A 72,089-nucleotide genomic window follows, 5' to 3' on the forward strand; every position below is an offset into this window, starting at 1 on the left:
CCTGTTACGTCCGTGTATAATCAGACACAGACTGCGGAGAATGGTACAAACGATGTTTACTCAGCGTGGCTCAGACTGCAACTGAACTGTACAGATTACTACTCAGCGTTATATACGTGTGTGGTCACTGCCGGTATTACAGTATACATGAGCTGTACAAAGTAGTTCCCCCCTTAAAGGTACATACATTACAATTCCTCCCCTTTTAGATTAACAGTACCATAACACTCATTTAACAATTAAATATCAAACTAATTACAATTAACACTTTTAACATGCAACATTAGCTGAAAATAGCCTATTTATATATTCAGTCTTTGGGGAGGCTTCCTGATCCTTTCTGGATAGCGCCTTTCCCAAGTGTCTTGCTCTTGGTGTGGAGGCGATTCTGGCCCCCTGTCGTCGGTTGGTTCATCAGCTTCCGATGCTACTGTTTCTGGGGTAGATGCGACCTGTACGTCGGGTTCATCAACAGGTACGTATGGGCGAGGCATGGGGTTGACTTGTTCCTGTGACTCTAGGATCTGGTCAGCATGGCGTCTCACGATGCTCTCCCCAACGTCCACTGTGTACATTAGTGGGCCCTGCCGTGTGCATATCGTTCCTGGCTGCCATTTTTCTGTTCGGTAGTCGCGGGCCAAGACTGGTTGCCCTACATTGAAGCTCCTTGTTGGCTTCTCATGGATGTGCTGAAATTGCTTACTCTCAACATCTCTTCGTACGTTTGGTCTGAGTAAATCCAGGCGAGATCTTAACCTTCGGTTAAAGAACATCATGGCTGGGGCCTGGTTGGTGACTGCATGTGTCGCATTCCGGTAGGTGAACAGGAAATTGTCCACCTTGTGCTGCAGTGGAATGTTGTCATTGTACATAGCCTTTATTGCCTTCTTAAAGGTTTGTACAAAACTCTCAGCCAATCCATTTGTGGCTGGATGATACGGGGCAGATGTGTAATGCCTTACCCCATTCTTTTTCAAGAACCTCCGGAACTCTTAGGACACAAATTGTGGTCCGTTGTCGGAGCAAATCTGTTCTGGCAAGCCATTCCTGGCAAAAATGGTCCGTAGGACTGCAATAGTTTTCTCCGTGGTGGTGGAGGACATTTTGATGACCTCAGGCCATTTCGAGTGCGCATCCACGGCTATTAAAAACATTGAGTCCATGAATGGACCAGCAAAATCAATATGCACCCGTTGCCATGGAAATGAGGGCCACTCCCATGGGTGTAGAGGGGCCTGTGGTGGTGCATTTTGGACTCTCTGGCATCCTGAGCAGCTCTTGGTCAGGTCCTCAATTTGTTTATCGATTCCCGGCCACCACACATAAGCCCTGGCTGGGCTTTTCATTTTTACCCCTCCCAGATGACCCTCATGAAGCTCATTGAGCACTCTATCCCTTAACTTGGGTGGAATTACCACTCGGGATCCACACATCAAGGTCCCCCGGCACACTGACAGCTGTTCTCTCCTTGTTGAGAATGCTGGCAACAGTGAGTCGCCATGTGCTGGCCATCCCTTCACCGTCAAATCATATACCCGAGACAGTGTCGGGTCATTTCGGGTTTCCGTTCGATACAAGCGTTAGTTACCGGTAGGTATTCAACTATAGTCGAATGGAATATTTCGACAGGATCCACTGCAGGTGCTTCCTCCGCAGTAGGCAGTGGCAGGTGTGATAGCCCATCAGCATTTCCATGCTGTTTCGTGCCCTTATATTCAACCTCATAGTGGTGCGCCCCTAGAAAAAGTGACCATCTTTGTAGTCGTTGCGCAGTCATCACGGGAATGCCCTTCTTCGGATTAAAAATGGAGACAAGAGGCTGGTGATCAGTCAGCAAGGTGAATTTCTGCCCATGCAGATAATGATTGAACTTTTTCACTCCCCACACTAGGCTGAGGGCCTCCCTGTCAATCTGGGCATAGTTACGCTCGGCTGAGGTTAGTGATCGTGACGCAAAGGCTATTGGCCTCTCTGAGCTGTCCGAGAATTTGTGCGACAGCACCGCTCCAATGCCGTAGGGTGACGCATCACATGCCAACCGAATTGGTAATGCTGGGTTGTAATGGGTCAATACCTCTTTCGATGTGATTAGTGTTTTGTTCTTCTGGAAAGCTCATCTACATTCGTCACTCCACTTCCATGGCACCCCAGTTTGCAGTAGGGTGTTCAGTGGGTGTAGTATTGTAGACAAATTTGGCAAGAAATTATGGTAGTAGTTTACCAGCCCGAGGAACGACCTCAGTTGTGACACATTTTCCGGTGCTGGAGCCTTGACTACTGCCTCAATCTTCTCTGGGGACTTATGTAACCCCTCTTTATCGATAACGTGGCCACAATACGAGATCTGATTTCTAAAAAACTCGCATTTGGGGCGGTTAGCTCGAAGCCCATATTCCTGCAATCTAGTGAGCACCTGCTCCAGGTTGGCAAGGTGATCACTGTCATTTTCGGCCGTGACCAGGATGTCGTCCAAATAACACTGGGTCCCTGGGATCCCTTGCAGGACTTGTTCCATTGCCCTCTGCCAAATAGCCGGAGCTGATGCTGCCCCGAATACCAGCCGGTTGTATTGGTAGAGACCTTTATGGGTGTTGATTGTGAGGTAATTCTTTGATGTTTCTTCTACCTCCATTTGCAGATACGCCTGGGCCAGATCAATCTTAGTGAAGCGTTTCCCTCCAGATAGCGAGGCGAAAACATCTTCAATCCGCGGAAGTGGATATTGTACGGTGTGAAGGACCGGGTTCACGGTTACCTTAAAGTCCCCACAGATGCGAACCTTCTTTGGTTCCCCAGGTGTGCTGCTCAATGACTTTTTCATCACAGGGACGATGGGTGTAGCCCACTCGCTCCAGTCTACCTTGGACAGTACACCTGAACGTTCCAGACTCTCCAGCTCTGCTTCGACGGCTGGGCAGATTGCATAAGGTACCGGTTTGGCCTTAAAAAATTTTGGGCTTGCGTTTTCTTCAATTTTAATCATTGCTGTCATGCCTTTTAGTGTTCCGAGTCCTTGCTGGAACACTTCTTTCGCGTCATTTAGGATCTTTGACAGTCGTCCAGGTGTGACGTCATCATCCTTTTTGTCAGCCACAGTCAGTGCCTGTATGGAATGCCAATCCAGTTGTATTTTCCGGATCCATTCACGTCCCAGTAATGGTGGTCCTCCATCTTGCAATACATACAGGTCTAGTTTTGGTGTCTCCTTACAGTTATATATAACGGTCACCCTTATTTTTCCTTTGGGGGAGACTTTTTGCCCCGTGTATGTCTTCAAAATAATTTTTGTGTCTCAAGGGTATGTGTGCGAATAGCCGCTCGTAGTCCTGTCAGTTTATGACTGTTAGGGCTGATCCTGTGTCCAATTCCATCTTTACCAGGACTCCTGCTATCTTGAGAGTGACCCAAATGGTTCGGTGATCCTCCGTTGTGATCACATTATGTAGTTTCAGACAACTCAGTTCCCTGCTTTCGGAGTCGTTATCACTCTTTTGTTCATCTGAACTATTCTCCATCATCTTATGTACCTTCTGGTACTTTCCTTTGGTAGGTTTCTTATTGCTGGTTTTCTTTCCCGACCTGCAGACTCGTGCTATGTGTCCTACTTTTCCACACTGTCTGCACACTTGAACCAGCAATCATTCTGGTCGTGTGTTGTTCTGCCGCAGCGATAGCACTTCTCTGTTCCATATGACATTACGTTTGTGCCATATTCTTGCGGTCTCTGTTGTATCTCTGCAGCGCCCCGTGCTGCTGCTTCATATAATACCGCAATGCTGAAAGCCTTTTCCAGTGTAAGGTCCTTTTCAGATAAAAGCCGTTTCTGGGTTCCTTCACTTTGAAGCCCACACACAAACTTGTCCCTTAAGGTATCTGCCAGTCTCGCTCCAAACCGGCAGTGTTTCGATAGTTTGCGCAGTTCTGTTAAATAATCAGCATTGCTTTCATCCTTATGCTGGTTCCGTTAGTGAAACTTGAATCTTTCTGCTATCAGCAACGGTGTGGGGTTTAAATGTTCCTTTAGTATCGTTACTATGTCTTCAAAACTCTTTTCCATTGGCTTCGTTGGGGTGACTAGATTTTGCAATAAACCATACGTCTTTGCACCCATTAAATTCAACAATACCGATGCATTCTTGTCATCTGACACCCCATTTCCCTTGCAGTACACCTCTATTTGTTCGACATATGTAGTCCAATCTTCGACTTCATTGTCAAATGTGGTGATACTGCCACTCTTCAGCATTTTGGGTGTGGTTTAAAATGGCATCTCCCAATGGCTTAAAATGGCGTCTCCTGCACTTTCCTTCCTCCCCCGCTGCTGCCGACGCTGCTCCCAGCGGTTCTCGTGGCAATGGCGGCGCCCTGTAGGTTTCGCGCGCTTCTCTCTCCGACGCTGCTCAGCCCCTGAACACCGGCTGCGCCCTGTGCACTCTGCCCTCTCTCTCTCTCCCCTGTTGACGCTGCTCGGCCCTTTGCTGTGCCGCTCGGTCGGGTTCTAGCCCCCCGCTGTCCGGGAAGGGTCTGCGCACTATCTGTTGCCAGCCCGTTTCGCTGGACCACCTCGACTGGAAAGCCAAGCCTGCCTCTCGACAGCCTACCCTGCAATTCTCGAGTCTCTGCTGGATGACTGGGCGGTTGCCCATGGTCGACGCCCGAGTCTCTGGCCTTGACCTCCAATCCACTGATCTCCAGGAACGAATCCCCGGGAGGAGATGCAGAGTTGCAGGTAGGTTCAAACCTGCCTCGTCGCCAATGTTACGTCCGTGTATAATCAGACACAGACTGCGGAGAATGGTACAAATGCTGTTTACTCAACGTGGCTCAGACTGCAACTGAACTGTACAGATTACTACTCAGCGTTGTATACAGGTGTGGTCACTGCCGGTACTACAGTATACATGAGCTGTACAAAGTAGTTCCCCCCTTAAAGGTACATACATTACACAACCCACTTGCAATAAAGGCCAACATGCCATTTGCCTTCCTAATTGCTTGCTGTACCTGCATGCTAACTCTCTGTGTTTCCTGTTCGAGGACACATAAATCTCTCTGAACACCAACATTTAAGTTTCTCCCCATTTAAAAAATATCCTGTTTTTCTATTCTTCCTACCAAATTGAATAACCTCAGATTTCCCCACATTATACTCCATCTGCCACCTTATTGCCCACTCACTTAACCTGTCCATATCCCTTTCCAGCCTCTTTGTGTTCTCCTCACAGCTTACTTTCCCACCTAACTTTGTATCGTCAGTAAACTTGGATCCATTGCACTCGGTCCCTTCATGTAAATCATTGATATAGGTTGTGAATAGCTGAAGCCCCAGCACTGATCCTTGCCGTACCTCACTAGTTACAGCCTGCCAACCAGAAAAAGATCCGTTTATCCCTACTCTCTTTTCTGTCTGTTAACCATCCTCTATCCATGCTAATATATTGTAACCATACAGATTTATAATGGGTTCCTGGCCGAATAGTCTTTTCCTAATCTGTATTCTGTTAGGCATTCTTATGATAATACCACTGTTACATTTGATCTCGTAACTAATGGTTAACGATGTTATTCTTCCCTTTCCTCTAGGTACTCCTCTTTGGCTGATATTACTCCTGGTGGGAATCCTGCTACTACTTGTTGTGGATGGTATCTTGGCATTATTCGTGTGCATGAAGTGGCGTAGAACCACTTTGCAATCAGCACTAGCTTCCATCGCTTAGAATAATTCTACAGTAAGTTGGGAGATATTGTATGATTTATGTAAATGAATGCACATTTGCTTAATTTACTATAGCACTGTTCTTCCATGCCAGATATGTGCTTTACACCTTTTAATGTGGCAATACTTGTGATAGATCAGAATTTTCAGTTGTTCAAAAGTAATGATTTGTCAAATTTGAGCTCAGAACAGATATGCCTGTCACAGAGTAGCTAGCATTTAGCATTGGAACAGTCTATGTTGTCTGAATTGATATTTTGAAATCAAGACAGGTTGTATTCTGACCAGAGAGTGGAGAACAGGCTGAGTTTTTGATGGAGCTAACTGGCCAGGGTAGCATTTGAGGTTGTGCCATCTAACGAATAGGGTGAGGATTGATGGGCCTGGTGAAATGTTCTTGCCTTTCTTTTCATATGTTCGCATTTTGTAATTGCAAATGTTGAGACAAAATAGATTTTGATGCAGAGTGTGAGAGTAGTGGACAGTTTAAAATATGTTTATATCTTTTATTATCTATCTGTCTATGATAGGAATATTGCACAAGAATTTGTAGAAGAGGTGTATAAACCAAGACTCACTGAGACCTTTCCCAGGAACTCTGTCTCTGGGTCTTGCAAAAGCAAAGGCTTCTGCTGTGAGGGCTGCACGCCAACTTCTCCACTGGTACCAGGAATAGAATTCTGGTTACCAGATATCAGTGCAAGAGTGAACCTCCCGCAATTAGAAAGAATCGCAATTCCTTGAGATAAAGTCAACCGACTGGTCCGGATTTTGCGTTGAGGCGAACAGTAACTTCCGGAGTCCGCACATGCGCAGTTAAAGGCAGAAATGCGGAAGTTGCTTTGAGTTACCCTACTCCTCCGGCATGTCGCTGACAGATTCAGCATTGAAATCCATGTAAGGATGTGAAGTAGCTGTACTTACCAACTAAACACGGCAGTAAAGTTGGGCTGGTGCATTCAGGTGTAAGTGAATTTTTAATGGTGTGTGTTATGTTCATAAATAAATAGACGTTTTCATTATGGACAGCTAGCTTGAGCTAGTCATTTATTCAGCCATGTGGACTAGTGTACAGGCATCCATCTTGACTACTGCCTTGTGGGTAGCCTAGTGCATTGTGGGTAGCCCACTTCTAAACATACAGCTCCACCCAGTGTACCATTCTAGAATGACATGTTACTGATCTTTACATCCCCCTTTCTTTGAGGTTAAACAAAATCAATATCAATCAATCATAACGACATAAACATCTTCACAACAGTCAACACATTTTCAATATAGTTTTCTTTGTACTCAAAGATTAAATCTCAGGCTTTTTTACTTCACGTGTGGATCTTCTTAGCACAGGTAAGTCTGATGTGTTTTCATGAGAGCCTGTATGTGTGTTTGTGTTAGGTTGTTCTGGTGGTGAGTGACAAGATTCAGTTGCGGCATTGTCATCGATTTGCTCTTGGATAGTTTCTTGTGTTTTCAGGAGGGAACAGCGGTTCCTCCTGAGAATCTGTCCTTCCTCAGTTCTAACAGTGTATGACCTTGGTCCTACTTCCTCAAGAACGGTAGCTTTCCTGTTCCATGCATATGGATCCTCAATCCTGACAACATCATCTTTTGTCAATGGTTTCAGAGTTTTGGATGACTTGTCATAGTGTGATTTCTGTTTCAGCTTTAACAGTTGAAGTCTCTGTCTCAGTTTCTTACTCTGCTTTTTCTTTTGCACAGCAGGGTAGCATGGTGCGCAACTTGCGACCCATTAGGAGTTCAGCAGGTGAAGAACCAGAGTCTAAAGGGGAGGCTCGGTAGCTCAGCAGGGCGAGATAAGGATCAGACTTGCTTTCTGTTGCTTTCTTCAGTAGCTGTTTGAGAATTTGAACACCTTTCTCTGCCTTATCATTCGACTGAGCATACAGAGAACTGGATGTGATGTGTTGAAAGTCATAATGTGCTGCAAACTGTTGCCACTCTTTACAGTTGAAGCACGGACCATTGTCGCTAACGGCAATCCTGGGAATTCCATGTCTGGCAAAGATGGATTTAACATGTATTATGACACTGCTTGCTGATGTGCTTGAGAGCAGCGCCATCTCAGGATAGTTAGAATAGTAGTCAATCACTATTAGATAGTCTTTACCATTCAAATGAAAAAGGTCCATACCAACCTTTTGCCATGGTGCTGTTGGTAAGTCAGCTACTATCATTGGTTCCTTTGCTTGTTTGTTTTGGTGTTTCTGACATGTCTCACATTCACCTATCATGTTCTCAATGTCCTTATTTATGCCAGGCCAATAAACAGTGTCTTTTGCTCTCCTTTTGCATTTTTCAATTCCGAGGTGTCCCTCATGAATTCTTTCGAGCATGTCTCGACGTAGAGCTTGTGGAATGACCATTCTGTTCTGTTTTAGTAATAGTCCACTTGCGACACTCAACTCTGACCTAATGTGATAGTACTTTGGACAGGAACCTTTTGGCCAACCATGATGAATGTTCTCTATTACAGTGTTACAAACAGTATCTTTTACTGTTTCTTCTGCTATTTGCTTTGATTTTGTGTCTAACACGGGCAGCGCAGCAGTGACCATACTCGCATGAACATCCACGTCTTCCTCAGTAGAGCTCACATGACTCATTGTGGGTGCTCGGGATAGTGCATCTGCTAACACTATGGCCTAGAAATTCGGTAGGCTTAGCGCCGCTTTTGAGGCGCTAGAGGGCCTAGCGCCGGAGTTATGGCCAGTTTGGAAATTGAGTGGGTCCCTAAATCGGCGTTAGGCCGTTAGCGCTGCGCCGGCACCGATGACGTCATCGGTGTGCGCAGCGTCCCGGTTGCCATGGTAACCCGCCCGAACTCCGAATTTGACTTGCGGCCGCCTCGCCCGTGGCAGCCGCAAGCAACGTTCTGGCAGAGGTGCCTTACTGGACTTTGCGCCGGCGCATTAAAGGCCCCGTGGCGGCCGGCCGCTTTCCCGCCGGCCGCCTGGCCGCAGCTCCCTCCCCGGACTTCTCCGCCCCCCCCCCGGGACAGATGCAAGCCCGGCACTTGTCCGAGGTGCCGGGCTCATTTTTACAATGATTTTCGCGGGCCGCGGCCGGGTGCAGGCAGCTCCTCCTTAAGGGAAGGAGGAGGCTTGCACTTCCCGAACCTGCCGCACCGCAGCGGGCGCCGCAGCGCCGGAATAGCGCCGCAATTCAGCGCGTAGCGCCAGTTTTCAGGCGCAAACAGCTTTCAGCAGCGCCGGCAGCCGTTTGGGCGCAGAACTAGTGAATTTTTGGCCCGCCCAGCGCGACTTAGCTCCGGCACTAACTTCCGGCGCTAAAGCCGTCGCTGCGCCAAAACCCAATTTCTAGGCCTATGTGTTTGCCTGGTGTGTAGATCAGTTCAACGTCATATCTTTGCAGCTTCATCATGAGTCGTTGAATCCTTGGAGACATCTCATTCAGGATCTTTTTTATGATGGCAACCAGTGGGCAGTGGTCTGTCTCAACTGTGAAGGTGGGAAGTCCATATATGTAGCCATGGAATTTTTCTAGTCCAACTACCAAGCCTAGACATTCCTTTTCAATCTGGGCGTATCGACACTCAGAATCAGTCATAGACCTGGAGGCATAGGCAACAGGCTTCCAATCTTCACCCTCTGTTTGTAGCAAGACCGCGCCTAGGCCATCTTTTGATGCATCCGTTGACACTTTGATCCTCTTTGTTGGGTCAAAGAAGGTGAGTACAGGTGTGGTTGTCAGCACTGTTTTGAGGTTCATCCACTCTTGTTCATGTCTTTCCGTCCATGCGAACTCATTTGTTTTATGTAGCAGGTCTCGCAGGCTGTCTTGGCTGACAAGTTAGGAATGAACTTTCCAATGAAGTTTATCATCCCCATGATGTGTAGCACTCCTTTATTGTCAGTGGGTCGGGGCATGTTGAGTATGGCGTTTACTTTTTCCCTATCTGGCTCTATTCCTTTACCAGATAGATTATCTCCTAGGAAAGTGACTTCCTGGACGCCAAACTGACACTTGGCTTTGTTGAGCTTCAGTCCATTTCGGCATATGCTCTGTAGCACTTTAGTCAGTCTCTCATTGTGTTCTTTCAGTGTGGAGCCCCAGATGATGATGTCATCAACATAGACCCGAACTCCTTCCAGAGCTTCAATTATGTGTTCCATCGCTCTATGAAAGATTTCAGATGCAGATATTATCCTGAAAGGCATTCTGAGGAAACAATACCTGCCAAATGGTGTGTTGAAGGTACAGTATTTGGTGCTCTCTTCATCCAGTTTTAGTTGCCAAAATCCTTGTGAGGCATCGAGCATTGTGAAGTATCTGGCACCTGACATTTCACTGGTGATTTCTTCTCGCTTTGGAATCTGGTAGTGTTCACGTTTTATGTTTGCATTTAAGTCCTTTGGATCCATTGTTCTTTTTCTTTACACATACCATGGAGTTAACCCAGTCTGTTGGCTCTTCGACTTTCCTGATGACTCCTAGTGTGGTCATTCTGTCCAGTTCTTTCTTGAGCCAGTCATGCAGGGGTGCTGGAACTCTCCGTGGAGCATGTACCACTGGCTGAGCATCCTCCTTTAGCTGCATCTTGTAAGTGAATGGTAGAACTCCAAATCCTTTGAACACATCCTGGAAATTACTCACTACAGAATCCACCGAGTCATCTGGTCTGCTTATGGCACAGTTTATACGGTAGACTCTCTTGACCAGTTCTAAGTCCTCACAAGCTTTGTCACCTAGTAGTGAATCAAGTCCTTCAGCCACAACAGAAAACATGAGATGATGCACTTTGTCTTTGACTGTCACTTTAAGTCTGCATACACCCAAGCTATCTATTTTCTGTCCATTATAGTTCTTCAGTAGTACTGACTTTTTCTGTATTTTGGGCTTTTCTTTCATATTTTTAATGTCACTCATACTGATTAACTTTGCCTTTGCCCTAGTGTCTAGTTTCAATGTAACTAATGCTCCATTTACCTGCAGTGACATTATCCATTTATCCTCTTTTACTGCATTAACTTTATGTTCAGCATTGTCCATTCCTGAGGGCTGCACATTTTCTGTATCCTTTTCTATATTGTCACATGACACCATTCCTACAAAAAATGCCTCACTTAAGTCAGTGTCCTCAATTACATTGACTTGTTGTCCTTTCTTTGTTTTTACTTTTGAAAAGCATTGTTTGGCAAAGTGATTCTTTCCATTACATTTTGTGCACATTTTCCCAAATGCTGGGCATTGTCTTAACTGGTGCTGGTAACCACAGCGTTTACAATTGAAAATTCCATCCTCCGATTGCTTTTCATTTCTGTTCTGCCCCTGTTTCTTCCCCTTGTAGGACACAGCACCGACAGCAGCACAGTCACTCATTACAGTCGCATCATTATTAATTTCACTGAAAGTCTTTGCGTGCTGCCGAGCTAGCTCACTTGCATGGCATATTTTCACAGCATCCTCCAATGTTAGTTTGTTTCGCTCAACAAACGTTCCCTGACTTTTTTATCATGAATACCAAACACAATCTGGTCACGAATGATGGATGACTTCAGTTCAAAGAAATTACATGGCTGTGCTTTCAGTTTCAGATCGGTCACAAAGCTATCAAAAGTCTCATTTTGCTGCTGTGTCCGTGAACGGAACATGTTCCTCTCATAGGTCTCGTTCTTTTTGGGAGAACTTTGTGTATCAAATTTCTTTAGCACATCGTCCATCTTTTCTCTGTCCTCCTCTTGATCAAATACAAACATATTAAATACCTCTATCACCTGCGGGCCTGCAACTGTGAGCAGTAACACTATTTTTCTTGTGTCTGGCATTGTACTGAACCCGATGGCAGCAATGTAGAGTTCGAATTGTTGTTTGAAAGTCCGCCAATTGCAGTCGACATTCCCCCTGAGTTTCAAACCCTCTGGTGGCTTCAAAGTCTCCATGTTACATTTCACAATATTCAGCAGATATTACCAATCCTGGTACCATGATATGTTCATAAATAAATAGACGTTTTCATTATGAACAGCTAGCTTGAGCTAGTCATTTATTCAGCCATGTGGACTAGTGTACAGGCATCCATCTTGACTACTGCCTTGTGGGTAGCCTAGTGCATCGTGGGTAGCTCACTACTAAACATACAGCTCCACCTAGTGTACCATTCTAGAATGACATGTTACTGATCATTACAGTGTGATGAGCAGTATTCCCTCTTTTTTTGGCGCTGACAACTGCCCAGAGACTTTTCACGGGCTTCTGAGCAGCAACTTGCTGCCATCGGGCCTGTGATCCGGTGTGGTGCCCACAGAGGATCTGTGGCATGTGCCAGCGGGCAAGGCTCTTCAACCTTCAACATTGAAGCATCCTCACAGAGCCCAAACCAGGAAGTAGAAATTAGATTTAAATCATGTGCAGGAAGTGAAATAGAGAGAGGGAAAGAAAGATGGGATTAAGAGACAGATGAAAGTGACAGAAAGAAAAGGAATGAGAACCCACACCTGTAAAATTAAATGTTTAATGATAGAGATTGTTTGGCAGTAATTATGATTAATTACCAATGTCCATGTAACATGTGGACCATTCCTTCGCCACTGACCGCAAAACCTGGGCCGATAAGGCAACTGGGTGCCTGTTGACAAAGGTGGGAAAAGCCCCATCATATCACAGAGTACCCCCAGAATGTGCCCAATTCAGGGCGGCCCAAGGGCTGGTGCCTCCAGTTCCGCTGGGGCCGCTCCAGATTGCAGCGTTTTGGCTGATATCGGGGAGGTACTGCGGACACCGGTCTCAGAGCCCAAAGCACCCGGCACATTCCGCCCTGAGGAGCAGGGGGAGCAGAGCGGCCAGAGCCCTCCTGGCTCCTCCGAGCGGTCGGCCCCCCTCCCGCTCTCCCCCCCCCCGCTCCTCCCACTCCCCCTTCCCTCTCCCCCCCTCCACCTTCCCTCTCTCCCCCTCCCCTCCCTCCTGGCCCGGCTCCTCCGAGTGGTCGGCCCCCTTCCCCTCTCCCCCCCCGCTCCTCCCACTCCCCCTTCCCTCTCCCCCCCTCCACCTTCCCTCTCTCCCCCTCCCCTCCCTCCCGGCCCGGCTCCTCCGAACGGTCGGCCCCCCTCCCGCTCTCCCCTCCCGGCCCGGCTCCTCCGAGCGGTCGGCCCCCCTCCCGGCCCGGCTCCTCCGAGCGGTCGGCCCCCCTCCCCCTCTCCCTACCACCCTCCCCCTCTCCCTACCACCCTCCCCACCCTCCCGGCCCGGCTCCTCCGAGCGGTCGGCCCCCTCCCCTCCCCTCCCTCCCTCCCGGCCCGGCCCGGCTCCTCCGAGCGGTCGGACCGCCTCCCCCTTCCCTCTCCCCCTCCCCTCTCCCCCTCCCCCTTCCCTCCCGGCCCGGCTACTCCGAGCGGTCGGCCCCCTTCCCTCTCCCCCTCCCCCCTTCCCTCCCCTCCCTCTCCCCCTCCCCCCTTCCCTCCCCTCCCTCCCCCCTTCCCTCCCCTCCCTCCCTCCCCCCTTCCCTCTCCCCCCTTCCCTCCCCTCCCTCCCGGCCCGGCTCCTCCGAGCGGTCACCCCCCCTCCCCCTTCCCTCCCGTTCCCTCTCCCCCTTCCCTCCCGTTCCCTCTCCCCCTTCCCTCCCGTTCCCTCTCCCCCTTCCCTCCCGTTCCCTCTCCCCTCCCCCTTTCCTCCCCCTCCCCCACCCCTCCCCCTCCCTCCCCCACCTCCCTCCACCCCGCTCCACTCCCCATCCCCTCCCCTCTCCCCCTTCCCATCCCCCTCCCTCCCCCTCTCCCCTCCACCCCCGGCTCCTTCCCCCTCTCCCCCCTCCCTCCCCCCCTCCCCCCTCCCTCCCCCCCTCCCCCCTCCCTCCCCCCTCCCTCCCTCCCCCCTCCCCTCTCCCCCCTCCCTCCTCCCCTCTCCCCCCTCCCTCCCCTCTCCCCCCTCTCTCCCCTCTCCCCTCCTCCCCTCCCCCCCCTCCCCTCTCCCCGCTCCCCCTCCCCCCTCTCTCCCTCTCCCTCCCCTCCCTCCCCCCCTCTCCCTCCCCCTCCCCCCGCGGTGCCTCTTGCGAACACTTGCACTCCTCGACAACTGTGTGCCACTTCCAGTGGTGTGATTGGCGGAGCTGCTGGTGATCCAGCTCCGCCCCTTGGCCTGAGGCACCAGTCAAGCCGAGCAGCGTACCTGGCAACGAGCGGAGAGCCACCGGTAGCTGGCACTGGATCCGTGTGTAATGTATACTGGAGGGGGCCGCGGGTCAGCCGCCAGCTGTAGCTGAAGTGTCTCAGCCTCCTGTCACTTCAGTCACACACTGTGTCCTCCTGTGTGTTGTGCATTCTGGCTCTGGGTTGCACTTGATGTACTGAATGAGTTACTGACATAAAGTTATGTTAAGATATACAATAGCTACAATGTAAAAGTTTTTTGTATCCTTGTCACTTTATAATTTGCATCTGCGGTTTCATACCAATTGCTGGACATAAAAAGAACAAGGTCCGTCTAGTTGGCCTTTAACTAGCCTGGTAGTTGCAGGATACAATAATGGAGTTGTTAACTAATCATAAAAATCAATTAATTTGTCTATGACAGACTCAGACATGACGTGAAGAAAACCTCCAGTGGTGGAGAGCTTTGGGATATAGATCCAAACTCATACACTGTATCCTAAAATATTAAGAGTGAGATCGAGGGTAGTAACAGACTTCAGGAGGGCATAAAATGATTGGTGAAATTGGCAGACAAATGGTGGATGCAATTTACAACAACTTGTATTTATATAGCGCGTTTAACATAGTAAAAAGTCCCAAGGCACTTCACATGAGCGTTATCAAACATAATTTGACACCGAGCCACATGAGATATTAGGGCAGGTGACCAAAAGCTTGATCAAAGTGGTAGGTTTTAAGGAGCGTCTTAAAGGAGGAAAGAGAGGTAGTGAGGCGGAGAGGTTTAGGGAGGAAAGTCCAGAGCTTAGGGCCTAGGCAGCTGAAGGCACGGCTGCCAATAGTGGAGCGATTAAAATCAAGGATGTGCAAGAGGCCAGAATTGGAGGAGCTCCGAGATCTCGGAAGGTTGGAGGGCTGGAGGAGGTTGTTTTATTCATTCATGGGGGTTGGGCGTCACTGGCGAGGCCAGCGTTTATTGCGCATCCCTAATTGCCCTTGAGAAGTTGAAGGTGAGCGGCTTTCTTGAATCCTGCAGTCCGTGTGGTGAAGGTGCTCCCACAGTGCTGTTAGGGAGGCAGTTACAGGATTTTGATTCAGTGATAATGAAGGATCAGTGATACATTTCCAAGTCAGGTTGGTGCGTAACTTGGAGGTGGTGATGTTCCCATGCGCCTGCTGCCCTTGTCCCTCTAGGTGGTAGAGGTCGCTGGTTTCGGAGGAAGAAGCCATGGCGAGTTGCTGCAGTGCATCTTGTAGATGGTACACACCGCAGCCACGGTACGCTGGTGGTGGAGGGAGTGAACGTTTAAGGTGGTGGATGGGCTGCCAATCAAGTGGCTGCTTTGACCTGGACGGTGTTGAGCTTCTTGAGTGTTGGTGGAGTTGCACTCATGCAGGCAAGTGGAGAGTATTCCATCACATTTAGACAAGTTGAGTGAGTGGGCAAAAAAATGGCAGATGCAGTATAAAGTGGATAAATATGAAGTTATCCACTTCGGTAGGAAAAACAGAAAGGCAGAGTATTATTTAAATAGTGATAGGTTGGGAAATGCTGATATATGCTGATAAATGCAGTCCTTGTACACCAGTCACTGAAAGCAAACATGCAGGTGCAGCAAGCAGTTAGGAAGGCAAATTGTATGTTGGCCTTCATTGCAAGAGGATTTGAGTACAGGAGCAAGGATGTCTTACTACAGTTATACAGGGCCTTGGTGAGACCACACCTGGAGTACTGTGTGCAGTTTTGGTCTCCTTACCTAAGAAAGGATATACTTACCATAGAGGGAGTGCAGCAAAGGTTCACCAGGCTGATTTCTGGGATGGCAGGACTGTCGTATGAGGAGAGATTGGGTCGACTAGGCCTGAATTCACTAGAGTTTAGAAGAATGAGAGGGAATCTCATTGAAACGTATAAAATTCTGACAGGGCTGGACAGACTGGATGCAGGGAGGATGTTTCCCCTGGCTGGGGGGTCTAGAATGAGGGGTCACAGTCTCAGGATACGGGGTAGGACATTTAAGACTGAGATGAGGAGAAATTTGTTCACTCAGAGGGTGGTGAACCTGTGGAATTCTCTACCACAGAAGGCTGTGGAGGCCAAGTCACTGAATATATTTAAGAAGGAACTAGATAGATTTCTAGACACAAAAGACATCAAGGGGTATGGGGAGAGAGCGGGAATATGGTATTGAGATAGAGGATCAGACATGATCATATTGAATGGCGGAGCAAGCTCGAAGGGCCGAATGGCTGACTCCTATTTTTCTATGTTTCTATCACACTCCTGACTTGTGCCTTGTAGATGGTGGAAAGGCTTTGGGGAGTCAGGAAGTGAGACACTCGCCGCAGAATCTTCAGTCTCTGACCTGCTCTTGTTGCCACAGTATTTATGTGGCTGGTCCAGTTAAGTTTCTGGTCAGTGGTGACCCCCCAAGATGTTGCTGGTGGGGGATTCGGTGATGGTAATGCCGTTGAATGTCAAGGGGAGGTGGTTAGACTCTCGCTTGTTGGAGATAGTCATTGCCTGGCACTTGTGCGGCACAGATGTAATTTGCCACATATCAGCCCAAGCCTGAATATTACCCATGTCTTGCTGCATGTGGGCATGGACTGCTTCATTATCTGATTAATTTATGTCGCAATCAGTATGCCGAAGATTGTCTCGGGGGCACCTGCTACATGGGAGAGATGGACACCAGCAGGAGTTACAGGAAGTCCACCCTTGTGAACCCCCTGAGTTTTTGTTTGACGTACATCATGCAGTGACTTTGTAGGAGACAAGAGCTAGTGTACCGTGCTTTGCCCTTAATGTGACAGTTTCCTGGTTAGAAATCAAACCCTCAAATACTTGAGGTGCAGGCCAGGGTGTCTTTTAGTTGTGTCTCATTCTTAAAAGTCCTTTTGAATGGTAGTACTGTAGTATTACTCTGATATATCTCCAACAAATAATTATGAATGAAAATGGCAGTACAATTCAGTATAATACAATCTTCAATTCTACTGATGGTTAATAATGGAGCTATTTTTTAAAGAACTGCAGTGTCACCTATTAGGGAGATAATCCGTCCCACTGTGCATTTTTCAAAACATAATCTGTTACATTTAAGCCACCAGTCACTGCACAAAGTACTTCAAACAAAATCTCAGCGTGTCCACAAGGGTGGACTTTTGACTGTCCCTAAACTCCTGTACTTCTTGCTAGTGTCCATCTCACCTCCATGCAAGGTGCCCTGAGGCATTTTTATAAACGCAATATACAATAAGTAAATAAGTAGTTGGAAATTTTATATATCTATATAAATCTATGCTGATCACAAATATTGCAAAGAAAGACTTGCATATAGCGCCTTTCACGACCACCGGACATCCCAAAGTGCATTACAGCCAATTAAGTACTTTTTGAAGTATAGTCACTGTTGTAATGTAACCAATTTACACACAGCAAGATCTCACAAACAGCAAGGTGGTAATGACCAGATAATCTGTTCTAGTGATGTTGGTTGAGGGACAAATATTGGCCACGACACCGGGGAGAACGCCCCTACTCTTCAAAATAGTGCCATGGGATCTTTTTCACATCCACCTGAGAGAGTAGACGGGGCAGGTATTTCCGCAGTGTTGATAGCCCTGTATTTGGTACCAAGACTGATTGATGTTAGTTGGATGTATATGTAATTTTGGCAATCTTTTGGAGTGCTATGTAACATTTCTTATTGGTCCTATTCTCCAAACCGATTATGAAGAAAATGGGGAAGACTGAGTACTGATGTATTAATGTTAATAAAAATTGATCAAGAGGAGGTACTAGAAAGGCTGGCTGTACTTAAAGTAGATAAGTCACCAGGATCGGATGGAATGCATCCTAGGCCACTGAGAGAAGTGAAGGAAGAAATTGCGGAGGTACTGGCTGTAATGATCAATAACATGTCATTCTATAGTGGACACTAGGTGGAGCCGTAGAGCTGTGTAGCGCTGTGTAGAGCTGTATGTATAAGACTACACTACCCAGCTGTATGATATTAAGACTACATTACCTATGAGGCACTAGGCTACCCACAAGGCAACAGTCAAGATGGCAGCCTGCACACAGGAGCACAGCTGCTGCATCTCTACAGATACTGTACCTAGAGAACGTGTACTGAATAAATGACTAGCTAGAAGCTAGCTGTGTTCATAATAAGAATGTCTATTTATTAATGAACATAAGATGGTACCAGGATGGTGAAGATCTGCTGAAAATTGTGAAAAGCGACATGGAGAATTTGAAGCCACCAGAGCATTTGAAACTCACAGAAAAAATCGACTACAATTGGCAGACTTTTAAACAGCAATTCAAACTCTACATTGCAGCCATCTGATTCGGTACGAAGCCAGACGCAAGGAAGATAGCGTTGCTGCTTACGGTTGCAGGCCCACAGGCGATAGAGGTATTTAATACATTTGTATTTAATCCAGAGGAGAACAGAGAAAAATTAGAAGATGTGCTAAAAAAATTTGATGCACATTGCTCTCCCAAAAAGAATGAGACGTATGAAAGATACATGTTCTGTTCAAGGACACAGCAACAAAATGAGACTTTTGATAGCTTTATAACTGATCTGAAACTGAAAGCACAGACATGTAATTTCTCTGAGCTCAAAGCATCCATGATTCGTGACCAGATTGTGTTTGGTATTCGTGATAAAAAAGTCAGGGAACGTCTGTTGAGAGAAACCGAACTAAATTTGGAAAATGCGGTGAAAATATGCCAAGCCAGCGAGCTAGCTCGAAAGCACGCGAAGACTTTCAGAGAAATCAATAATGATGCGATTGTAATGAGTGATAATGCTGCTGTCGGTGCTGTGTCCTACAAGGGGAAGAAACGTGGGCAGAACAGAAATGAAAAGCAATCGGAGGATGAAATTTTTAATTGTAAACGCTGTGGTTACAAACACCAGCGTTTCCAAACAGCATTTGGAAAAATGTGCACAAAGTGTAATGGAAAGAATCACTTTGTCAAACAATGCTTTTCAAAAGTAAAAACTAAGAAAGGGCAACGAGTTAATGTAATTGAGGACACTGATTTAAGTGAGACATTTTTGTACGAATGGTGTCATGTGACGATATCAAAAAGGATACAGAAAATGTGCAGCCCTCAGAAATGGACAATGCTGAACATAAAGTCAATGCAGTAAAAGTGGACAAATGGATGATCCCACTGCAGATAAATGGAGCATTAGCTACATTGAAACTGGACACTGGGGCAAAAGCAAACTTAATCAGTATGAGTGACATTAAAAATATGAAAGAAAAGCCCAAAATACAGAAAAAGTCAGTACTACTGAAGGACTATAATGGACAGAAAATAGATAGCTTAGGTATATGCAGACTTAAAGTGACAGTCAAAGACAAAGTGCATCATCTCATGTTTTCTGTTGTGGCTGAAAGACTTGATTCGATACTAGGTGACAAAGCTTGTGAAGACTTAGAACTGGTCAAGAGAGTCTACCGTATAAACTGTGCCATAAGCAGACCAGATGACTCAGGTGATGAAGCAGAGAGCCCATCAAGGATGAAAAGGCCAAAGGGTATCCATGTCTTCAAAAAGCCTAGTTTCTCCAAGAAGAAAGAAAAAGACTTTAAGGTCAAAGAGAAGCCAAAGGAAGTAAAGCACAAAGAGGAAAAACACAAGGAGAAAAAGTCCAAAGATATAACCGCAGCAGATGTTGTTAAGCAGTGGAAAGAGAAAAAGAAAAAGAAGAAACCTGCACCAGAGCAGGAAGCAGTTCCGGTGGATACTCCTTCTTCCCTCAGGCCAATCTTTGGTGTTCCATTAGCCGAGGCTGCTGAGAGGACTATGCTGTATGATGGGATCCAGCTGCCAGCAGTTTTTCGAGAGTGCATTGACTACATTGAGTTATGGCATGAAGAATGAAGGAAACACTGAAACCCTCTCCAAGCAAAGATCGCAAGGAGACCTCGATCTATACAAGAGCAGATTGATGACAATGCCGCAACTGCATCTTGTCATTCACCACCAGAACAATCTCATGAAGACACATCAGACTTACCTGTGTTGAGAAGATCCACACGTGAAGTAAAAAAGCCTGATAGACTTAATCTTTGAGTACAATGTAAAGCTTTGAAAATGTGTTGACTGTTTTGAAAATGTTTATGTTTATAGAGCACTAACAAAGTGTTACTGATATTATCTTTATTGTTTTCTTGAAAGTTGATTGATATTGATTTTGTTAAACCTCAAAGAAAGGGGGATGTAATGATCAATAACATGTCATTCTATAGTGGACACTAGGTGGAGCCGTAGAGCTGTATATAGCTGTATGTATAAGACTACACTACCCAGCTGTATGATATTAAGACTACATTACCCATGAGGCACTAGGCTACCCACAAGGCAACAGTCAAGATGGCAGCCTGCACACAGGAGCACACATGCTGCATCTCTACAGATACTGTACCTAGAGAACGTGTACTGAATAAATGACTAGCTAGAAGCTAGCTGTGTTCATAATAAGAATGTCTAGTTATTAATGAACATAAGACTGGCCATAATCTTCCAATCCCCCTTAGATATGCAGGTGATGCCAGAGGACTGGATTGCAAATGTTACACCCTTGTTCAAAAAAGGATGTAAAGATAAACCCAGCAACTACAGGCCAGTCAATTTAACATCAGTAGTGGGGAAGCTTTTAGAAACAATAATCAGGGACAAAGTTAACAGTCACTTGGACAAGTGTGGATTAATTAAGGAAAGCCAGCACGGATTTGTTAAAGGCAAATCGTGTTTAACTAACTAGATGAGGTAACAGAGGGTTGATGAGGGTAATGTGGTTGATGTGTACATGGATTTCCAAAAGGTGTTTGATAAAGTGCCACATAATAGGCTTGCCAGCAAAGTTGAAGCCCATAGAATAAAAGGGACAGTGGCAGCATGGATACGACATTGACTAAGTGACAGGAAACAGAGAGTAGTGGTGAACGGCTGTTTTTCAAACTGGAGGAAGGTATGCAGTGGTATTCCCCAGGGGTTGGTTCTGGGAGCACTGCTTTTCTTGATATATATTAATGACTTGGATGTTTTTTTTAATTCATTGATGGGATGTGGGCGTCGCTGGCTAGGCCTGCATTTAGTGCCCATCCCTAATTGCCCTTGAGAAGATGGTGGTGAGCCGCCTTCTTGAACCGCTGCAGTCCATATGCTGTTAGGAAGGGAGTTCCAGGGTTTTGGCCCAGCAACAGTGAAGGAACGGCGATACAGGTCCAAGTCAGGATGGTGTGTGGCTTGGAGGGGAACTTGTAGGTGGTGATGTTCCCATGCGTCTGCTGCCCTTGTCCTTCTAAGTGGTAGAGGTCGCGGGTTTGGAAGGTGCTGTTGAAGGAGCTTTGGCGAGTTGCTGCAGTGCATCTTGTAGATGGTACACACTACAGCCACAGTGCGCCGGTGGTGGAGGGAGTGAATGTTGAAGGTGGTGGATGGAGTGCCAATCAAGCGGGCTGCTTTATCCTGAATGGTGTCGAGCTTCTTGAGTGTTGTTGGAGCTGCACTCATCCAGGCAAGTGGAGAGTATTCCATCACACTCCTGACTTGTGCCTTGTAGATGGTGGAAAGGCTTTGGGGAGTCAGGAGGTGAGACACTCGCCGCAGAATTCCCAGCCTCTGGCCTGCTCTTGTAGCCACAGTATTTATATGGCTGGTCCAGTTCAGTTTCTGATCAATGGTAACCCCCAGGATGTTGATAGTGGGGGATTCAGTGATGGTAATGCCATTGAATGTCAAGGGGAGATGGTTAGAGTCTCGCTTGTTGGAGATGGTCATTGCCTGGCACTTGTGTGGCGTGAATGTTACTTGCCACTTGTCAGCCCAAGTCTGAATGTTGTCCAGGTCTTGCTGCATATGGACACAGACTGCGTCAGTATCTGACGAGTCTCGAATGGTGCTGAACAGTGTGCAATCATCAGCGAACATCCCCACTTCTGACCTTATGATGGAGGGAAGGTCATTGATGAAACAGCTGAAGATGGTTGGGCCTAGGACACTGCCCTGAGGAACTCCTGCAGTGATGTCATGTGATTGAGATGAATGACCTCCAACAACCACAGCCAACTTCCTTTGTGCTAGGTATGATTCCAACCAATGGAGAGTTAGTGGGTGTACAGGGCACAATTTCAAAATTTGCAGTTGAGACAAAACTTGGAAGTATAGTGAACAGTGAGGAGGAGAGTGATAGACTTCAGGAAGACATAGGCTGATGAAATGGGTGGACACGTGGCAGATGAAATTTAACGCAGATAAAAGCAAAGTGATACATTTTGGCAGAAAGAATGAGGAGAGGAAATATAAACTAAAGGGTACAATCCTAAAGTGGGTGCATGAACAGAGAGACCTGGGGGTATATGTGCATAAATTGTTCAAGGTGGCAGGGCAGGTTGAGAAAGCGGTTAAAAAAGCACTTGGATCCTGGGCTTCATGAATAGAGGTATAGCGTACAAAAGCGTGGAAATTATGATTAACCTGTATAAATACTGGTTCGGCTTCAACTGGAGTATTGTGTCCAATTCTGGGCACCGCACTTTAGGAAGGATGTGAAGGCCTCAGAGAGGGTGCAGAAAAGATTTACAAGAATGATTCCAGGAATGAGGGACTTCAGCTATGTGGATAGACTGAAGAAGCTGGGGTTGTTCTCCTTGGAGCAGAGAAGATTGAGAGGAGATTTGATGGAGGTGTTCAAAATCATGAGGGGTCTAGAAAGAGTAGATAGAGAGAAACTGTTCCCATTGGCAAAGGGGTTGAGAACCACAGGACACAGATTCAAGATGATTGGCAGAAGAACCAAAGGCGACATAAGAAAAAAACATTTTTTACGCAGCAAGAGCTTAGAATCTGGAATACACTGCCTGAAAGGGTGGTGGTGGCAGACTCAGTCACGTTTTCAGAAAGGAATCGGATAAGTACCTGAAGGAAAAATATTTGCAGGGCTACGGGGAAAGGGCGGGGGAGTGGGACTAGCTGAAGTGCTCTTGCAGAGAGCCGGCACGGGCTGGATGGGCCGAATGGCCTTCCGTGCTGTTACCAGTCAATGATTCTATGTTTTGAAATACCTCCCGCTCTTCTCCCCACAGTGAAGCATGGCATGGCAGAGGTTGAAAAAGGAGAGGCTGATTGATTCCAAAGTGGATGGGAAAAATGGAAAGAATGCTGGACCTCACAAGAAACCTCCAACTAAGGAAAAGAAGAAGAAGTCCAATTTGGGGAATATCTTCATCAACATAGCGATTGTACTGTGCATCGTGCGCTGTGTCTGGTTTTGCTATGCTATTTACATGAGGTCCTGGCTTGCTAACAGAATCATAACACCTCACCCCTCATTACGGATACTGACCAGCAACAGTACTAGTCCTGCATTGTCACCACAGAAATACTGGGGATCCTACCGACCTCAGGTATACTTTGGAATGAAAACACGGAGTCAGAAATCAATTGTAACAGGTAAAGTAAATCATGGTCTGACCTCACGTACCATGGCAAATTCCTGTTCATTCCCATATTCCTATGGAAATGGCTACCCTCTCACGTTCTTAATTTTGTTAAGAATGTAGTATGTCCTATTACTGTAACTTACAGTGCTGTTCTGCACTGAAAACTCAAATATAAGTTTTACAGGTGAATATTGACAAGTTTTACTCAGTACTCAAAAACAAATATTAAATAACTATTATTTAAGTTGGAAAAGTGTCACTTGTTCACGGACACTCAGCATGAATTGAGGCCATGCAGGCCATGTTTAACTAATCTCCTGGGATTTTTAAATCCACTACTGACATGGCTGACAGGGGCATAGAAACATAGAAGAAACATAGAAACAGAAGATAGGAGCAGGAGTAGGCCATTCGACCCCTCGAGCCTGCTCCGCCATTTAATGCGATCATGGCTGATCATCCAAATTCAGTACCCTGTCCCTGCTTTCTCCCCATATCCCTTGATCCCTTTAGCCTTAAGAAATATATCTAACTCCTTCTTGAAAATATTTAATGAATTGGCCTCAACTGCCTTTTGTGGTAGAGAATTCCACAGGTTCACCACTCTCTGGGTGAAGAAATACCTCCTCATCTCTATCCTAAATGGCCTACCCCATATCTTTAGACTGTGACCCCTGGTTCTGGACTCCCCCACCATCGGGAACATCCTTCCTGCATCTAGTCTGTCTAGTCCTGTTAGAATTTTATCTTGCAAAAATTTGTCTATCTCTACCATAAATGTATTTAATAACCCAGCCTCCCAGCTCTCTGGGGCAGAGAATTCCACAGATTTATGGCTCTCCGAGAGAAGGAGTTCCTCCTCACCTCAGTTCTAAAAGGGCGACCCTTTATTCTAAAACTGTGCCCCCGCTTTCTAGATTTCCCCACAGTGGGTAACATCCTCGCTGCATCTACCCTGTCGAGTCCCCTCAGTATCTTGTATGTTTCGATAAGATCCCCTCTCATTCTTCTGAATTCCAATGAGTATAGGCCCAGCCTGCTCAACCTTTCTTCATAAGTCAAACCCCTCATCTCTGGAATTAACCTAGTGAATTGTCTCTGAACTGCCTCCAATGCAAATATATCCTTCCTTAAATAAGGAGACCAAAACTGTACGCAGTACTCAAGGTGTGGTCTCACCAATACCCTGTACAGTTGTAGCAGGACTTCCCTGCTTTTATACTCCAACCCCTTTGAAGTAAAGGCCAACATTCCATTTGCCTTTTTGATTACTTGCTGTACCTGCATGCTAACCTTTTGTGTTTCATGCACAAGGACCCCCAGGTCCCTCTGAACTGTAGCATTTTGTAATCTCTCTCCATTTAAATAATAATTTGTTTTTTTATTTTTCCTGTCAAAGTGTATAACCTCGCACTTTCCCACGTTATACTCCATCTGCCAAATGTTTGCCCACTCACCTAGCCTGTCTATATCCCTTTGCAGGTTCTTTGAGTCCTCTGCACAACTTGCTTGCTCACCCATCTTTGTATCATCCGTAAACTTGGCTACATTACACTCGGTCCCTTCATCCAAGTCATTAATGTAGATTGTAAATAGTTGAGGCCCCAGCACCGATCCCTGTGGCACCCCACTAGTTACCGTTTGCCAACCGGAAAATGACCCATTTATCCCGACTCTCTGCTTTCTGTTAGTTAGCCAATTCTCTCTCCATGCTAATATATTAGCCCCAATTCCGTGAGCTCTTATCTTATGCAGTAACCTTTTATGTGGCACCTTATCGAATGCCTTCTGGAAATCCAAATACACCACATCCACTGGTTCACCTTTGTCCACCCTGCTCATTGCCTCCTCAAAGAACTCCAGCAAGTTATTTAAACATAATTTCCCTTTCCTAAAACCATGCTGACTCTGCTTGACTGCATTATGATTTTCCAAATGCCCTGCTATTGCTTCCTTAATTTTCCCAACGACAGATGTTAGGCTAACTGGTCTATAGTTTCCTGCTTTCTGTCTCCCTCCTTTCTTAAATAGGGGTGTTACAGTTGCGGTTTTCCAATCCGCTGGGACCTCTCCAGAGTCCAGGGAATATTGTATATGGCAACCAATGCATCCACTATCTCTGCAGCCACTTCTTTTAAGACCCTGGGATGCAGGGCATCTGGTCCAGGGGACTTGTCATCTTTTAGTCCCATTATTTTACAAGAGTACTATTTCCTTAGTGATAGTGATTGTCTTTAGTAACCCCCTCCCTGTGGCCCCTTGATTATCCATTATTGTAAAAAGTCACACAACACCAGGTTATAGTCCAACAGCTTTATTTGAAATCACAAGCTTTCGGAGCGCTGCTCCTTCTTCAGGTGAAGTGGAGAAATGCATAAAGACACAGCTTATATAGTCAGAGAATCATGTCAGATGTTTACAGGTAACCTTTCCAACTGCCATTAATCACACCTCGGCAGAGAGATAATCACAGCAGTCAAAGGTGTGAATGGTGTCCAAACAGGTCAGTCAGGGAAACATTACATCAAAGAACAATGAGGTGGGGTCACAAGGGGTCAAATATTGCAGATGCTGGGGTCTGTATGAAAAACAAAAAAACAGACAAAAAACATTTTTTTTTTTTTGGCTGGAAATCACAGCAGGTCCGGCCGCATCCGTGTAGAGAGAACAAGCCAATGTCGACTCGAGTCTGGATGACCCTGCATCAGGTGGGGTTACATGTAGCGTGAACCTGGACACACGAATCTCCATCAAAGACGGACACCTCAGCACTTCACTCTACCGCAAGCCCACGGACAACCTCACGATGCTTCACTTCTCCAGCTTCCACCCTAACCACGTTAAAGAAGCCATCCCCTATGGACAAGCCCTGCGAATACACAGGATCTGCTCAGACGAGGAGGAACGCGATGGACACCTACAGACACTGAAAGACGCCCTTGTAAGAACGGGATATGACGCTCGACTCGTCGATCGACAGTTCCGACGGGCCACAGCGAAAAATCGCATAGACCTCCTCAGAAGACAAACACGGGACACAACCAACAGAGTACCCTTCGTCGTCCAGTACTTCCCCGGAGCGGAGAAACTACGCCATGTTCTTCGCAGCCTTCAACATGTCATCGATGATGACGAACACCTCGCTAAGGCCATCCCCACGCCTCCACTACTCGCTTTCAAACAGCCGCCTAACCTCAAACAGACCATCGTTCGCAGCAAATTACCCAGCTTTCAGGAGAACAGCGACCACGACACCACACAACCCTGCCACAGCAACCTCTGCAAGACATGCCAGATCATCAACACAGATACCATCATCACACGTGAGGACACCACCCACCAGGTACATGGTACATACTCATGTGACTCGGCCAACGTTGTCTACCTCATACGTTGCAGGAAAGGATGCCCCGGAGCATGGTACATCGGCGAGACCATGCAGACACTGCGACAACGGATGAACGGACACCGCGCAACAATCACCAGGCAGGAGTGTTCCCTCCCAGTCGGGGAACACTTCAGCAGTCAAGGACATTCAGCCTCCGATCTTCGGGTAAGCATTCTCCAAGGTGGCCTTCGAGACACACGACAACGCAAAATCGTCGAGCAGAAACTGATAGCCAAGTTCCGCACCCATGAGGACGGCCTCAACAGAGATCTTGGGTTCATGTCACGCTACATGTAACCCCACCTGATGCAGGGTCATCCAGACTCGAGTCGACATTGGCTTGTTCTCTCTACACGGATGCGGCCGGACCTGCTGTGATTTCCAGCCAAAAAAAAAAATGTTTTTTGTCTGTTTTTTTGTTTTTCATACAGACCCCAGCATCTGCAATATTTGACCCCTTGTGACCCCACCTCATTGTTCTTTGATGTAATGTTTCCCTGACTGACCTGTTTGGACACCATTCACACCTTTGACTGCTGTGATTATCTCTCTGCCGAGGTGTGATTAATGGCAGTTGGAAAGGTTACCTGTAAACATCTGACATGATTCTCTGACTATATAAGCTGTGTCTTTATGCATTTCTCCACTTCACCTGAAGAAGGAGCAGCGCTCCGAAAGCTTGTGATTTCAAATAAAGCTGTTGGACTATAACCTGGTGTTGTGTGACTTTTTACATTTGCCCACCCCAGTCCAACTCCGACATCTCCACACCATGGCTACTATCCATTATTGGGATGTTAATGTCTTCTACCGTGAAGACAGATACAAAATATTTGTTCAGAGTCTCTGCCATTTCCCCGTTCCCTATTATTAATTCCCCAGTCTCATCCTCTAAGGAACCAACGTTTACTTTAGCTACTCTCTCCTTTTTATATACCTGTAGAAGCTCTTACTATCTGTTTTAATGTTTCTTGCCAGTTTACTCCCATAATTCATCTTCTCTCTATTATTGTTTTAGTCATCCTTTGCTGGTTTAAATTTTTTTCCCAATCCTCTGGTCTCCCACCAATCTTGGCAACATTGTATGCCTTCGTTTTCAATTTGATACCATCTTTCCTTAGTTAGCCACGGATGGTGCTCCCTTCTCTTAAAATCTTTCTTTCTCACTGGAATATATTTTTGTTGAGAGTTATGAAATATCTCCTTAAATGTCTGCCACTGCATTTCAACTGTCTTACCCTTTAATTTATTAAATTAGTACATCCAAGGGTCTTATTTTTAACATATATCAATTTGGAACAGTGATATTGGCCATCTCCCAAGTTTTTACATCTGTTCTCGGGATGTGGATGACACTGACAAAGCTGCATTTATTGCCCTTAATTGTCCTGAGAAGATGCTGGGCCTTCTCATTATTCCTTAGCAGACTCTACTGCCCTTAGTTTGGCATCCTCGAGAAACATAACCAACTTTCATTGTGTTTCTGAAACGAACCTCATTGATTTTTTTTTCAGGAAGTTGGAGCTGGAAAGCTGTATCATATACGATACCATAGTTTGTACAGGTAGGACAGTGGAGACCCGTTTCCTGCACCTCCTGTGCCACGTGGGAACTCCAAGACACTTTGTGTCCTCGATAACCACGTGGGCAAGAAGAGACTCTGCTTGCTCGAGCTCAGGGTTTTTGAACTTGAGCAGCTGGAGTCCCTACAGGGAATACGGGAGGCTGAAAGTTTCCTGGAGCACACATTCCAGGAGGTGGTCCCCCACAACTACATAGAGTTCAGGATGATAGTAAATGGGTGGCCAGCCGACACCGTAGAAAGAAGCAGGCAGTTCAGGAATCCTCCGGAGTGTGGCACTCACTAACCAGTTCTCAGTGCTGAATACCAGTGAGGGTGATGACACCTTGGGGTAGTGTAGTCTGAGCACATCCACAACACCCTTCTTCTTAGACAGTCCCTCGGAACCGAGGATGACTTGCTTCCACATTAAAAATGAGCTCGCAGGTGACTGATTAGTCCAATGCGGGACCTACAGTCTCTGTCACAGGTGAGGCAGACGGTGGTTGAAGGGGCGGGTGGGTGGGTTGCTTGGGTTGGCATGCGCTCCTTGCGCTGCCTGCGCTTGGCTTCCGCTTGCTCCCAGCGAAGAGACTCGAGGTGTTCGGCGCCTTCCCGGATGCTTCTCCTCCACTTTGTGCGGTCTTGGGCCAGGGATTCCCAGGTGTCGGTGGGGATGTTACACTTTTTCAAGGAGGTTTTGAGGGTGTCCTTGAAGCATTTCCTCTGCCCACCTGGGGCTCTCTTGCCATGCCGGAGCTCCGAGTAGAGCGCTTGTTTTGGGAGCCTTCACCGAAGCATACGAGAGCATGGGCCTTACACTAAATATCCGTAAGACAAAGGTCCTCTACCAACCTGCCCCCGCCACACAGTGCTGCCCCCCCCCGATTATCAAAATCCATGACAAGGCCTTGGACAACGTGGACCACAACACCTTGGGGCAAATGACTGCACAGGGAGGCACAGCAAAGTGTAGAAATGCAGTGGTCATTGGTGATTCGATTGTCAGGGGGACAAACAGGCATTTCTGCAACTGCCGACTTGAGTCCCACATGGTGTGTTGCACTGGTGCCAGAGTAAAGGACATCACTGAGAGCTTGCAGAACATTCTGCGGGGGAAAGGAGAACAGCCAGAAGTCGTGGTCCATGTTGGAAACAATGACGGGAAAGAAGAGGGTTGAGGTTCTACAGACAGTTTCAGGAGCTAGTGAGCAAACCAAAGAGGAGGACCTCAAAGGTGGTAATCTCTGGATAACTCCCACTGCTAGTGAGTATAGGAACAGCAAGTTAAAGCAGGTTAATGTGTGACTGGAGAAATGGGACAGGAAGGAGGGCTTCAGATTCCTGGGGTATTTGGACAAGTTCTGGGGCAGGAGGGACCTGTACAAGGTGGAGGGGTTGCACCTGAACAGGGCAGGGACCCATGTCCTTGCAGGAAGGTTAACCAATGCTGTGGGGAAGGGTTTAAACTAATTTGGCAGGGGGATGGGCACCAGGATAAAGCATTAGAGAGGAGAAACAAGGTGCACAGAGGACAGGAAGAGACAAACAGCATTAGAATGAAGAGTAGTTCAGAAATAGGAGGATCAGACAGGGGGGGAATGCAAGGCAGACTAAGATGGGTTTGGAGTGCATGTGCGTAAATGCACGGAGCGTGGTAAATAAGATTGTTGAGCTGCAGGCACAAGTTGCCACATGGGATTATGATATAGTGGCAATAACAGAGCCCTGGCTCAAGCAAGGGGAGGGTTGAGAACTTAATATTCTTGGCTACAAGATACTCAGGAAAGATAGGGAAGGAAAAAAGGAGGGGAGTGGCAGTATTTATCAAATAAACTGTTAGAGCACGAGAAAAGACTGATGGTTAGAGTTAGGAAGAGGAGGAACTATTCCACTGCTGGGTGTATATGGGAAGGAGATAGAAGAGCAAAGTTGCTAGCAAATTTCAGAAAAGCATACAAACAATAGAGTAGTGATAATGGGGGCCTTCAGTTATAAGAACATAAGTATTAAGAGCAGGAGTGGGCCATAGAATCATAGAAATTTATGGCACAGAAGGAAGCCATTCGGCCCATCGGGTCTGTGCCGGCCGAAAAAGAGCTATTCAGCCTAATCCCACTTTCCAGCTCTTGGTCCGTAGCCTTGCAGGTTACAGCTCTTCGAGTGCACATCCAAGTACTTTTTAAATGTATTGAGGGTTTCTACCTCTACCACCCTTTCAGGCAGGGAGTTCCAGACCTCCACCATCCTCTGGGTGAAAAAAGTTCTCAACTCCCCTCTAATCCTTCTACCAATTACTTTAAATCTATGCCCTCTGGTTATTGACCTCTCTGCTAAGTGAAATAGGTCCTGCCTACCCACTCTATCTAGACCCTCATAATTTTATATGCCTCAATCAATCTCCCCTCAGCCTCCTCTGTTCCAAAGAAAACAACCCCAACCTATCTAATCTTTCCTCATAGCTAAATTTCTCCAATCCTGGCAACATCCTCGTAAATCTCCTCTGTACCCTCTCCAGTGCAATCACATCTTTCCTGTAGTGTGGTGACCAGAACTGTTCGCAGTATTTAGCTGTGGCCTAACTAGTGTTTTATACAGTTCAAGCATAACCTCCCTGCTCTTGTATTCTATGCCTCAGCTAATAAAGGATTGCATCCTGTATGCCTTCTTAACCACCTTATCTAGCTGTCCTGCTACCTTCAGAGATCTGTGGACCTGCACTCCAAGGTCCCTTTGTTCCTCTACACTTGTCAGTATCCTACCATTTATTGTGTATTCCCTTACCTTGTTAGCCCTCCCCAAATGCATTCCTTCACACTTCTCCAGATTGAATTCCATTTGCCATACGGCCCCTTGAACCATTCAATAAGATCATGGCTGATCTTTGACCTCAACTCCACTTTCCCACCTGATCTCCATATCCCTTGATTCCCCTCAAGTCAAAATCTTATCTATCTCAGCCTTGAATATACTCAAAGACTCAGCATTCACAGCCCACTGGGGTAGAGAGTTCCAAAGATTCACAACTCTCTGAGTGAAGAAATTCCTCCTCATCTCGGTCTTAAATGGCTGACCCCTTATCCTGAAACTATGACTCCTAGTTCTAGACACTCCAGCCAGGGGAAACAACCTTTCAGCATCTACCCTGTCAATCTCCCTCAGAATATTACATGTTTCAATGAGATCACCTCTCATTCTTCTAAACCAGAGAGTATAGGTCCATTCTACACAATCTCTCATCATAGGACATCCCTCTCATCCCAGGGATCAATCTAGTGAACCTTCATTGCACCGCCTCCAAGGCAAGTATATCCTTCCTTAGATAAGGAGACCAAAACTGTGCACAGTATTCCAGGTGTGGTCTCGCCAAGGCCCTGTACAATTGTAGCAAGACTTCCTTACTCTTATACTCCAACCCCCTTACAATAAAGGCCAACATGCCATTTGCCTTCCTTATTGCTTGCTGTACCTGCATGCTAGCTTTGTGTTTCTTGCACGAGGACAACTAAATCTCTCTGAACACCAACATTTAATAGTTTCTTACCATTTAAAAAACTATTCTGTTTTTCTATTCTTGCTACCAAAGTGAATAACCTCAGATTTTCCCACATTATACTCCATCTGCCACCTTATTGCCCACTAACTTAAGTCTATCTATATCACTTTGCAGACTATTTGTGTTCTCCTCACAGCTTACTGTCCCACCTAGCTTTGTATCATCAGCAAACTTGGATACATTACACTCGGTCCCTTCATCTAGATTGATATTAGATTAATATAGATTGTAAATAGTTGATGCATTTTGAGAAAAATGAGGAGAGACAATATAAACTAAATGGTCCAATTCTAAAGGGGGTGCAGGAACAGAGAGACCTGGGGGTTTACATACACAAATCTTTGAAAGTGACAGGACAAGTTGATGCTGTTTTAAATAAAAAAGAGTATATGGGATCCTGGACTTTATAAACAGTGGCATTGAGTACAAAAGCAAGGAAGTTCTGGTAAATCTTTATAAATCACTGGCTGGAGTATTGTGCAAAATTCTGGGCACCGCACATTAAGAAGCATGTCCAGGCCTTTGAGAGGGCACAGAGGAGATTTACTGGAATGGTTCCAGGGATGAGGGACTTCAATTACGTGGAGAGACTGGAGAAACTGGGGTTGTTCTCCTTGGAGCAGAGAAGGTCAAGGGGAGATTTAATAGAGGCGTTCAAAATCATGAACAGTTTTGATAGACTTAATAAGGAGAGACTGTGTCCACTGGCAGGAGGGTCGGTAACCAGAGGACACAGTTTTAAGATAATTAACAAAAGAACCAGGGGAGAGAAGAGGAGAATTTTTTTTACACAGTGAGTTGTTATGATTTATAATGCACTGCCTGAAAGGGCGGTGGAAGCAGATTCAATAATAACTTTCAAAAGGGAATTGGATAAACACTTGAAGGGAAAAATTGCAGGGCTATGGGGAAAGGGCAGGGGAGTGGGACTAATTTGGCCGCTCTTTCAAGCACGATGGGCTCCTGTGCTATATGATTTTATGACTGTTGATCAGAAACCATAGCCAACCCTAACCCCAGGCCACTCCACTCAATGCATCTCCCAAACATAGAGTCATAACGGCACAGAAGGAGGCCATTCAGCCCATCGAGTCCGTGCCAGCTCTCTGTAGAGCAATCCAGTCAGTCCCATTCCCCCGCTCTATCCCCGTAGCCCTGCCAGTTTATTTCCCTCAAGTGCCCATCCAGTCTCCCCTTGAAAACATTGAGTGTCTCCGCTTCAACCACTTCCATCGGCAGCGAGTTCCAGCTCCTCGCCACTCGCTGTGTAAAAGAGTTTTTCCTCACATCCTCCCTGCATCTCTTGCCCAAAACCTTAAATCTGTGTCCCCTAGTCCTTGTGCCATCAACTAGTGGGAACAGCCTTTCCCCGTCTAGCCTATCTAAACCTGTCATAATCTTGTACATCTCTATCAAATCACCCCTCAACCTCCTTTGCTCTAATGAAAACAAATCCAGCTTCTCCAATCTGTCCTTGTAGCTAAGATCCCCCATTCCTGGAACCATTCTGGTAAATCTCCTCTGCACCCTCTCAAGAGCCTTCACATCCTTCCTAAAGTGTGGTGACCAGAACTGTGTGGTGATCATTCCTCCAATTGGCACCTGCCGCTTTCTTTTTTTTTCCAGCCAATTCCTTGTCTGTCAGCTTGGCTGAGTTGCTAGCACTCTTGCTTCTGAGTCAGAAGGTTGTGGCTTCAAACTCCGTTCAGGATTTGAGAATGTAATCTTAGCCGACACGGGGTAGTACTGAGGGAGAGCTGCCTTGTTCCACATGCTTCTTTCTGATGTGACATTAAATTGAGACCCTGTTCAGGTAGCTGTAAACGATCTTGTGCCACTATTGGAAGAAGAGTGGGAAGTTCTCCTGGTGTCCTGCCCAAAATTCCTTCTTTGACCAACATTACAATAACGTTCAGCTCATTTTTCCAATTATGGGATCTTGCTGAGTGCAAATTGGCTGCCGCACTGCTTTGAAAAGTAATTTAGTATGCAACACTTTGGGATAGCCTGAGGCGACGATAAAGTGTTATATGAATGTAAATTCTTTCCTGATGTACCTTCAAGTTTTACCTAGGAAGCCGATTGCTGTAAGCTTGTATAACAGCCTTCCGTATGGAACATTGTTTGGAGTCTGGGTTTAGAATATCGCACAGCTTTGTGATGTCTACTTGAGTTGCCACTTTCTCAAAAACCATTAATGAGGTTGGTTAAAGAGGAACTGGCACTTCTGAAACCATATTGGCTGCCACTCACTAGGTTATGTTTGTGTAGATACACCTCAAGTTTCTTCTTAATGATGATTCCATTATGCTACCAGTTACTGATGTGAGATTCTCACAGTTTTGGATTTTTAACTCATTAGTTTTGCAAGTTTAGCATCACTGATCACTGCTGGTCCCTTATGATCTGGATTGCACCTTTTTCTGCCAATATCTAGATAAATAACATAACCCAAAGATTGTAACAGCAAACCCTTACTCCATACACTGGCTACGAGCGCATGTCACATGCTATAACGTGACTTCTCCCCTCATTACAGACAGCAGATTATATAAACTCTCTAACAAATTGAGACATGGAACCAAAATTGCTTTATTTAAATGGATTATTGCTTGGAGGCTTGGTTACATTTTGGTATTTTCTGTCCGAATTTGGTCAAAGATGCTTTATTTTGAATCACTGTTTTCTGGCTCAGTTTCACATGCTCAGTTTTATTGCAGCATGTTCCAGCCACTGATCAAGAGTTGATCGTATTTGAATTTATTTTAAATTTAGGGTTAATGTGGCTACAGCAGTTCAAAGCGGAGGTGAATCTGCGACATACATGTGAGCAGGGTGATCGGCTGCCCAGCTATGGCTGGCTAATGCACGATGGGATAAACTTTGGAGTGCAGGAAGTAAAAGATAACGGCCCAGAAATTCGGGTCGGCGGCTTCCCGCGGGTGCAAGCCCCCGACCTACACTTACATATCGCACTGACATTTGAAGACTGGGCCTGCTTGGATTTCCGGTCTGTGGCCCGGTTCAGCTCCCGGTGTGCTGTGCGTGCGTGATCCAGCGGCGTACTTAGTGCGATGAGCCGGCTGGGATCACGTGAGCACTGGGCAACCAATGGGAGTTTACAAAAGTCCATTCATGAGTTAGACATAAGACCTGTCAAACTCATGAAAAGTACGGGCACCCAAAACACTACTTAAACTTTAAATAAAAGTTTAAAAAACATTCCATTAATTAAATTAACTATTAATAACTTTAAAAAACTAATTTAAACAATTATTCAAATTTCTGCCAAAATTTTTTTTTCAAGAAATCGGGTCCAAAAATACACTTACCTTACTGTAAATTCTTTAAAAATAATAAACCTGTGGAAAAAAAATTCTAACTTTAATTATTAGACTACTTACCTTATAAAACGAAGTCCTTATGTCTGCTTTATACATTCGTAAAAAGTGGAGGCCTTCACGCACAGACAAACCTGTCAAAAAAACCGAAGTTCAGCGCGTACGCGCTGCCTCAAACGTTGCTAGGGAACCGCCTCTTAACCCCTTGGTTCAGAGGAGAGGAAATGCCGGTTTTCCGCGCATGCGCTGTGCATACTGAAATCCAGCACTTCCAACGGGCCCACGCGTGAGTACCCCGTCCGTACCCACGCGTTGGGACCGGAATTACTGGGCCAACGATTTCACATTAACAACCAAGTTTGTGAAACGTGTTGGTGGGCAGCATGGAGGAGATTGGACATGGAGAATCACTGCCAAACCACAGGTATGTCCACATGTAGAAAAAAAAATGGATCTGTTTTTATTAGTCATATGATAATCAATCAGCCTTCAGTTAATGCTTCACCACTGGCCAACAGGTGATGTTACACTGAGGAGAATGTTTCATTAAAGACAGAAACTCCACACACAGGTTGAAGAATACTCTATTTGAAGCTATCTTTTTTCCTTAACTCCTATTATGTTTGAAATGGTCCACAGACTATGTTGGAATTTCCATTAGCTCTTTAGAAACCTATGAAAAGATTATTTGGCACCACAAGCCTGATTTCTCCCACACTTGCCTACTTCTCACCATATCTCTACCTGGAAGTGTCTCTGTTTATCTCTGTTAAAACCGACCTCTTTGGTCAAGTTTTTGGTCACCTGTCCTAATATCTCCTTATATGGCTCAGTATAAAACTTTGTCTGATTACGTACCTGTGAAGCGCTTAGAGATGTTTTACTACATTAAAGGTGCTATATAAATGCAAGTTGTTAATACCCTGTGTCCAGTGGCTTTCACTTGTGTTGTGTCTGTGTGTTGATAGAGACACTGAAGACAGGAGTTGGTTCATGGGTGTTTACTAAGCAAAGTCTGGAGGGGAACTAACGGATATGACACAATATACAGGCTTATATAGCCCGAGTGGCCATTACCGGCATTACAGCACACATGGGGCTCTTAAAGGCACATACAGTACAATTCCTCCCCTTCTAGCCAACCAATACATAATATTTTAAGTAATTATTAGTTACATGTTATAAGAAAAATAATATACACATTGCTGCAGTTAATTAATTATAAGACAGTCTCTCTGGAGGCTTCCTGACTCAGTCCGGATAACGCCTCGGTGGTGTAGTAGTTTCTGGTGGTGTAGTAGGTTCTTTTGGCAAGGCTGATTCGGCTTGAATGCCAGTGTCGGGTTCATCGGGTTCCAGTATCACCGGATCAGAGGTAGATATGGGTATCTCTACTTCATCGTTAGGCGTATAGAGTTGTGGTGTAGGTTGTCCCTTTTCGGATGACTCTATGATTTGGTCAGCATGGCGCCTTATTATGCTTTCTCCGATGTCCACGGTATACATCAGTGGTCCTAGTCGTGTGCAGATAGTTCCAGGCTGCCATTTCTCGGTACGGTAGTCCCGGGACAAAACTTGTTGACCTATCTGGAAGGTTCTAGTTGGCCTTTCATTCATGCCTTGAAATTTCCGGTTCTCCACGTCCCTTCTGATGTTGGGCTTGATCAAATCCAGCCGGCATCTTAGGCTTCTATTGAAGAACATCATGGCGGGAGTTTGGTTGGTAACCATATGTGTTGCATTCCTGTATGCGAACAAGAAGTTATCCACCTTGTGCTGAAGTTTTATGTCTTCATTACCCATGGCCTTTATGGCCTTCTTGAAGGTCTGGACAAACCTTTCAGCCAATCCATTGGTGGCGGGATGGTATGGGGCGGACGTGTAGTGCTTAACCCCATTGTTTTTTAAGAACTTCCTGAATTCTTCGGACACAAATTGCGGTCCATTATCAGAACAGATCTGTTCCGGCAGCCCATTCCTGGCAAATATGGTCCTTAATACTGTGATGGTTTTTTCCGTGGTGGTGGAGGACATCTTTATTACCTCCGGCCACTTGGAGTGTGCATCAACCGCGATTAAGAACATTGAGTCCATAAATGGACCAGCAAAGTCGATGTGTACCCTTTGCCAGGGAGATGAGGGCCACTCCCATGGATGTAGAGGGGCTTGGGGTGGAGCGTTTTGGACCTTCTGGCATCCTAGGCAGCTCTTGGTCATTTCTTCTATGTCTCCATCGATACCTGGCCACCACACAAACGCTCTGGCTAGGTTCTTCATTTTCACTCCACCCAGATGCCCCTCGTGAAGCTCCTTTAGCACTTTATCCTGGAGTTTGGGTGGAGTCACCACTCTGGATCCACACATCAAGGTTCCTCGGCATACTGACAGCTGTTCTCTTCTTTGCGAGAATGCTGGCAACAGTGGTTCGCCATGTGCTGGCCATCCCTTCACCGTTAAGTCGTAGACTCGTGAGAGAGTCGGGTCATTTCTCGTTTCCTTTTCAATGGCAGAATTTGTTACTGGTAGACATTCCACTATGGTTGAGTGGAACATCTCCACTGGGTCTACTGTAGGTGCCTCTTCTACTGTTGGCAACGGTAGGCGCGATAAACCGTCAGCATTCCCATGCTGTTTTGATCCTTTGTATTCTATGTTGTATTGGTGTGCCCCTAGAAAAAGGGATCACCTCTGTAGCCTTTGCGCTGTCATAATGGGAACACCCTTTTTAGGGTTGAATATGGAGATGAGGGGTTGATGGTCAGTCAACAAGGTACATTTTTGTCCGTGTAGGTAATGGTTGAATTTCTTCACTCCCTATACCAGGCTGAGTGCTCCCCTGTCGATTTGGGCATAGTTACGCTCAGCTGAGTTCAATGAGCGTGACACAAAAGCTATCGGCCGTTCCGAGCCATCAGGGAATTTATGCGATAATACTGCTCCTATGCCGTAAGGGCATGCATCGCACGCCAGTCTGATTGGCAGTGATGGGTTGTAATGAGTCAAAACTTCTTTGGATGTGATTAAGTCTTTACATTTATGGAAGGCACGCTTACAGTCTTCGCTCCATTTCCAAATTACTCCTGTTTGTAGCAGTTCATTAAGAGGGTGTAGAAGAGTTGATAAGTCCGGTAAAAATTTATGATAGTAATTTATTAATCCCAGGAACGACCTTAATTGTGAAACATTTTCAGGTGCTGGGGCTTTTATGACCGCTTCAATTTTTTCAGGTGACTTATGCAACCCTTCCTTATTAATTATGTGGCCACAATATGATATTTGATTTTGGAAAAATTCGCACTTGGCGCGATTTGCTCATAGGCCCCGTTCTCTGAGTCTAGTGAGCACCTGCTCCAAATTGGCAAGGTGCTCGTTGTCGTTTTCTCCTGTTACAAGGATGTCGTCTAGGTAGCATTGAGTACCCGGAATCCCTTAGAGGACTTGCTCCATAGCTGTTTGCCAAATAGCTGGAGCGGATGCTACTCCGAAAACCAGTCGATTGTACTGGTACAGACCTTTGTGTGTATTTATCGTGAGATATTTTTTAGAGGCCTCTTCAACCTCCATCTGTAGATATGCCTGTGCCAAGTCAATTTTGGTGAAACGTTTCCCTCCGGGTAGTGAGGCGAAAATATCTTCTATCCTCGGAAGAGGATACTGTACCGTGTGAAGGACCGAGTTTACCGTCACCTTGAAGTCTCCACAGATGCGAATTTTTCTCTGTTCTTCAGATTTATCATTATTCAATGCTTTCTTCATGACTGGAACGATGGGTGTTGCCCACTCGCTCCAATCTATTTTGGATAATACGCCTGCATTTTCCAAATTCTCCAGCTCTGCCTCGACTGCTGGACGAATTGCGTATGGCACTGGTCTTGCTTTAAAAAACTTGGGAATTGCTGCATCTTCCACTTTTATTGAGGCGGTGATGCCTTTCAAGGTTCCTAGTTTCTCTTGAAACACTTCTTTGGCGTTGGCCAAGATGTCTTTTAATCGTTCAGGTATGACGTCATCCTCGTTTTTTTTCTTATTGGTCACCGTCAGTGCCTGAATGGAGTGCCAGTCTAAACGTATTTTCCTGATCCATTCACGTCCTAACAGCGGTGGGCCACCATCTTGTAGAATGTATAAATACAACTTTTGTATTTCCTTGTCGTTGTATACAACAGGCACCCTTATTTTTCCTTTGGGGTATACTTTCTGCCCCGTATATGTTTTTAAGATAATGGATGTGTCTTTTAAAGGTATATGCGGAAATAGCCTCTCGTAATCCCGTCGATTTATTACGGTCAGAGCTGATCCTGTATCTAGCTCCATTTTAACTGGGGACCCTGCTATCGTGAGGGTAACCCAAATGGTCTGGTAATCATCTTTGGCAAGTACATTATGTAATTTGAGACAGCTTAGTCTCTTGTTTTCGGAGTCGCTATCGCTCTTCTGGTCTTCGGAGCTACTGTCCGTCATCATTTGTACCTTTCTGTACTTTTCTTTATTGATTTTTTTTTTCCTGTCTGTGGATTTATTTTGTCCAGATTGGCATACCCGTGCAATGTGTACAATCTTTCCGCATTGCCTGCATGCTTTGTCCTTGAACCAGCAGTCCCTCTGGTCATGGGTGGATCTGCCACAGCCATAACATCTCTCGAAACCCTATGTCATTCCATGGGTGCCGAAGTCCTGTGTCTTTTGTTGTATTTCTGCAGCTCCTCTTGCGGCTGCTTCGTATGATACAGCCATACTGAAAGCCTTGTCGTGTTAAATCTTTTTCAGAAAGCAGCCTTTTCTGTGTTCCTTCGCTTAAGAGACCGCAGACGAATTTGTCTCGAAGATAATCTGCTAGTCCTGCCCTGAATTGGCAGTGTTTTGATAGCTTTCTTAATTCGGTCAGGTAATCAGCGTTACTTTCATTCTTGTGTTGATTTCTCTTGAAAAATTTGAATCGTTCCGCTATCAGCAGCGGTGTTGGGTTTAAGTGCTCCTGTAGGGTATCAGCAATTTCTTTAAAATCCTTGTCCTTTGGTTTGGCTGGAGTGATTAAACTTCATAACAGCCCGTATGTCTTTGCGCCCATTAGATTCAGCAGTACTGAAGCTTTTTTTTCATCTTCTATTCCATTTGCAGTGCAATATACCTCCACTCTTTCCACATATGTGGTCCAATCCTCTATCTCGCTATCAAAAGCATCAATATTGCCAGACTTAGGCATCTTAGGAAAGATATGGCGCTTCCCGCGCTTTTCTTTCTTTTCTGCAGAAAAGATATGGCGCTTCCTGCGCTTTCCCGCCGCTGCTGCCGATGACAACGCTGTTTCCCGCGGTTTCCGTTCTTTTTTATGTATTTATTTATTTATTTACAGTTGGAGACTCGTTCCCGCCGGACTTTCTCTCTAGGTCTGAACGCCGACCTTTTTGCAGTGCCGGCCGTCTCCCGAGTGCTCACTCCCCGTCTGTTACTGCTTGCCTCCGCTTTCGCTGCTTGGCCCAGCTGTAAAACCAGCCGCTGGAGCCCCAGCCTGACGCCCAGGAAGGATTAGCGCAGTACCTGCCACCAGCTTGGCCAGCTGGTGAAACCACAGCTTTTTTCACTTTCTTGATTCTTCTGGACGCCAGAGGAATCGATGTCCTTGAGGTGCTGCCGAATTGCAGGTAAGTCCGTTTCCACTTCGTCGCCACTGTTGTGTCTGTGTGTTGATAGAGACACTGAAGACAGGAGTTGGTTCATAGGTGTTTACTAAGCAAAGTCTGGAGGGGAACTAACGGATATAACACAATATACAGGCTTATATAGCCCGAGTGGCCATTACCAGCATTACAGCACACATGGGGCTCTTAAAGGCACATACACTACAACTGGCAATTCATTTCATGTCACTAACTCTGTGGGAAAAGGCTCTGCCTGAATTACTGCTCCTTTTTAAATTAAATCTCTTCTTTAAGCCTTTAAGCTTTAAATCTCTTCGTAGCGAGAGGGTTTGAGTACAGGAACAAGGATGTCTTGCTGCAGTTGTACAGGGCCTTGGTGAGATCACACCTTGAGTATTGTGTGCAGTTTTGGTCGCCTTATCTGAGGAAGGATGTTCTTGCCATGGAGGGAGTTCAGCGAAGATTCACCAGGCTGATACTTAGGATGGCAGGAATGACGTATGAAGAGAGATTGGGTCGATTGGGCTTATACTCGCTGGAGTTTAGAAGAATGAGAGGGGATCTCATTGAAACTTATAAAATTCTGACAGGACTGGGCAGACTAGATGCAGAAAGGATGTTCCCGATGGCGGGGTAGTCCAGAACCAGGGGTCACAGTCTAAGGATAAGGGGTAGGCCATTTAGGACAGAAATGAGGAGGAATTTCTTCACCCAGAGAGTGGTGAACCTGTGGAATTCTCTACCACAGAAGGCAGTAGAGGCCAATTCATTAAATATATTCAAGAAGGAGTTGGATATATTTTTTAAGGCTAAAGGGATCAAGGGATATGGGGAGAAGGCAGGGACAGGGTACTGAATTTGGATGATCAGCCATGATCTCATTGAATGGTGGAGCAGGCTCGAGGGGCCGAATGGCCTACTCCTGCTCCTATCTTCTATGTTTCTATGTAAACCTGTGTTGGGGGGAACAATTTATATATCCAATATTAATGAACCCAATTGATAATTCTGAGAGCTTCTTTTATGTCATCTTGAAGTAGCCTCCTTTCCAGTAAGAATAACCCAACTTCAGTAACCTCGTGTGAGATTCCCGAGGTCTTTTTTTGTCTAAACGGCACCATTTTAAGGGCAGCAGTTCCTTGCTTTGTTGAGGTGGCCACCACTACACACACTATTCCACATGGGATTTTTTGCCAAATGATAAATTCTCTTTTTTTAAATAAAAACATGTTTAAATTAAATAATTGTATCAGCCAGAAACGTCAACACTCCCCCAGACCCTGCTGGTGGTGGGTGATTGGGTTGATTTTAATTTTAAAACAAAAAAAGAGAATGAAAGGTACATATTGTTTACCCGTCTGATCCAGAACAGTGTGTCATAGCTGCCTCGTATTTTGTAAATTGATTAGCTTGTGTTAATTACGTGACTGATACCACATGGTTAACATGGACCAAACAGCAGGCAGGCAGAACCCTACAATCTTCGATGGACAGTGAGGTGTTGATGTGATTTTCATAGGTAACCTGATCTTCTATTGTAGAGTTCTGCCCCAGAGAACCCGGTGATATCGCTGTTATTTTATGTCGCTAGTGACGGACATGGAGTACTGCAGCCACACATTGAGGAGAAAAGGAGGCTAGTGCCAGTGTCAGGTTCTTCAGAGGAACTGGGCAAATTCACAATCACCTTTCCAGCACCAACTGCCCTAAAATCCAGCAACCTTAAATATGCCAGGTGAGATTGTCTCTCTAGCAATTAAACTGTGGATATTTCTTTTTGAAAACATGTTGGAGGTCCACACTTATTTACGGAGCTATTATACATATAGGTGCACATTCACATATATGCAGTAGATGTAATTTATCTAGATTTTCAAAAGGCCTTCGATAGGTTACCCCATAATAGACTGATGGGCAAGGTCAGAGAATGCGGAGTCAGGGGACAAGTAGCAGAATGGATAGCTGGCTGGCTTCAGGACAGAAAGCAGAGAGTAGGGGTAGTGGCAGAAGGTGGGTAGTGGTGCTCCACAAGGATCAGTGCTGGGACCACTGTTGTTCACAATTTATATCAACGATTTAGACTTTGGAATCAAAAACACAATTTCTAAATTTGCGGATGACACCAAATTGCGGGGGGGGGAATAGTCAATACTGAGGAGGACTGCACCAAATTACAGGAGGACATTCATAAACTTGCAGAATGGGCATATAATTGGCAAATGAAGTTCAACACAGATAAATGTGAGGTATTACATTTTGGTAGGAAGAATAGGGAGGTCATTTATTACTTGGAGGGTGCGAGTCTAGGTGGGGTAGAGGAACAAAGGGGTCTCGGAGTACAAATGCACAAATCATTAAAAGTTGCGACACAGGTTAGCAAGGCCATAAAAAAAAGCTAACCAGGCAATAGGGTTTATTTCTAGAGGGATAGAATTGAAAAGTAGAGAAGTTATGCTAAACCTGCATCGAAACTTGGTTAGACCACACTCGGAGTACTGCGTACAGTTCTGGTCGCCATATTATAAAAAGGATATAGAGGCACTGGAGAGGGTGCAGAGAAGATTTACAAGGGTGATACCAGAAATGCGAGGGTATACATATCAGGAAAGGATGAACAGGCTGGGTCTCTTTTTCTCTTGATAAAAGAAGGCTGAGGGGTGACCTAATAGAGGTCTTTAAAATTATGAAAGGTTTTGATAGAGTGGATTCAGAGATAATGTTTCCACTTGTGGGGAAGAGCATAACTAGAGGCCATCAATATAAGATAGTCACCAAAAAATCCAATAGGGAATTCAGAAGAAACTTCTTTACCCAGAGAGTGATGAGAATGTGGAACTCGCTACCACAGGGAGTGGTTGAAGTGAATAGTACAGATGCATTTAAGGGGAGGCTAGATAAGCATACGAGGGAGAAGGGAATAGAGGGTTATGCTGATAGAGTTAGATGAGGAAAGACGGGAGGAGGCTCGAGTGGAGCATAAACGCCGGCATGGACTGGTTGGGCCGAATGGCCTGTTTCTGTGCCGTATATCCGATGTAATATATTTCTGGCACTATTATACATATAGATAGATGTACATTCACAATTATCTATGGCTACATTCAAATTCTAACAGTGAACAATTCCAGATATAGTTAATGGAATCATTGCATATACTGACTGCACGATGTCTGCAAACGCAGTGTATTGCCACATCAGGAACAGTTAATGTTGAGAGACTGAGCTAGCTTGTTTGACTCTGGACTCTGGGGGTTCTTTAGCCTTGGGGTGTTGGGGAGAGACCCTGCATATTGGTGGTCAGAAATCCTTTAACTCTATGAGGGAGTTGTACTGAGGGAATCCTACTGATGATTGTGGAGAAATTGTTCATACTGAATATCCCCAACTTATTTCCCTTCAGCTTTGGAGTGATACCTCTAGGGAAAACATCAAGTCTGAGCCCAGGTTTTTGGGAGAGACTGGGGCCTTCAAGTAAATATATAGGCCCAGAAATTCGGGTTGGGGGCTTCCCGCGGGTGCAAGCCCCCGATCTGCACTTACCTTGCGTGCCGGCTGTTGAGCTGTGGGCCCCCGTGGAATTCCGATCCGGGGCCTGGTCCAGCTGCCGGCGCGCAGTGCTTGCGTATCCCAGGAGCACAGTTAGTTCGATGCGTCCCCTGGGAGCACGTGGGCCATGGGGAGCCAATCGGAGCAGGGAGTGCTCCATTCATAAGATTGACAGGAAGAGCTGTCAAGACTTATAAATACTACGGCCCCAAATCAGCACTAAATCTTCAAATACATTTTTTAATCACATTTTTTAAATAAACTATAAATTACATGAAATAACTATTTTAAACAATAATTTAAATTTTTGAAAAAAATAATTTTATTTTCTAACGGGGCTAAAAATAAACTTACCTTGCTTTTAAAGTATTTAAAAATGATAAACCTGTGGAAAAAATGTTTTAATTTTAATTAATTCACCACTTACCTTGTAAAAAGCAGGCCTTACGCCTGCTTTTTACATGTCTAACTTCTGGAGACTTACCCTCCCGGGAAAACCTGTATTTAAAAAAAAACGAAACATAGAAACATAGAAACTAGGAGCAGGAGTAGGCCATTCGGCCCTTTGAGCCTGCTCCGCCATTCAACGAGATCATGGCTGATCATCCAAACCCTAACACCCGGTCCCTACACCGACAGCCATCCCACCCAAGCCCTATCCCCGTAACCCCGTAACCCCACATATTTAATCCCCCCTAACACTAAGGGCCAATTTTTTATCATGGCCAATCAACCTAACCCGCACATCTTTGGACTGTGGGAGGAAACCGGAGCACCCGGAGAAAACCCACGCAAACACGGGGAGAATGTGCAAACACCACACAGACAGTCACCCGAGGCCGGATTTGAACCCGGGTCCCTGGCGTTGTGAGGCAACAGTGCTAACCACTATGCCACCGTTCGATGCGTACGCGCAGCCTCTCCTGCACACGCATTCAACCTCTGAACCCCTTCGTTCAGGGGAATGGAAGTGCCAGTTTCCCGCACATGCGCAGTGCATGCAGGAAACCGGCACTTCCATTGGGCTTACGGGTGAGTACCTCATGCGTACTCACCCGTGGAGACCCGAATTTCTGGGCCATAAATTTTTATGAGTTACATGTGAGCCAGGATTGTTACAGAATTGTGAATTTTTTTTTTAGTTTCAGCTATTGAAAAATCAGATTTCAGACTGTAGCAGACAAGAAGCATGTGCTATTGAACCATTTTAAATAGTTAATTTTGGAGGTCCTTTTCCCACTAGATTTCCCCCTCTGTGCTTTCTCTAGCCTACACACTGCCTGTTGATGAGAGGCACTATGCAGCCCATGAAAGCACAAAGGGTGGAAAAATAGGTGCAGCAGCCATACAACAATTCTACCTCCTATAAGGAGCTGTGTGACCTTTCATCAGAATCTCCTCCCCACTTCCCTCTGTTGTTGAGATGGGGAGCTCAGTGAAGCAGGCATATCGAAGATGCTTTTCATCACTACTGGTGCCAAACCTGCAGTAAAACTGGCTGATGGAGAATGCTGCAGAACACTCCCTGTTTCAACTTTGAACACTCGAGTTTATTTGTTGCTCCTTCTCACCTCCTGTTTTCTTTTTTCTTTCATTTTTAACAGTTACAACTATCTAAAGGCACCCTGTCCAAGCTTGGAGATGATGACAGACATTGTGAAGAACAGCTTGAATGGCCATTTTGTGTGTACAGCTCCGCGTCTGCTGCCAGGCGATACTACATCGGCGTGGACACCTACAGGCCGCCCCCAGAACAAGGTGGTGACACCCAGCAAAACAACTTCTTGGTTCACCAAGTAACTGTGCAGGTTCCCTTTGAGGTTGAAGTCTTGTTTGAGTCTGAAAGTTTCACAGATCGATCCAATCATTTTGCTGGGGAGGTCTTCACAAATGAGCTGGAGAGGTGGAAACAATCATTTGATGAAAAATTTGATACCATTTTCCAATTGCCAGATAAGGGCTTTCCCCCTCAACAAATTAAATTTGCTAAAGCTGTTTTCAGTAATACAGTTGGTGGGATGGGGTATTTCTATGGTCAGTCATATGTTCAGTCCAAATACAATGAGTACCCATTGCCTTACCTGAAGGGCCCACTGTACACTGCAGTTTCATCTCGTTCATTCTTTCCCCGAGGATTCCTCTGGGATGAAGGGTTCCATCAACTTCTGATCAGTAAATGGGATCCATCTATTAGTAAAGAGGTGATTGGACACTGGTTAGATATGATGAATGTCGAAGGTTGGATACCCAGAGAGCAGATTCTGGACAATGAGGCTCGCAGTAAAGTGCCAGCAGAGTTTATCGTACAACGAAATGAAAATGCCAATCCTCCTACACTCTTCCTGACATTACAAAAACTGATAGAAGATTTAAATGGGCGATTGACTGCAGAAGACAAGACTTACCTGAAGAGACTCTTTCCACGTTTGAAAACTTGGTACGATTGGTACAATTCAACCCAAGTTGGGTCCCTACCATCAACCTATCGTTGGAGGGGTCGCGACACTGACACCAACCTGTTCCTCAATCCAAAAACTCTGACCTCTGGGCTTGATGATTACACACGAGCATCACACCCTTCTGAGGATGAACGTCATGTGGATCTTCGCTGCTGGATGACATTAGCATCGAAGATTATGACAGATATTGCAAAAATCCTTGGAGTACCACATCAAGACTATCAGAACATGTACGAAAAGCTGAGTGACAACTCTTTGCTTCAAGAACTGCACTGGTCTGAGGATCTGAAGGCATTCAGTGATTATGGGAATCATACTCAGTCCATTATTCTAGTGCGAGAGAAGATCTATGTGCCACCTGGTCAGCCTCGACAGCATGTCCAACCGGCCAGGCTTATCCGTTCTCTTTGGAAACAACCAAAACCTCAGTATGTGAATGCTTTTGGCTATGTGAGCCTGTTCCCATTCCTGCTTCAAATTCTGCAACCTGATTCCCCAAACTTTCAATATATCTTAAAGGATACGAGGGACGAGGAGAAACTCTGGACCCCTTACGGCCTACGCTCACTTTCAAAATCCAGCCCCCTCTACTTGAAACGCAACACTGAATATGACCCACCTTACTGGCGTGGCCCCATTTGGATTAACATGAACTACCTTGTAGTTCGGGCACTGCATTATTGTTCCACTCAAAGCGGACCATATAGAGAAATGGCAGCAACACTATACCAGGAACTGAGGACTAACCTCATATCAAATATGTATAAGCAGTTTGTACAGACCGGGTACTTGTGGGAGCAATATAACGATAGCACTGGCAGAGGGCAGGGTAGTCACCCCTTTACTGGTTGGTCTTCCCTGATAGTTCTAATAATGGCAGAGCAATATTAATGCTCTCACCGGTGTCATCCCATATAATGGTTTAGGGCTGTGCCTAGGGATTATTTTGTGATTGAATATTTCATTATTTCAATGACTGAATCTTGCAATACATGAAATAGTTCTGGTTAAACTTCCCTGCATGTTAATCGGAGAGAAATTCAACATCGTTGCGCATTTTTTATGGGCGTAAAACGGGCACATTGATGACCGATTTAACAGTGCAACAGCTTGAGCCCAACCTGCACGTGTGCTCGGCAACTGCTAAATTTACAGGGCCTTTATAAGGTGGTCCTGGTGGCTGCCTAAAACAGGGATTAGGCCCCTTGAATATGTTAATGAAGGGCCTAATGCTTGTTTAAGGTCCCATTGGAAAAATTGGTAAGCATTCAGCAGAGCAGGCACGGGCCGCGCTGGATCCAGTGCTGGCAACAAATGGGTACGCTTCTCTAAAAACATTTACTTTAATGTAGAGCCAGGAGGAGTGGTCCACGCAGCTCACAGCACTACTGAGAGCCCCTGTCAACCCACGATCCCCCTTCCCCGGGCTTACTGAGAGCCCCTGTCAGCCCACAATCACCCCCGACCCTGCCCCGGGCTTACTGAGAGCCCCTGTAGGCCCACAATCGCCCCCTACCCTGCCCCGGGCTTACTGAGAGCCCCTGTTGGCCCACAATCACCCCCTACCCTCCCCTGGGCTTACTGAGAGCCCCTGTCGGCCCACAATCACCCCCTACCCTCCCCTGGGCTTACTGAGAGCCCCTGTCAGCCCACAATCACCCCCTACCCTGCCCCGGGCTTACTGAGAGCCCCTGTTGGCCCACAATCACCCCCTACCCTCCCCTGGGCTTACAGAGAGCCCCTGTCGGCCCACAATCGCCCCCTACCCTCCCCTGAGCTTACTGAGAGCCCCTGTCGGCCCACAGTCGCCCCCTACCCTGCCCCGGGCTTACTGAGAGCCCCGTCGGCCCACAATCACCCCCCACCCTCCCCCGGGCTTACTGAGAGCCCCTGTCAGCCCACGATCACTCTCCCCACCCCCTCCCCCGGGCTCACTGAGATCCCCTGTCAACCCACAATCACCCCCTACCCTCCCCCGGGCTTACTGAGAGCCCCTGTCAACCCACGATCGCCCTCCCTCCCCCGGGCTCACTGAGAGCCCCTGTCAACCCACGATCGCCCTCTCCACACCCCCCCTCCCCCGGGCTCACTGTGAGCCCCTGTCAACCCACAATGGTACCCGCCCCCCCCCTTGCAGGAGTTACCTGAGAGCCTCGCTTTCAGTTGGGATTGTAAAAGTGAATCCCAACTTAATTTATAATTAATGGATTTCTTATTAAAGTTCGAGTTTAGAGGTTTAATATCCTGGCTCCCTTTACTTCACTGATGAGTAATTGGATGAGTGTCTTTCCCACTCTTCAGTGAATGTGTTCAACTCCTCACATACCCGAAGGAGACAGATTGCTGTTTGATGTATTTGAAAGAGTAGATGAAGGACTCAGTGTTAGGTTTAATGGGGGTCTGCTAATTCTGCCACTATTGTAATCCTCTGTTAACAGACTAAAAGTCGCTAATGTTTCTTTGATACCAGAATCTGAACCGCTGGACCAATATGTACCACAATAACTGGTTTTATAGGAAGACTTGTTAATTTTGAGTTTGGAATCTGTCCTCTTTAATTAATGGCACAGCCCTTTCATAGGTTTATATTCAATCCCTCCAGTGCCCCATGGTCCTACGTGTATGTTTGCAGTGCTGAATTTCTCATTTTGTGTGACATTTTGTAAATAAATTGATGTCAAGTGGAAGAAATCGGGTAGTGGCAACTTCAAAACAAGTGGTCAAGAACACAAGATATCCACCTACATCACAAAACTATCTGTAGGATATGTAGAGGATACACTGCACGTAAACTAAACAATATTGGGCAAGCTCTGGTGACCTCAGACAAAGTTTCATTTTTCTAAAACTGACCATTCCTATTGTGTATTCCTTATAGAATGTGTATGCGTTATAAAAGCACTCTGAAAATTACACAAAATTCATTTGCTTCTGGAGTGTAACTGCTGTATGGAACAAAGGAACAGGAGGAGGCCAATCAGCCCCTCGAGCCTGTTCCGTCATTGAATTAGATCATGTCTGATCTGTACCTCAACTCCATGTACCCGCCTTTGATACATGGCCCTTGATACCCTCACCTAATAAAAATCCATCAATCTCCGTCTTTAAAGCTCCAGTTGACTCCCAGCATCCACAGCTTTTTATAGAACCATTGACCACCTACACTACACCCTCCCAAAGACCCACACACTCCCAGATACTCCCCCACAGACCCACACACTCCCACAGACCCACACACTCCCACACACTCCCACACACGCCCACACACTACCACAGACCCACACACTCCCACAGACCCACACTCCCACACACGCCCACACACTACCACAGACCCACACACTCCCACACACGCCCACACACTCCCACACATACCCACAGAACGTACACTCCCACAGACCCGCGCACTCCCACACACTCCCACTCACTCCCACACACGCCCAAACACTCCCACACACTCCCACTCACTCCCACACACGCCCAAACACTCCCACAGACCCACACATTCCCAAAGATCCACACATTCCCAAAGATCCACACATTCCCACAGAACCACACACTCCCACAGACCTGTACACTCCCAAAGATCCACACGTTCCCACAGAACCAAACACTCACAAAGACCCAGACACTCCCACACACACACTCCCACACACTTCCACAGACCCACAGACGCCCACACACTCCCACAGACCCACGCACTCCCACAGACCCACGCACTCCCACTCACTCCCACACACGCCCAAACACTCCCACAGACCCACACATTCCCAAAGATCCACACATTCCCACGGAACCAGACACTCCCGCAGACCGGCGCACTCCCGCAGACCGGCGCAGATCCGCAGACCCGCGCAGACCCCCGCACTCCCGCCGACCCCGCACTCCCGCCAACCCTGCCAACTCCCGCCGACCCCCGCACTCCCGCCGACCCCCGCCGACCCCCGCCCACACACTCCCACACACTCCCACTGACCCTCACTCCCATAGACCCATACACACCCACATTCCCAAACTCCCACGGACCCACATTCCCACAGACACACAAACACAGCACTTTCAATAAGATTGTTGATCCATAGTGATTCCATCAGTCTGAGCCATGTTGTCAAACATGGTAATTCAGAAATCTCTATAAGACTCAGCATAGCCCATTCCAAAACAGCAGCTTTGTGTTACAGATGTGTTTTACTTCTTAATCCGATTGGCGGTTCACAGACTCTTCACACTGGCGTTATAAAGCCACAAGTCAATGGTTTGCATTTATAGATGTTAGACCAGGTCTTCACCTAATACAGCCTAGCTCCTGAAAGGGTGCTGGAGATGGCTGGTTTTATTCTCCACAGTATTTCTCTGAAAGACCCATAACCACGCCAGGAGTTAATAATAAACCAGCATGAGCTCTTTAGTATCCACACGCAGGCCAAACCTGAGTCAAGGTGAGGGATTAGCCGCACTGGGCACTCACCTCACACCCATACAACTGGTGGAGCTGAAAGTCCAGCCACTCCTCGATGTCCAGTCTCCTCTGCAGGTCCTTCCTGTCGTACCGGACCGTGAACTTGCCCAGTTTCCGCTGCAACTGAGGCTCCTCTTCCTTGCTCGGGGACTGGAAGTAGACGCGGGACTGTGTGCTGGGCTCCGCCATCGTGGGACAGACCTGACTTGACTGATCAGTGCAATAAGACACCTTGCGGTTTGAGCTGCAGCAGCGCTGTGCACGCGTGTGAGATCAAGAGGAGTGCAGCCGTCACTCCTTTCCCCCTCCACCTTCTCTTCACTGGCAGATGGGAGACACCAGCACTGAAACGGAGTCTGTGTGACAGTCTGGACATAAAATACTCTGAGAAAACAATGGCACAGTCCCAGTCTTGTCAGCATGAAATGCTGTTAGATTCAATGATTATTGCGTTAATAAAGCTTCAGAGATTAAAATCGACGGGCGCTACGTGATATAACCGATTCATCCAGAGCTAATCAAGCAGCTCGCAGATCAGCAGTTTGAATAGCAGTCTTATTTCTTAAGATTTTCAGGAACTCCCTCCCTAAACCTCTCCGTCTCTCTACCTCTCTCATCCTTTAAGACGCTCCTTAAGACCTACCTCTTTTACTAAGCTTTTGGTCACCTGTCTTAATATCTCCATATGTGGCTCGGTGTTGAATTGTGTTTGATAACGCTCCTGTGAAGCACCTTGGGAGGTTTTGCAACGTTAATGTGCTATATAGATGCAAGTTATTGTTGTTGCATTCATAAAGTTCTAGTTTGTTGCAGAAATGTTAACATTTTATCGCTGATATTTATCATACCACAGGTAGTTTCCCTATTTTTCATATAAACTTATCGGTATAAGTAGATTAACAATAATTCACCACACAGCACAGATTCAGAACCTGAATGGGGCCTGCTGCTTTGGTGAAGAGATTGCCTCTTATTGGTGAAGAGAGTAATTACAATTGGTGAAGACAGCTCCTCCTATTGGTGGAGAGCTCCTTCTATAGATGGGGAGAGCTCCGTCTGTTGGCATTGGTAAAGAGAGCGCCTCCTATTGGTGAACAGAGCAATTAGCATTGGTGAAAGGAGCTCCTCCTATTGGTGGAGAGCATGTCTTATTGGTGAAGAGAGTGCCCTCTATTGGTGAAGAGAGCTCCTCCTATTGGTGAAGAGAGCTCCTCCTATTGGTGAAGAGAGCTCCTCCTATTGCTGAATGGAGCTCCTCCTATTGGTGAAGAGAACTCTTCCTGTTGGTGGAGAGCGTGTCCTATTGGTGAAGAGAGCTCCTCCTATTGGTGGAGAGCGTGTCCTATTGGTGAAGAAAGCACCTCCTATTGGTGAAGAGAACGCCTCCTATTGGTGGAGAGCGTGTCCTATTGGTGAAGAGGGCTCCTCCTTTTGGTGGGGAGTGTGTCCAATTGGCGAAGAGAACTCCTCCTATTGGTGGAGAGCTGCCCTATTGGTGAGGAGCTCCTCATAGGTGGAGCACACCTCCTATTGGTGAACAGAGCAATTAGCATTGGTGAAGAAAGCTCCTCCTATTGGTGGAGAGCACGTCCTGTCGGTGAAGAGAGTAATTACTATTGGTGAAGAGAGCTCCTATTGGTGAAGAGAGCTCCTCCTATTGGTGAAGAGAGCACCTTCTATTGGTGAAGAGAGCTCCTCCTATTGGTGAAGAGAGCTACTCCTATTGGTGAAGAGAGCTCCTCCTATTGGTGAAGAGAGCACCTTCTATTGGTGAATAGAGCTCCTGCTATTGGTGAAGAGAGCACCTTCTATTGGTGAAGAGAGCTCCTCCTATTGGTGAAGAGTGTGCCTTCTATTGGTGAAGAGAGCACCTGCTATTGGTGAAGAGAGCACCTTCTATTGGTGAAAAGAGCACCTTCTATTGCTGAAGAGAGCTCCTCCTATTGGTGAAGAGAGCACCTTCTATTGGTGAAGAGAGCTCCTCCTATTGGTGAAGAGTGTGCCTTCTATTGGTGAAGAGAGCACCTGCTATTGGTGAAGAGAGCACCTTCTATTGGTGAAGAGAGCTCCTCCTATTGGTGAAGAGTGTGCCTTCTATTGGTGAAGACAGCACCTTCTATTGGTGAAGAGAGCACCTTCTATTGGTGAAGAGAGCTCCTCCTATTGGTGAAGAGAGCACCTTCTATTGGTGAAGAGAGCTCCTCCTATTGGTGAAGAGTGTGCCTTCTATTGGTGAAGAGAGCGCCTTCTATTGGTGAAGAGAGCACCTTCTATTGGTGAAGAGAGCACCCTCTATTGGTGAAGAGAGCACCTTCGATTGGTGAAGAGAGCTCCTCCTATTGGTGAAGAGAGCACCTTCTATTGGTGAAGAGAGCTCCTCCTATTGGTGAAGAGTGTGCCGTCTATTGGTGAAGAGAGCTCCTCCTATTGGTGAAGAGTGTGCCGTCTATTGGTGAAGAGAGCACCTCCTATTGGTGAAGAGAGCTCCTCCTATTGGTGAAGAGAGCTCCTCCTATTGGTGAAGAGAGCTCCTCCTATTGGTGAAGAGAGCTCCTCCTATTGGTGAAAAGAGCTCCTCCTATTGGTGAAGAGCACTTTCTATTGGTGAAGAGAGCTCCTCCTATTGGTGAAGAGAGCTCCTATTGGTGAAGAGAGCTCCTATTGGTGAAGAGAGTGCTCCTATTGGTGAAGAGAGCACTTTCTATTGGTGAAGAGTGCTCCTTCTATTGGTGAAGAGAGCACCTCCTATTGGTGAAGAGAGCTCCTTCTATTAGTGAAGAGAGCAATTACTTGGTGGAGAGACCAAAACTGCACACAATACTCAAGGTGTGGTCTCACCAAGGCCCTGTACAACTGTAGCAAGACATCCTTGCTCCTGTACTCGAATCCTCTCACTATGAAGGCCAACATACCATTTGCTTCTTAACCGACTGCTGCACCTGCATGCTTACCTTCAGCGACTGGTGCACAAGGACACCCAGATCTCGTTGCACTTCCCCTTTACCCAATCTATTGCCGTTCAGATAATAATCTGCCTTCCTGTTGTAGGGGGTGGTGTTTGGGGGCAGCTTCACCTCTGACTTATGAACGGTTCGAATCGCTCCCACTCCCTTGGTTCTAGACCTTGGACTTATTTGGGGGTTGTGATAAAAGTGCAGCAGACAACTGGTTTTGGTGCAAGAACTTTGAATTTTATTTGAGAAAAGAAAATACAACACAATAATAACACTAACAAAAAGGGGAAACACTTCGACATACACAAGGGAAAATTACAGTAGACAAATCACTCACCCCTCCCAATCCCACTTTACTAGCTAAGTTAGGCTCTGAAGGACCAGGGATAATGGTCACCAAATGACTCGACAGCTGAGCTAGTTCGCGATTCCGGGGTTCGCTAGATGTGTCAGTTGGGGCCTGCCATACCCCGGACGCGGTAGAGGACTTCACCTGCGTATCTGGTCAGTCTTCGCGAGTCCGCTGATGTGGTAGGGTGCGCATTGGATCTATCAGGTGAGTACCCAATTTTCTTTGGTTAGAAATAGGGCCTAGAGTCTTTTGAATAAAATCTTACCCAGGGGTAAGTCAGGATAGTTTGTAGAGTGGAATAGACTTACGAATCTTCGGTTTCTTCCGAGTTGGTTTTCTGTTGGTCGCGGTGGCCCAATATTACCCGGTTGACTGAGGGTAATATTCGGTTGGTTGTTTTGTGGGGCCCTTGGTGCCGCGGGGTGGTCGATGGTGTGTTACTTCTTCGAGAGAGAGAGAGAGAGAGAGAGAGAACTGTTTCGAGATGCTTGCTCCTTGGTCTTGATGTTACTCGATGATGGCTCTTCTGGAACTTGCTTCTTCTTTCCGATCGAACTGTACTGTACTTGAACTCTCGACTCCGCCTTGCTGAACTTGAACTCTGAACTGTTTAACTGTTGAACAGGCCTCCAATTATACTAATCGAGGTCTGCTAATCTACGCGCCAAATCTGTCCAGGTTTATTGTTAGATTTTGGCAGGCTCATTAACATTGAGTTGTGTAAATTGTTTAAGCGGTTTCGGGATGGTCTCCTGAGTTGTTGAAGTAGTTTAAAAATGTGATAAGTAGTTTCGGGATGGTTTTCCTGAGCTGTTGAGCTATTATCTAACTGCAGTGAATTGTCCTCAAGCTTTTAGTTTCCTGTGGGGCCTGAGATTCTTTGTAGGTTGGTGAAACGATTTGTTTTATGCATGAATTAGATGGGTTCTGTGAGGCTGTTCTTCTGTGGGTCTATTGTTAGCATGTAAATTTCTTGATAGGGGCTGAGTGACGTTTACAGTTCCCCCAGACAGTTTGACTATCTCGAATACTCCAACTGTCTATTGCAGAGGTAGATCCCATTTCTGCAACAGCCTTTTCCCAAACATGCCTGAACATGTCCTTTTAAAATGCCAAGTCTGTTTCTGACCTTGAATCTCCTTGTTAGGCCCAACATGCCCTTTTTATCACTCCTGAAGTTTTTAGCAAGGGTCCAAAGTCATTTTAATAGGATTTTCTTCATTTAGGGGATCTGTTAATTTTGAGAATCCTACACTGTTTTTGCCACCAAAGTGGATAACCTTGCATTTATCCACAATATACTGCATCTGCCATGCATCTGCCCAATCACCCAACCGGTCCAAATCATACTGGAGTTTCTCTGCATCCTCCTCACAGCACACACGCCCACCCAGCTTTGTGTCATCTGCAAACTTGGAGATATTACATCTAGTTCCCTCATCTAGATCATTAATATATATTGTGAATAACTGGGGTCCTAGCACCGATCCCTGCGGTACCCCACTAGTCACTGCCTGCCACTCGGAAAAAGAGCCGTTTATTCCAACTCTTTGCTTCCTGTCTGCCAACCAGTTCGCTATCCAAGTCAATACCTTACCCCCAATCCCATGTGCTTTAACTTTGCACGCTAATCTTTTATGCGGGACCTTATTGAAAGCCTTCTGAAAGTTCAAATACACCACATCCACTGGTTCTCCCTTATCTATTCTACCAGTTACATCCTCAAAAAATTCCAGTAGATTAGTCAAGCATAACTTACCTTTTGTAAATCTATATTGATTTTGTCCAATCCTGTCACTGTTTTCCAAGTGCTCTGCTATTATAGCTTTTATAATAGACTCTAGCATTTTCTCCACTACCGATGTTAGGCTTATCAGTTTATAATTCCCCGTTTTCTCTCTATCACCTTTTTTAAATAGTGGGGTTATATTAGCTACCCTCCAATCCATGGGAACTGTTCCGGAGTCTATAGAATTCTGGAAGATGACCAGCAATGCATCTACTATTTCTAGGGCCACTTCCTTAAGTACCCTAGGATGTAGATTATCAGGCCCTGGGGATTTATCGGCCTTCAACCCCGTCAATTTCCCTAACACCATTTCCCTACAAATACTGATTTCATTCAGTTCCTCCCTCTCATTAGACCCTATGTTCCCCGACATCATTGGGAGGTTATTTGTGTCTTTCTTCGTGAAGACAGAACCAAAGTATGTATTTAATTGGTCTGCCATTTCTTTGTTCCCCATTATAAATTCCCTGATTCTGACTGCAAGGGACCTACGCTTGACTTCACCAATCTTTTTCTCTTCATATATCTAAAGAAGCTTTTACAGTCAGTTTTTATGAAGAGAGCTTCTCCTATTGGTGAAGAGAGCTCCAATTGGTGAAGCGAGCTCCTCCTATTGGTGAAAAGAGCATTTTTTTGTAATGTTGGTTGAGGGATAAATCTTGGCTAGGACACTTGGGAGTACTCTTCTTCAAAACAGTGCCATGGGATTTTTTTTTACTTCCACTCGCAAAGATTTCGGTTTGAGATCTCATCTGAAAGACGGCACTCTTTCACAACACTGAAGTGTCAGCCTAGATTTTATACTCAAGTATTTGGAATGGGACTTGAACCCACAACTATTCTGACTCAGAGGCTAGAGCATGACGATCTGAGCCACAGCTGACACTTAGAACCACATGACATATCTCACAAATATCCCAAAGACCTTCACATACAACGAGCTCGATTTTGTCAATGGGGAGCTTTTGGAGGCGGGACTCCCACTTTTTGGGTTGTAATCCCGCCTCCATCGACTTGTGGCCAACCCACGCTATTTTTCCTTGATTGACCTTGTTAAGCCCGCCCAGCGGGCTCAGCAGGCCAATTAAGAGGCATCTGGTTACTGGTGATAACAGATGAAATGTCAATCACTGACAAGAGCTTTTGACAGATGAAAAATCAGCATTTGACAGCTCTGTGAAGCTGTCAAACACTGACAATCTGTCTTCTAACTTGAGTCCTTCTACTCAGACTCAGTTAGAGAGCTCTCCAGACCAGAAAGCAAAGGCTGCAGCTTTTGACAGTTCAGTGGCCATTCTGCTTTCTGTGCCGGTGAACTGAGGGACTCCCGGGAACTGAAGGAAGGAAGCCTGCAGGAGAAAGTGAAGGTAAGTAAAACTTATTAAAGCACTTTACACACACCAAACACACTTACCTCTGCACACATGCACCCATCACTCACCTGCACAACGGACCACTCGACCCCTCCAACCCCTGCAGACCGACGGTCCGCCTCGCTAACTTGGCGTGGTTTGGAGCCATCGGACAGCCCACACTTCAGTGCTAAAAATAGGGATTAGGCAGAAAACTGCCTGTTAACTACTTGTTAATTGGCACTAATCTCCTTCCCGCCTTGGGGAGGCAGCTCCCAGCACAGGTCGGGTACCAGCCTCCTGGGACATTGGCACGGAGGCGGGTTGGGGGCGAGATGGGTTCCTGCCCCCCGATTCTGCAATTTTCCCACCACTCCTGCCTCCAAACCCGCCTCGGGGCTTGGAAAATCGAGCCCAATGAGTTACTTTGAAGTACTATTACTGTCATGTAGGCAAGTATATATGTATGTGAAGGCGGTTAATCCTTATTAAAGGAGTAGTGTTCCTTAAGTTGTTGGTAGTAGAATAATTAGATCAAGTAAAATATTTGACAATTGGCACTGACTATTGAGCAATTGCCGTTAATTTATGGGTCTGCTTATTACAGTTAACATTCTCCACTTGTTTTAGCAGCAGGGGTGAATTAGTGTGATAACACAATCATATTTGTCCCTCCCTAATCCTCTCCACCTCGCGCTCCTCTTTTAAGATGTTCCTCAAAACCTCCCTCTTTGACCAAGCTTTTGGTCACCTGTCCTAATATCTCTTTATGTGGCTCGGTGTCAAATTTTGTCTGATAACACTCCTGTGAAGCATCTTGGGCTGTTTTACTATGTGAAAGGTGCTATATAAATGCAAGTTGTTGCTGTTGTTGATCTAGGACTCCCTCTGACCTTATCAACCTCCTCTTGCAATTGACATTCAATATTTATGCAGGTTACACACTGGAACCCAAAAATAGACGCTGGGGGAGAAATTGACTTTAGCCTCGTTTGGGGCGCCAGCCTCGCCAGGGTGCTAAAAGTAGCGCCCCGGAAGCATTCGCGGCCGCCCGCCGGAAATTCAGTGGTAGCGCCCCAAAAGGAAGCGCGGCGCTACTGGAGGCTACCGTTTGCATTGCATAATATTAATGAGACTATCATATTACCAGGGAGATGACTAATTAGAATCACACAGCTTAGAATATACTCGAAAATGCAACTGTATAGCAGCCACATGCTCAGAAACAGCCCATTACATTCATACCCGCCACGTTACATAGTTAGGCCTCAGCTGGAATATTGTGTCCAATTCTGGGCACTGCACTTTAGGAAGGATGTCGAGGCCTTGGAGAGGGTGCAGAGGAGATTTATTAGAATGTTACCAGGGATGAGGGACTTCAGTTATGCGGGGAGACTGAAGAAGCTGGGCTTGTTCTCCTTGGAGCAGAGAAGATTAAGATGAGATTTAATAGAGGTATTCAGAATTATGAGGGGTTTTGATAGAGTAAATAAAGTGAATCTGTTTTCACTGGCGGGAGGGTCGGTAATCAGAGGACACAGGTTTAAGGTAATTGGCAAAAGAACTAGAGGAGAGTTGGGGAGAATTCTTTTTACGCAGCGAGTTGTTGTGATCTGGAATGCACTGCCTGAAAGGGCGGTGGAAGCAGATTCAAGAGTAACTTTCGAAAGGGAATTGGATAAATACTTGAAAAGGAAAAATTTGCAGGGCTACAGGGAAAGGGCAGGGCGAGTGGGACTAATTGGACAGCTCTTTCAACGAGCCGACAAAGGTACGGTGGACCGAATGGCCTCCTTCTGTGCTGTAAGTGGGGAAGGAAAGACCATTTATCATCAATAAATAAGAGGAAAAGAGAAAGGAAAGAAGAATTAACAAACAAGTATGTGGATCTTAAGCACATCCTGCAAATTCATCATGGAAAGTGGAGCAAAAAATAGATGTTATCAAAAAATAGATAACTCCCTCCATCCTGGTGGGAACTGGGTGGTATGGGAGCAGTAAGAGAGTCTACTTACCGCTCCTTTTCTGCCCTGTGGCTATCATAATGTTGGGCATCTGAGGCGCCCGCCTGACTCGGGTGGCAGCCTCCTGACTTTATGCTAATCAGGGCCCTCTAGAAATAGGAGCCTGAAGCCCTGTTTGTTAGATCCGTGTGTTAATGGAGACACGGAATGCAGGAGTTGATTTAACAAGTGTTTACTGAACAAAGTCTGGAGGTGAACTAACAACACAAGACGCTACACAGGCTTATATACCCGAGTGGTCACTACTGGTACTACAGTATACAGGGGCTTCAAAAACATAGTTCCTCTTAAAGGGACATACACTACAATTCCTCCCCTTTTAGATAAATAGTACATAACATTTTAAGTAATCATTAAATAACATTTTTACAAGAACAATAATATACACATTTGCTGAAATTAATCAATTACAAATTCAGTCTCTCTGGAGGCTTCCTGACTCGGTCCGGATAACGCCTCAGTGATGTAGTAGGTTCTTTTGGCAAGGTTGATTCGGCTTCAATGCCAGTGTCGGGTTCATCTGGTTCCAGTATCACCGGATCAGAGGTAGATACTATGGGTATCTCTGCTTCATCACTAGGCATATAGAGTTGTGGTGTCGGTTGTCCTTTTTCGGATGACTCTATGATCTGGTCAGCATGGCGCCTTATTATGCTTTCTCCAATGTCCACGGTATACATCAGCGGTCCTAGTCGTGTGCAAATAGTTCCAGGCTGCCATTTCTCGGTACGGTAGTCCCGGGCCAAAACTGGTTGACCTATCTGGAAGGTTCTAGTTGGCCTTTCATTCATGCTTTCAAATTGCCGGTTCTCTACGTCCCTTCTGACGTTTGGCTTGACCAAATCCAGCCGGCATCTTAGTCTTCTATTGAAAAACATCATGGCGGGGGTTTGGTTTGTAACCACATGTGTTGCATTCCTGTACGCAAACAAGAAGTTATCTACCTTATGTTGTAGATTTATGTCTTCATTACCCATGGCCTTTATGGCCTTCTTGACGGTCTGGACAAACCTTTCAGCCAATCCATTGGTGGCGGGGTGGTATGGGGTGGACGTGTAGTGCTTAACCCCATTGTTTTTTAAGAACTTCCTGAATTCTTCGGATACAAACTGCAGTCCATTATCAGAACAGATCTGTTCAGGCAGCCCATTCCTGGCGAATATGGTCCTTAATACTGTGATGGTTTTTTCCGTGGTGGTGGAGGACATCTTTATTACCTCCGGCCACTTGGAGTGTGCATCCACCGCGATTAAGAACATTGAGTCCATAAATGGACCAGCAAAGTCGATATGTACCCTTTGCCATGGAGATGAGGGCCACTCCCATGGATGTAGAGGGGCTTGTGGTGGGGCGTTTTGGAGCTTCTGGCATCCTAGACAGCTCTTGGTCATTTCTTCGATGTCTCCATCGATACCTGGCCACCACACAAATGCTCTGGCTAAGTTCTTCATTTTCACTCCACCCAGATGCCCCTCGTGAAGCTCTTTTAGCACTCTATCCTTGAGTTTGGGTGGAATCACCACTCTGGATCCACACATCAAGGTTCCTCGGCACACTGACAGCTGTTCTCTTCTTTGCGAGAATGCTGGCAACATTGGTTCGCCATGTGCTGGCCATCCCTTCACCGTTAAATCGTAGACTCGTGAGAGAGTCGGGTCATTTCGCGTTTCCTTTTCAATGGTAGAATTTGTCACCGGTAGACATTCCACTATGGTCGAGTGGAATATCTCCACTGGGTCCACTGTAGGCGCCTCTTCCACCGTTGGCAACGGTAGGCGCGATAACCCGTCAGCATTCCCATGCTGTTTTGTTCCTTTGTACTCTATGTCATATTGGTGTGCTCCTAGGAAAAGGGACCACCTCTGTAGCCTTTGCGCTGTCATAATGGGAACGCCCTATTTAGGGTTGAATATGGAGACGAGGGGTTGATGGTCAGTCAACAAGGTAAATTTTTGTCCGTGTAGGTAATGGTTGAATTTCTTCACCCCCCACACCAGGCTGAGTGCCTCCCTGTCGATCTGGGCATAGTTATGCTCAGCTGAGTTTAATGAGCGTGACGCAAAAGCTATCGGCCGCTCCGAGCCATCAGGGAATCTATGCGATAATACCGCTCCCACGCCGTAAGGGAATGCATCGCACGCCAGTCTGATTGGCAGTGATGGGTTGTAATGAGCCAACACTTCCCTGGACGTGATCAAGCCATGGAAGGCACATTTACAGTCTTCGCTCCATTTCCAAACTACTCCCGTTTGTAGCAGTGCGTTAAGCGGGTGCAGAACCGTCGACAAGTTTGGTAAAAATTTATGATAGTAATTTACTAATCCCAGGAACGACCTTAATTGTGAGACATTTTCAGGCGCTGGGGCCTTTACGACCGCTTCAATTTTTTTCAGGTGACTTATGCAACCCTTCTTCGTTAATGACATGGCCACAATATGATATTTGTTTCTGGTAAAATTTGCACTTGGGGCGATTTGCTCGTAGTTCCCGTTCTCTCAGCCTCGTGAGCACCTGCTCCAAGTTGGCAAGGTGCTTGTTGTCGTTTTCTCCTGTTACAAGGATGTCGTCTAGGTAGCATTGAGTCCCCGGAATCCCTTGCAGGACTTGCTCCATAGCTCTTTGCCAGATAGCCGGAGCTGATGCCACTCCGAAAACCAGTCGATTGTACTGGTACAGGCCTTTGTGTGTGTTTATCGTGAGATACTTTTTAGAGGCCTCCTCAACCTCCATCTGTAGATATGCCTGTGCTAAGTCAATTTTGGTGAAACGTTTCCCTCCGGATAGTGAGGCGAAAATATCTTCTATCCTCAGAAGAGGATACTGTACCGTGTGAAGAACCGGGTTTACAGTCACCTTGAAGTCCCCACAGATGCAAACTTTTCTCTGTTCTTCATATTTATCATTATTCAACGTTTTCTTCATGACCGGAACGATGGGTGTTGCCCACTCGCTCCAATCTACCTTGGATAACATGCCTGCTTTTTCCAAATTCTCCAGCTCTGCCTCGACGGCTGGACGAATTGCGTATGGCACCGGCCTTGCCTTAAAAAACTTGGGAATTGCCGCATCTTCCACTTTTATTGAGGCGGTGGCGCCTTTCAGGGTTCCTAGTTCCTGTTGAAACACTTCTTTGGCGTTAGCCAAGATTTCTTTTAATCGTCCAGGTATGACGTCATCATCGTTTTTTTTCTTACTGATCACCATCAATGCCTGAATGGAGTGCCAGTCTAAACTTATCTTTCTGATCCATTCACGTCCCAACAATGGTGGACCACCATCTTGCAGAACGTATAAATACAACTTCTGTATTTCCTTGCCGTTGTATACAACAGGCGCCCTTATTTTCCCTCTGGGGTATACTTTCTGCCCCGTATATGTCTTCAAGACAATGGATGTGTCTTTCAAAGGTATATGCGGAAATAGCCGCTCGTAATCCCGTCGACTCATGACGGTCAGAGCTGATCCTGTATCTAGCTCCATTTTGACTGGGGACCCCGCTATCGTGAGGGTAACCCAAATGGTCTGGTAATCTTCTTTGGCAATTACATTATGTAATTTGAGACAGCTTAGTCTCTTGTTTCCGGAGTCGCTATCGCTCTTCTGGTCTTCGGAGCTACTGTCCGTCATCATTTGTACCTTTCTGTACTTTTCCTTATTGACCTTTTTACTGTCAGCGGATTTCTTTCCAGATCTGCATACATGTGCAATGTGTCCCATCTTTCCGCATTGCCTGCATGCTTTGTTCTTGAACCAGCAGTCCTTCTGGTCATGGGTGGATCTGCCGCAGCGATAACATCTCTCGAAACCCTGTGTCATTTCATGGGTGCCGAAGTCCTGTGGCTTTTGCTGTATCTCTGCAGCTCCTCTTGCTGCTGCTTCGTATGATACAGCCACACTGAAAGCCTTGTCCAGTGTCAAATCTTTCTCAGAAAGTAGTCTTTTCTGTGTTCCTTCGCTTAGGAGACCGCAGACGAATTTGTCTCGTAGAGAATCTGCCAGTCCTGCCCCGAATTGGCAGTGCTTTGACAGCTTTCGTAATTCGGTGAGGTAATCAGCGCTACTTTCATTCTTGTGCTGATTCCTCCTGAAAAATTTGAATCGTTCCGCTATCAGCAGCGGTGTTGGGTTTAAGTGCTCCTGTAAGGTATCAACAATCTCATTAAAATTCTTGTCCATCGGTTTGGCTGGAGTGATCAAGTTTCGTAACAGCCCGTATGTCCTTGCGCCCATCAGATTTAGAAGTACCGATGCCTTTTTATCATCCGCTACCTCATTCGCCTTGCAATATACCTCCACTCTTTCCACATATGTGGTCCAATCTTCTATATCACTATCGAAAGCAGTAATATTGCCAGTCTTCGGCATCTTGAAAATCTAAAATGGCGCTTCCGCGCTTTTCTTTCTTCCCCGCCGAGTTAAGATGGCGCCTCCCGTGCTTTCCCGCCACTGCCGCTGCTGCCCAACGCTGTTCTCCGCGGTTCCCGTTGCGACCTGCAGCTTTTCGCGGTATTTCTATTTTTTTTTTATATATCGCTTCAATATTCTCTCCGTAATTGAAGATCCGTTCCCGTCGTGGAGCGGACCCTCTGGGACTTTCCCCTCCCTCTGCTCGGTCCGAACGCCGGCCGCGCCCTGAGTGCTCCACCCTCTCTCTCTCTTTGCTTCTGCTTCCCAACTCGCTGCCCGGCCCCGTTGCAGAGCCACCCGATCGAGCTATAGCCCGCCGCAGCCCAGGAAGGATCAGTGCACTACCTGCCACCAGCCCGTTTAGCTGGGGAAACCACAGACTGGAGACCAAGACTGGCCCTCGTTTTCGAGTTTCTTCGAGTTATTTTTTTTTCTTGCTTCTGGCTTCGATCTTCGTCTGAGGAATGATCCCCTTGAGGTGCTGCCGAATTGCAGGTAAGTTCGTTTCTAACTCGTCGCCACTGTTAGATCCGTGTGTTAATGGAGACATGGAATGCAGGAGTTGATTTAACAAGTGTTTACTGAACAAAGTCTGGAGGTGAATTAACAACACAAGACGCTACACAGGCTTATATACCCGAGTGGTCACTACTGGTACTACAGTATACAGGGGCTTCAAAAACATAGTTCCTCTTAAAGGGACATACACTACACTGTTTACTACTCAACTCAGTAGAAGCTGTCAGACCAGAAGAGGAGGTCCTCCATGGTAAACAAAAAAAACCTTAATTTTGTGGGGCCAGGAGGCAAGTGAAATCACTGCTCAAAGAGTCTTGTATTCCTTCCTATTCCATCTTCATTGTCAGCCTATCCCATAGCCTCAGTATTGAAGATAATGGCGTATTGACTGGCAGAATATGAGCATGGAACAACCCACTTCTCATCAGAATTGCTTTTTTAGTAAAGGGGAGCAGTAGCAGGGGATTAATACTGCAAATGGTAAAAACTATGGATGACCACTATTGTGAATGGAAGGTATAATGGGGATGGTAAATACATATCTCACATCAAGCATTTGAAACATTTTGCATTTCATATAATCCCAGCCTCTGCTGTTCAGTCCTCTTCATCCTCCATTTTGCTGCCATTTCCAGACCAAACGCAGGCCATTTTGTCTTTATTCAACTGGGCATGATCCTGAGGGGTTGACACTGAGCAGCAGTCGACAGCTCAGCTGTTGAAGTGTGGGATATAAACAGTGATCCACGGAAATTGGCATACAGGATTTCCTATAGTTGTATTATAGAGTAGATCTAGCCTTGGCTCAGTCGGTAGCACTCTCTAGCATCTGAATCATAAAGGTTGTGGGTTCAAGTCCCAGTTGTTGTGTATGTACCTTTAAGAGAATAACCGGTCTCAGACTGCAGTACCGGCAGTGACCACCCCTGTATAAAAGGCACTAGATTGCCTCTGTTGTTTAGTTTCGTTATTGACTTCCACCAGTAAAGATCTGTTTGTTTTCTCTCCTGCTAGTCCGTGTCTCAATCATTCACGGACTTAACACTGGCGACGAGTAAGAAACGAACTTACCTGCAACTCGGCAGCAGCTCCGACGACGTTGTTGAAGGTCGGAGACAGAAAAAAAAAAAAAATAGAGTCCATTGAAACTCGAGAAACGGGCGTCGACCGTCAATCATCGGGTTCAAAACTTGCAGGAGAGATTGTCCAGAGCCAGGCTGGGTTCCTCGGTCCGTGGTTTCCCAGCTAATCGGGCTGGTGGCAGGTAGTGCTCTGATCCTTCCTGGGCTGCGGCGGGCTGAAGCTCGATCGGGTGGCCTTTCAACGGGGCCGGGCAGCGAGTCGGGAAGCAAAGAGAGAGAGAGAGGGTGGAGCATACAGGGCGCGGCCGGTGTTTCGAAGCCGGGCAGCGTTCGGACCTAAGAAGAGGGAGGGAAGTGTCCCAGAGGGTCCGCTCCACGACGGGAAAATAATAAAAGAAAAAGAATCAATATTTAACGCGCAGGAAACCGTGGAAAGCAGCGCTAACAACAGCGGGGAAGAAGACAAAGCGTGGGAGGTGCCATTTTGTTAAATTGGGGAAGAAGGCAAAGCCCGGGAGGTGCCATTTTAGATATGCAAGATGCCGAAGACTGGCTGTATCACTGCTTTTGATAATACATTAGAGGACTGGGCCTCTATATATTTCGAGGCAAACGAAATAGCGGAGGGGAAAAAGGCATCGATATTGCTAAACTTAATGGGCGCTAGAACGTACGGCCTATTGCGGGATCTGATTACTCCAGCCAAACCGAAGGCGAAGAGTTTTAACGAAATTGTTGCTGTTCTACAGGAACACTTAAACCCTGCACCGCTGTTGATAGCAGAAAGATTTAAATTCCACAGGAGAACTCAGCACAAAGATGAGAGCAATGCTGAGTATCTTACGGAACTACGCAAGCTATCAAAGCACTGCCAGTTCGGAGCAGGACTGGCAGATACCCTACGGGACAAATTTGTCTGTGGACTCCTGAGTGAAGGAACACAGAAGAAGTTACTCGCAGAAAAAGAGCTGACGCTAGATAAGGCTTTCAGCGTGGCAGTATCGTATGAAGCAGCAGCCAGGGGAGCTGCAGAAATTCAACAAAAACCACAGGAATACGGCACCCACGAAATGACACGGGGATTTGCAAAATGTTATCGCTGCGGCAGAACTAACCATGACCAGAAGGACTGCTGGTCCAAAGACAAAATATGCAGACAATCCGGGAAGATTGGACACATTGCACGAGTTTGTAGGTCTGGGAAGAAGACCAGCGACAACAAAAAGGCTACTAAGGAACCGTACAAGAAAGTACAAAAGATGACGGACAGTAGTTCCGAAGACCAGATGAGCGATAGTGAATCCGAGAACAGGAGATTAAGCTGTCTCAAACTTCACAATGTAATCGCAAAAGAGGATCACCGAACCATTTGGGTCACCCTCACGATAGCAGGGTCCCAAGTTAAAATGGAATTGGATACAGGATCAGCGCTAACCATCATGAATTGACGAGACTACGAGCGGCTATTTTCACACATACCCTTGAGAGAGACATCCATCGTCTTGACGACGTATACAGGGCAAAAATTATACCCCAGAGGAAAAATAAGGGTGCCTGTCGAATACAATGGCAAGAAAATACGAAAATTGTATCTCTACATACTGCCAAATGGTGGACCACCATTATTGGGACGGGAATGGATCAGGAAGATAAACTTAGATTGGCATTCCATTCATGCAATGATGGTGGACGGTAAAAAAGATGAAGACGTCACCCCTGGACGATTGTCAACAATCTTAGCTAATGCCAAAGAGGTATTTCAACAAGAACTGGGCACGCTTAAAGGCGTAACCGCCTCGATAAAAATAGAAGAGAATGCAGTTCCCAAGTTTTTCAAAGCGAGACCAGTACCATATGCAATTCGCCCAGCCGTCGAGGCAGAGCTGGAGAATCTGGAGAAGGCGGGCGTGTCGTCTAAGGTCGACTGGAGCGAGTGGGCGACACCCATCGTTCCTGTCATGAAGAAAACGTTAAGCAATAAGGCCGGAGAGCCAAGGAAGATTCGCATCTGTGGGGACTTCAAGGTGATGGTGAACCCTGCCCTTCGCACAGTACAATATCCTCTTCCAAGGATAGAAGACATCTTCGCCTCGCTGTCTGGAGGAAAGCGTTTTACAAAAATTGGCCTAGCACAAGCATATTTGCAGATGGAGGTTGAAGAGTCCTCTAGGAAGTATCTCACGATAAACACTCACAAAGGTCTTTACCAGTATCATCGATTGGTATTCGGAGTAGCATCGGCTCCGGTGATATGGCAAAGAGCGATGGAACAAGTCCTGCAAGGGATTCCGGGGACTCAGTGTTACTTGGACGACATCCTTGTAACAGGTGAAGATGACAGTGAACACCTTAACAACCTAGAACAGGTGCTCACTAGACTACGGGAACATGGGCTGCGAGCCAACCGCCCCAAGTGCGAATTTTTTAAGAAACAGATATCGTATTGTGGCCACGTGATTGATGAAGAGGGGTTACATAAGTCCCCTGACAAAATTGAAGTGGTTGTTAAGGCCCCAGCGCCTGAAAATGTGTCGCAACTGAGGTCATTCCTCGGGTTGGTGAATTACTATCATAAGTTGTTGCCGAATTTGTCGACAATTCTGCACCCACTGAACGCCCTGCTACGAACGGGGGTAGCATGGAAATGGAGCGATGATTGTAAGCGTGCTTTTCGGAAGAGTAAGGACTTAATCACGTCAAAGGAAGTATTGGCTCACTGCAACCCAACACTGCCAATCAGGCTGGCGTGTGATGCGTCTCCCTACGGCATTGGGGTGGTACTGTCACATAAATTCCTTGATGGTTTGGAGAGGCCGATAGCTTTTGCGTCACGCTCGTTAACTTCTGCCGAGCGTAACTACGCCCAGATTAACAGAGAGGCCCTCAGCCTAGTGTGGGGGGTGAAGAAGTTCAATCACTATCTGCACAGTCAAAAATTTACTCTACTAACCGATCATCAACCTCTTGTCTCCATTTTCAACCCTAAGAAGGGCGTCCCGATAATGACAGCACAACGGCTGCAGAGATGGTCCCTTTTCCTAGGGGCACACCAATATGACATCGAGTACAAAGGAACTAAACAGCATGGAAATGCTGATGGATTGTCACGTCTACCGTTGCCGACGGTGGAAGAAGAAGACCTTGCAGTGGATCCAATGGAGTTATTCCACTCGACCATAGTCGAATGTCTTCCCGTGACGAATGCAAACATAGAAAAGGAAACACGGAATGACCCGACACTATCACGGGTCTATGATTTAACGGTGAAGGGATGGCCAGCACATGGCGAACCACTGCTGCCAGCATTCTCGCCGAGAAGAGAACAGCTGTCAGTGTGCAGAGGAACCTTGATGTGTGGATCCAGAGTAGTAATTCCACCTAAGTTGACGGATAGAGTGCTCAATGAACTTCATGAGGGTCATCTGGGTGGGGTAAAAATGAAGAGCTTAGCCAGAGCATTTGTGTGGTGGCCGGGAATCGATAGAGAAATCGAAGAGATGACCAAGAGCTGTGCAGGATGCCAGAAGGTCCAAAACGCCCCACCACAAGCTCCTCTGCATCCATGGGAGTGGCCCTCATCTCCATGGCAAAGGGTGCACATTGATTTTGCTGGTCCCTTCATGGACTCGATGTTTTTAATTGCGGTGGATGCACATTCAAAGTGGCCAGAGGTAATAAAAATGTCCTCAACCACCACGGAAAAAACTATCACAGTTTTACGAACCATATTCACCAGGAATGGGCTACCTGAACAGATTTGCTCTGACAATGGACCACAGTTTGTGTCTGAAGAGTTCCGGAGGTTCTTAAAGAACAATGGTGTTAAGCATTACACATCTGCCCCATATCATCCAGCCACTAATGGATTGGCCGAGAGGTTTGTCCAAACATTCAAGAAGGCTATCAAGGCAATGTGTAATGAAGATATACCCTTACAACATAAGGTGGACAACTTCTTGTTTGCCTACCGGAATGCGACACATGCGGTTACCAACCAAACTCCAGCCATGATGTTCTTCAATTGAAGACTACGATGCCGCTTGGATTTGGTTAAGCCAAACGTCCGAAGAGATGTGGAGAACAGGCAGTTTCAGAATATGAATGAAAGGCCGACCAGGAGTTTTAAGATAGGTCAACCAGTTTTGGCCTGGGACTACCGCACTGAGAAATGGCAGCCAGGAACGATTTGTACACGACAAGGACCGCTCATGTATACCGTGGACCTTGGGGAGAGCATTGTAAGACGCCATGCTGACCAGATTCTAGAGTCACTGGAAAACGTCAACTCCACACCACGATCTGATACACCTGGTAATGAAATCGACGTTCCAATTGCAGCTACCGCAGAACCGGTAATATTGGAAGCAGATGAACCAAACAACGACATTGATTCCGACTCAACATTGCCAGAAGAACCTGTTACCCCAAAGAGGCGTTATCCAGACAGAATCAGGAAGCCTCCTCAAAGACTGAACTTATAATTGCTTAAACTTAACTAGTAACAGTAATTGTGATTGTAATTCGTTATCATTTAGTTGTTAAATGAATGTTATGTACTGTTTATCTAAAAGGGGAGGAATTGTTGTGTATGTACCTTTAAGAGAATAACTGGTCTCAGACTGCAGTACTGGCAGTGACCACCCCTGTATAAAAGGTGCTAGAGAGCCTCTGTTGTTTAGTTTCGTTATTGACTTCCACCAGTAAAGATCTGTTTGTTATCTCTCCTGCTAGTCCGTGTCTCAATCATTCACGGACTTAACACCAGTCTAGAGACTTGATAACATAATCTAGGCCGACACTCCAGTGTACTACTGAGGGAGTGCTGTGCTGTCAGAGGTACCTTCATTTAGATGAGGTGTTAAACCAAGGCCCTGTCTGCCTCTCAGGTGGGTGTTTCAGAAGACGAGCAGGGGAACTCTCCCAGGTATAAAAAACAGAAAATGCTGGCAACACTCAATATGTCAGGCAGCATCTGTGGAGAGAGAAACTGAGTTAACGTTTCAGGTCAATAATCTTTCATCAAAACTGGAAACAGTTAGATATGTAACAGATTTTATGCAGGGGCAGGGAAAGGGGGGAGAGGAGGAAAGAACAAAAGGGAAGATCTGCGATAGGGTGGAAGGCAGGAGTGATTAAATGACAAAAGGTGTGATGGTTACTATCATATGATCTGTTACATCTCTAACGTTTTCCAGTTCTGATGAAAGGTCATCGACCTGAAACGTTAATGCTGTTTCTCTCTCCACAGATGTTGCCTGACCTGCTGAGTGTTTCCAGCATTTTCTGTTTTTATTTCAGATTTCCAGCATCTGCAGTATTTTGCTTTTGTATTAGAGTTCTCCCCGGTGTCCTGGCCAATATTTATCCCTCAACCAACATCACTAAAAACAGATTATCTGGTGATTATCACATTGCTATATGTGGGATCATGCTGTGCACAAATTGGCTGCTCCGTTTCCTACATTACAACAGTGACTACACTTCAAAAGTACTTCATTGGCTGCAAAGCACTTTGGGGCACCTTGGGGTCGTGAAAAGGCGCTATATAAATGCAAGTTCTTCTTTCTTTAAATTTAAATTCTCTTCCCGCTCCCACATTGTTACCTTTGATGTCCCCCAAGCATCTGTCCTTGGCCCCCTCCTATTTCTCATCTACATGCTGCCCCTTGGCGACATCATCAAACTGCTACACTTGGTAACTTTAATGGGGTGAGAAATATGGGAATATTTGTGCAGAGAGATGAGGAGGGACATCAGGGCTCTCACCAGGAGGCTTTACCCTCCGAGGGTATTCCGAGAGAACTTCTCCTACCTTCAATGAAGCGAGGAGCAGTGTATTAAACGGCTCCGCCTCACCAAGGAGGTGGTCACAGAACTCTGCCACCTCCTCCAAATAGGCCTCCAGCCCCACACCAGGATAACATAAAGCCCAGATCCCCTTTGCTCACCACATTTCCACCATGGATGAACTACAGAATTTGTTTATCCCAGTTTGGCATAAAAATAAATCAAAAAAGGTGGCTCAACCGTGGCTAACAAGGGAAATTAGGGATAACATAAGATCCAAAGAGAGGGCATATAAATTGGCCAAAAAAAGCAGCAAACTTGAGGATTGGGCGCAGTTTAGGATTCAGCAAAGGAGGACAAAGGGATTAATTAACAGGGGGAAAATAGATTATGAAAGTAAGCTTGCAGGGAACATAAAAACAGACTGAAAAGCTTTTATAGATATGTGAAGAGAAAAAGATTGGTGAAGTCAAGCGTAGGTCCCTTGCAGTCAGAATCATGGGAATTTATAATGGGGGACAAAGAAATGGCTGACCAATTAAATACATATTTTGGTTCTGT

At 46.2% G+C, this 72,089-nt stretch overlaps 1 pseudogene across 1 annotated transcript; it reads left to right on the forward strand.

Annotated features, from left to right (window-relative positions):
* The first annotated feature begins 22,965 nt into the window (after positions 1 to 22,965).
* On the forward strand, positions 22,966 to 49,960 carry LOC147109237 (mannosyl-oligosaccharide glucosidase-like; annotated as a pseudogene). Its single transcript, XR_015080198.1, has 5 exons — positions 22,966 to 23,326; positions 34,597 to 34,726; positions 35,496 to 35,586; positions 42,343 to 42,536; positions 45,952 to 49,960. The product of XR_015080198.1 is annotated as a mannosyl-oligosaccharide glucosidase-like (transcript).
* The last annotated feature ends 22,129 nt before the right edge of the window (positions 49,961 to 72,089 follow it).

The sequence above is a fragment of the Somniosus microcephalus genome, chromosome 12 (assembly GCF_052327205.1).
Source record: "Somniosus microcephalus isolate GS21.2 chromosome 12, FLI_Smic_1.0, whole genome shotgun sequence".
Classification (NCBI taxonomy): Eukaryota; Metazoa; Chordata; class Chondrichthyes; order Squaliformes; family Somniosidae; genus Somniosus; species Somniosus microcephalus.